This window comes from Triticum aestivum, chromosome 7B, assembly GCF_018294505.1.
Source record: "Triticum aestivum cultivar Chinese Spring chromosome 7B, IWGSC CS RefSeq v2.1, whole genome shotgun sequence".
Lineage (NCBI taxonomy): Eukaryota > Viridiplantae > Streptophyta > Magnoliopsida > Poales > Poaceae > Triticum > Triticum aestivum.
This window is the reverse complement of record NC_057813.1, coordinates 634,067,673-634,139,761: the sequence shown is the minus strand read 5'-3', so window position 1 is coordinate 634,139,761 and position 72,089 is coordinate 634,067,673.

The following is a 72,089-nucleotide window of genomic DNA, read 5'->3' as shown; positions in this document are numbered from 1 at the left end:
CTCTATTTGCAATCTGTCATAGCGCTCCTCCAATCTTCTCACTTCCTCAACGTATGCCTCCATCTATGGACTTTGGTAATCCTTGTTGACTTGTCTCACCACAAGCTGTGAATCTCCTCGAATGATCAACTTCTTGATTCCCAATTCTACGACAATCCTAAGCCCGGCAAGGAGACATTCACACTCTGTTGTATTGTTGGTTGCCTCTTCCCAGGAAAAATGCCTCTGGACGACGTACTTTAAGTGCTCCCCTGAGAGTGCGACAAGAAGCACACTAGCCCCTGCAGCTTGTAGGGAAAAGGCACCATCAAAATACATGATCCATTCTTGGGGCGCCTCCTTGCCGGGAGTAACTGTTTCTGTCACTTCCTCATCAGGGGTTGGCGTCCATTCTGTAATAAACTCTGCCAACGCCCTGCTCTGTATTGTTGATGTGCTCTCAAATAGACCAAAACTGGATAACTCCAAAGCCCACTCCATTATTCTGCCAGTAGCCTCAGGGTTTTGGAGTATCCTTTGCAATGGGAAGTGAGTGATAACCATAATCTCATGGGCTTGGGAGTAGTGGCACAGTTTTCTTGAGGCCATGATGAGACCAAAGATCAATTTTTGCACGCTAGAGTACCTCGATCGAGCCACCTATAACAAGGAACTAATGAAGTACACTGGGTGCTGTACCACTTTCTTCCTTGCCGTATCCTTGGGGTTGCCATCGCTGATGTGCTTACTTCTGTCATGATCCTTATCTGACTCTGCCGGTCCTTGCTCACTCTCTACCTCATCCACTTCCCTCTGCGCCACCAAGGCTGCACTAACCACTTGGTTGGTGGCCGCTAAGTATAGCATCAAAGGCTCTTATGGTTTAGGAGCAAGCAAGGTGAGCACAAAAGATAAGTAGGCCTTCAACTCTTGCAGGGCCGCATCTGCTTCCGGGGTCCACTTCATGGGTCCTGCCTTCTTCAAGATTTTGAAGAACAAAGGGCGCACTCGGTAGACTTGTAAATGAATCTGCTTAGTGCGGCAACGCACCCTGTCAGGTGCCTCACATCCTTAACTTTCCTTGACACTTGGATCTGCTTGATTGCTTTGATCTTATCAGGGTTGGCTTCGATCCCCCGATGGGACACAAAGAACCCAAGTAGCTTGCCGGAGGGAACGCCGAACACACATTTCTCTGGGTTGAGCTTCAAGTTGATCTTGCGCAGATTTGCAAACATCTCCTCCAAATCCTAGATAAGAGTTGCTCTGTCCTTGGTCTTGACCACAATGTCATCCATATAGGATTCAATGTTTCTATGCAGCCGTGGCTCGAAATCAATCTGGACTGCCCTTGAAAAAGTAGACCCGACACTCTTTAATCTGAATGGCATGCGGATAAAATAGTACGTACCACACGGGGTGATGAACAAGGTCTTCTCTTCATCTTCCTTGGACATGAAGATCTGGTGATATCCAGAATATGCATCCAGGAAGGAAAGAAAATTGCAGCCTGAAGTGGAATCCACGATCTGATTGATGCGTAGCAAGGGAAATGGGTCCTTCGGGCAAGCCTTGTTGAGATCTGTGAATTCTGTGCAAAGCCTCCATTTCCCGTTAGCCTTCTGGACTACTACTGGAGTTGCTAGCCAAGTGGGATGTAGCACTCCTCTGACCAAACCAGCTGCTTCAAGCTTCTTGATCTCTTCTGCAATAAACTGTTGCCTCTCCAAGGCCTGCTTTCGGACTTTCTGCTTGATAGGTCTGGCGTGTGGGCAGATAGCAAGGTGGTGCTCGATTACCTCCCTGGGAACACTGGGGATATCATATGGTTGCAGGGAAAACGCATCGATATTCTCCCGCAGGAAGGCAACGAGCGCGCTTTCCTATTTGTCATAGAGGGTGGCGCTGATGGTGAAGGTACCATCAACGCCAGCCAGCCCTGCCAGGACCTTCTTCACTTGTGGAGTAGTAACCTTGGTCCTTTTGTTGTTGGAACTCTCCGGCAAATCATCAACAGGCGCAGCGCACTTCAAAGAGGCACACTTCCCGGATTCTGTGTCAGCATCCTTGATACCCTTCTTCTTTCCTCTGCTTTCCTTGGCGGGAACTGCTGCTGTCGTTGCCTCTGTCGCGATCGCGTCCCGGTACATCTTGTCCACGCAAATGATTGCGTCCTTCTCATCTGATGGGAAGGAAATGATTCCAAGTGGCCCAGGCATCTTCAAGGTATTGTAGGCATAGTGGGATGCTGCCATGAATTTGGCCAGGGCTAGTCGTCCAAGGATCCCATTGTATGGCAAGGGAAGGTCAACCACATCAAACACAATCTTTTCTGTCTGATAGTTCACACTACAAAAAAAAGACACATCCGTGACATTTTGGGCCGAACGATTTTTTTCTATCATACATATGACACTTCTACGACGATAATTGTGACAAAACCCAGTATCATCATAGATGTGGTGGGCTCCTACTTCTATGATAAAAAATCATGACAGAAAATGGGCTTTTCGTCCTAGGCGGGCCGGAGACGCAGCTGCATGACATTCTTTGGGCCGTCCATGACGGAAAAAACCATGGTAGAAGTGAGGGGGAGGAAAATTTCAGGGAGTTCCTGGTTACGGTGGGAGGTTGGGGGCCGGGCGATGCGCGTTTCTCTCGTACAAGTACGCGTGTGTGTGCGAGGCGTTGGCTCTAACTGAACCCGAGCGAGGCGTTGGGCTCTAAATGAACCCGAGCGATTGCATTGCAGGCTACGCGTTACTGAACCAGAGTGATCGATCGATGGCTGTTAACTGATCTCGATCGAGCGATTCCTTCTCTACTGTTGCTAACTGAAGCCGATCGATTGGATGAACAGTGAGCATTCCAGGGGGGGTTTGGATGAATAGTGAGCGGTGGCGTTGCCTCTGGATGAACAGGACCCCGTGGTGTGGAGGCCTGGATGAACAACAGACGGTGGAGGGGTGCCCGTGGAGGGGTGGTTGAACAGGACCCCGTGGTGTGGAGGGCTGGATGAACAGTAGACAGTGGAGGGGTGCCCGTGGAGGGGTGGTTGAACAGTAGCCGGTGGAGTAGCGCACGGTGGAGGCTGGATGAACAGGAGCCCGTGGAGGCAGGAGGAGGTCGACGGTAGCCCGTGGAGGCTGGAGGAGGTCGACGGTAGCCCGTGGAGGCTGGAGGAGGTCGACGGTGGAGATGAACAACATCCCGTGGAGTCCTGTTTTTCGGTACGCCACACCCCTCCCGATGAACAGGACCCCCGTTTCGACCGTAGCGCTCCAACACAAGTCTGTTTCATCAGTTTTGTGGTACGCCACACCCCTCCCGATTAACAGGACCCACGTTTTGACCTTAGGAGGTCCGTTTCCTCCGTTTTGTGGTACACCACACTCCTCCCGATCAACAGGACCCCATTTTGATCGTAGGAGGTCCGTTTCCTCCGTTTTGCGGTACGCCAGACCCCTCCTGATCAACAGGACCCTGTTCCAAACATAGGAGGTCCGTTTCCTCCGTTCTGCGGTACACCAGGCCTCGTTTCCATCGCATGTTCCGTCCAAGCCCTTCCGATGAACACGACCACGCATTTCGTTCCGACCCAGCCGGTTGGCTCCCACGCGTTCCATTGCCTCCCGATGAACACGATGCATTCCGTTGCCTCCCCATGAACACGAGCATTCCGTTGCCTCCCCATGAACACAACGCATTCCGTTGCCTTCCCATGAACACGAGCCCTGGCCGTACGTATGCGCGAGTAGCCGTTCAAGACCCTGACCGTATGTACGTACGTGGCCGTATTTTCTTTCTTGCACCCTGGCTGCTATACGTACGTGTACATGCTACGTGTGCGCCTCTACTACGACACGTGCGTGCCTCTACATCCACCACTATATATGTACGTACATGTTCGCGACCAGAATGACAACGCTACGTACACTTCGACCAGGTGGGTCCCGACTATCAGGCACTTCCTTGCGTGCAAAGATGTAGATGGTGGGTCCCAGCAGTCAGGGGGGCGAATCGTTTTTTGCCCGGACGCACTTCCTTGCGTGCGAAGATGTAGCTGGTGGGTCCCAGCCGTCAGCGGGGAGAATCGTTTTTTTTGCCCGGACGCACTTCCTTGCGTGCGAAGATGTAGCTAGTGGGTCCCAGCAGTCAAGGTGGAAACATTTTTTTCGTGAAATACGGTGGCCCATCCGGTGGTTCCTTGCTGTCAGGTGGAGGAATCATTATTTTTCGCGTAATAAGGAGGCACTTCCTTGCTGCGGCCGTGGACCCAGCTGTCAGCCTCTCCACGTACAGTCCACGTCAGATGGAAGTCGTTCCTTGACCACGTTGACCATGCCGCGCCGAGAGCACCAGGGCGGTGGACGACCTAGGAAGGGGACGACGCGGAGCCGGTGAAGACGCGGCAATGGATGCCCACGCGGAGAGGAGTATGAGGGTTCACTTGTTCAACTATGGTGTGAGGCTGCCGTCGCCGTAGGGCCTGGCCAGCGGTGGGAATAGTAGGGGGCGGTGAGGCCTCCACGACAGCACAGCCGGCCACCGGAGGCAGGAGCAGGCGGCACGACCGGCGCTGCTTTGGGCGGCTAGAGCAAGAAGACCAGAGGTTGAAGAAGCACTACGGCCGTTGGATGGACATCGTACGGTCACTGGAGCTAGTATCGTTCATATTGACTAAGTTGACAAAGCCCTCCGTCCCCATCAACTTAGTAGGCCCACAAGTCAGCCTCCCACCAAGGTGGGTCCAAGCTAGCAGGGGGAGTATTCATTTTTTTGTGCGTAATAAGGAGGCACTTTCGGTGGGTTCAATCTGACAGCGGGGGAAACGTTTTTTCACGAAATACGGTGGCCCATCCGGTGGGTCCCAACAGTCAGGGGGGAATTTTTGTTTCACGAAATAAGGTAGCCCGTCCGATGGGTGCCTGCGATCAGGTGGAGGAATAATTATTTTGCACGTAATAAGGAGGCACTTCCTTGCGGCTGCCGTGGACCTAGCTGTCAGCCTCTCCATGTACAGTACTCTTCCGATGGAAGTCGGTCGTTGACCACATTGACCGCACCGCACCAAGAGCAGTAGGGCGGTGGACAACGACGAGGCCTAGGAAGGGGACGATGCGGAGTGGGGGAAGACGCAACAGTGGAAGCCCGCGTGGAGAGGAGTACGAGGGTTCACTGGTTCGACTGCGGTGTGAGGCTGCCGTCGCCGCAGGATAACAGGGGGTGTGGGTGAGTGGAGGGATGGCTTGGCCAACGGTGGGAGTAGTATGGGGGCGGTGAGGCCTCCGCGGCAGCACAACCAACCACAGGAGGCAGGAGCAGGCGGCACGACCGGCGCTGCTTTGGGGGGCTGGACCAAGAAGACCAAAGGTTGAAGAAGCACTACGGCCGTTGGATGGACATCGTACGGTCACTGAAGCTAGAATCGTTTATTATTGACTAAGTTGACAAAGCCCTTGGTACGCTCCAACTTAGTAGGCCCACAGGTCAGCCTCCGAAATGGTGCGCCCCAGATGTCAGGGGGAGGAATCATTTTTTGGGCGGCCGAAGCTAAGAATATCCGAGATTGAAAAAGAAGCACGACATCTGTTGGATAGACATCCAATGGCCACTACCGCTAGAACCGTGTGTTGACTATAATAAGTTGAGAAATCCTTGCATACGCGTGAACTTATTTTTTTAGGGGATGCGTCACTTAGTAGGCCCACAAGTGTGTGGCAGAGAACTTATAGCCCATTTGCATTTGTAAGAATGTACAAACCATTTTTGAATTCTAATGGAATTTACAACAGCCCATTTACAGTTTGTTAAAAGTACAACCCATTTTCTAGCTAGGACAACGATTAATAATTTCAACCAACCGTTGAAGACAGAATTCAATAAAATTTCCCACATTTTGATGGGATCCGAAATATTTTTATCCCGAAATTTCTAGTCAGATTAAATATAAATTTGTATTACGTAAAAATCCAACGAAACATTGCGCGTGCAACAATGAAAATTTAAGATTTTCAAAATCCATAAATAATATTTTATAAACTAATTTCGTGTTTGGTGCATTTTTATAGTTACTGCCCAGTTTTTATAATTACATCCCATTTATTATTTTTTAAAGCCCATTTTCCTGTTAAGCCTAATGCATCCCTCCTAGGAAAGATTTGCAGCCCAGCGGGGCGGAGAATAACAAGTTGACCTTGCCTGGGTATTCCTCAAAAAGACGTATAGCTGGGCTAGCCATTTTCATCTTGAAAAAATTAGTATCTGGGCTGGATATCTGGCCTGGGCTAGACGGGCCACAGCCCGCCCAGTTAATACCCTGCTCTCCTCTGAACAACAACGAAATCATCGCCAAGAAAAACTCTGCAGTGCTCACGCCTCAAAAACACAAATACTGCTCGAGCTGCTTGGTCCCAACTGTCGGCCGCACCTTGTGCAATTCTCTCGTTTATATTGACTACATATGTTGACAATGGTGTGGGACCGTGATGTCAGGAAACCAGGAGAAAGCAAAAAAAATATAGTTGTACATAATAAGGGGGCACTTGTGTACGTACGGCTATGGCCCTAGTGGGTCCCTAGTGTCATCCAATCAAAATAAAGTCATCTCCTGAATCCTCATGTTCGTTGACGATGTTAACAATGCTCGGCGCCACAACAAGCGCAACAACTCGAAGGACAACGGAGAGGGCCTCGCGGGCCCTACGGATGGTCTGATACACCGCCCGCTGCTCATTCAGGAAGCCAGGATCATCGGACACCTATGAGCACCTTCGAGAAACTGAGACGGCATGAAACGGTAAGGTCGCGCTTGGGAGCTCTGGTTTATTTCAAACCTGTATTAACATACAAGTGTAATTTACTCGTCATCAGAAACAACGCATAAAATACAGGCGTAATGAAACCGAGGGCCCGAGGTCTGTAAGTAAAACCGGCGGGTTACGCATGTAATTTGAGAGACCAGTGTATATTTTACGAGCACTGCTATATGGACGACATTACTAGACGATACATGCATGGCATGCGTATCATGCCATCCATAGGCAAGGCTGAAACAACAGCTAACGGCTGGATTAGCAATCGTCCGAGTGTCGTTCAGCATTTTTATCATGTGCGAAGTACTTCCGATATTTTACTAGTCGAAATCGACCAACCAAGCGCCTTCGCCCGAGACCATCTGCTTTAATTTACAAGCGTCAGTTTTACAAGCTGTTTTGGTTAGAAAACGACGATCCAATCACGGCCTAATATCATGAGCTGGTCGGAAGATCATATGGTTTCACGTCTAACCTACCTGACTTGTCGTATAGGCTATGAATGAAACATTGGACGATGAACTTCTTAAGCACGAAAACAACATAAGAGGATGATCTTCTTAACAAGCAAATCACTGGCATTAGATCGACATGCAAAACAATACGAAGCATTATTCTCAGGAGGCATGGTGAACAGCTCGTGATGCCGCATGCCACAACATTCCAAGCTCAACTTTGCAATCAAACACAAGGCCTGGCATTACATAGACAATATTCAGAACAAACTCTTAACACAGGAATATCTCAGCAGAGTAACTATTTACTTCTAAACTGAACACAGGAATAGGAAAAAACACTCGACGCTGCTCACAGCAAGGGCGTCCCACTCAAAAATATCAAATGCATGTCTTCTGGCTAACATCAATGAGCAAATTTTGACAAGGTTTTCCAATTCCAATATATTAAACTAACGTCTTCTTGCTAACATCAATGATTAAACTTTGACAAGCTTTTCCCATTCAAAATATGTAATGCCTATGATCATGGAGTCCTGTCGTAGCTTCTTGTAATTGTTTGGGAAATTTTTGCCCAGGGCACTCCACGTGTTGTTAAATTGCCAATGGTCTCCGCAGACTAGTCATGTCACTGGTGTCTAATAATACTCTGTAAAGCTTCTCGGTCATTCCTTTTGTAATGTAGCGCAAACAGTGACTGCTACTTTCTGCAAAGTGGAACGACCAACTGGACCCAGTAATGCAGCAGTTTGCCTTGGACACATTGGCTCCTTTTGTGCAGTTCAACTAAAATCCAAGTCGGAATAAAACCAACCTTTAATTTTGATATCCCTGTAAGCAACAATAGGTATAAGGGAAACAATTACTGAGAAATAATGGTTGATGACTTGTACTCCTAGAAAAAAAGCATCTACTGATCTACTTTATCTTAATGGGAAACAAAGCAGGAGAGTAGCAATTCTCCATCAGTGTGATTCATTCATATTGACTGAGACATTATCTTAACAATGCCTTGTTTCAACATGTATAAAGAACGACAAAGCAGAAAAGTACCATTCCTAAAACAATGCAACTGATTCATTTTAACAGAGACATTATCTTAACAATACCTTGGTTAAACATGTAGAAAGAACTACAAAGCAGGATAGTACCATTCCTAACAAGTGTTGCAGTTTTGAACTAAGATTCAGTAGTTAATTAATTCTGAGAGTGGCATTGCTTAATTTTACCAGCGGCATTAGATTAACGAAAAGCATAAACAGTTCCAGGGGAGAGTGGGCGCAACAACAGTATGTGCTTCCATCTACTTATAAAGGGGGTGATGCAGAGTTTGTTGTAACAAAGCAACAAGCATCATGTCTGGGTTGGTCCCATTTTTGTTCACTACTTAATGGGAAAAGACAGCAATACAATAGCTTCAATTCAACATTTATTTAAAACAGTACCAATACAAGTAGCACAACATCTCAAAGCACACTGCACAATCATGTGGATGAAGGCCTGTACTGACCTTTCATGAGACGGACAAGATAAAATACGAATCTGCCAACACGAATAGGAAATCCAATCTCGTTTTGTGCAGTTGCACTGAAATCAAGCAAAGTGTTTCGCGTAGCGAAGCAAAATGTCGCAATAGCAACAAGTTGAATAGATATCCCTGTTTAAACAGAGGCAAAAAAGGAATCAATTACTGGCTAATAAAGGAGGATGAAACATGCGGCCACAAAAATGGTAATCCCGCCAATCCCTAACAAGTGTTGCAGTTTTGAAATAAGATTCAGTAGTTAATTCTGAGAGTGGCATCAATTACTGGCTTATAAAGGGGTGATGCTGAATTTGTTGTAACAAAGCAACAAGCATCATGTCTGGGTTGGTCCCATTTTTGTTCACTACTTAATGGGAAAAGACAGCAATACAATAGCTTCAATTCAACATTTATTTAAAACAGTACCAAAACAAGTAGCACAACATCTCAAAGCACACTGCACATCATGTGGATGAGACCAAGATTTGAAACAACTCGCCACGAAGACTGGAAACAAATCTCGATCTCCTTTTGTGCAGTTCCACCAAAATTAAGCAAAGTCACCGGTGTGACATTCAAGTTGAACTGCACAAAACACTCTTAAAACATAAGTGTTTCGAGTAGCGAAGCAAAATGTCGCAATAGCAACAAGTTGAATCGATACCCCTGTTTTAACAGAGGCAAAAAAGGAAACAATTACTTGCCGATAAAGGAGGATGAAACAAACGGTGACAGAAAGAAGCATCTAACTTATCTTGGATGGAAAACAAAGTAGGATAGTAGCATTTCTAAAACGGTTGCATTGATTCATATTAACAGAGACATTCTCTTGAAACAACATTCGTTAAAAAATGTAATTTACTTTTAACAGTGGCATTACTTCAATTTTCCGGCAGCATTCCTAGATTAACAATAGCAAAATAGCTGTATGGGACATGCCAGCACCATGTGCGTCCACACATACAAATGGGTGATGCAGAGTATGTAGCCAAGCAACATATATGCGTTGGTCCTATATTTGTTCTCTTTGAACCTTTTTCCTATGTGAGGGTAGCAAATCTAGTCCTGCACAAACTACTCGACCCCCCAGTTTCTTTCCCTTTTCAACAAAGAGATCGGTTCCTTATAGATGTGTGTACTGGGTTACCCCCTTTTTCCCTTTTCGACCAACAAAGCGGCTGGATAGCCAGTCTATACTACTTTCCGCCCCTCCTTTCCTCATTGAACCACGTCCTAGATTCTTGCTCCAGTGCACCGCACTCTTCTTTCCTCTTTGAACCAGGACCTAGATTCGACTACAGATTGAAAAAGATCCACATGCAGCTAGAGCAACGACGGTTTCAAAGAAACTTATACCTTAGGGTCGTCGGGATGTGGCAAGGCATGCGGTGGGAGGCCGGAGCTGCCCACACTACGTACGACAGCGAGGAAGAAGAGGTCGGTGGCCCTCCCACACAGGCGCTGGGTGAAAGAGAACAGTGGAGCCGACAGTGGATTGCCTCCCTCGCCGAAGGCGATAGAGTGAACGCTGCACCTCCTCCCCTTCCCGGTGCGACGAGATACGAACGCCTCCTTCACCAACTGTGAGGGGGGAGAGAGAGACAAGAGGCCAACGCAGTCTTGTTTAGATCTGATGAAGAGAGGGTGAGAGACTGTGAATATAGCAAACCCTAGCAAATGAACGCTGAGCCTCCAACATGTAACATATATGTAGTGCGGCGAGCGTGTGGAGAGTGCAAACCCTAGCGAACAAGCGCTGAGGCTCCCGCTTATATATATACTACTGTAGTACGGACTGAGCTCCGGTGCCTTCACTGGACCTGCTTTTGGCTGTATGACAGGTGAGCCAGCCACATTTTGGGCCCACCTGTCATAAACCCAAAGGCAGGTGCACTAAGTCAATGAAGCTGCGTCCATATAGTACTCTCGTGTATACGACTAATATATAGTGGAGTGGTTTTCTTATTCTCTCCATAACAATCGTTTAAATTGTGTAAGTACGAAATGAAACTCTTTATTTAATGTACAATGAAGAAAACTAGTACTACTTCTGATGAACTAACGATCCACGCCCACGCGTCCTGGTGGCACTTCTTGTCCTTCACGTGTGGTACACTACCCTCCCTTAAGTGAACAACCACACATGCGCCAAATTATCGGAAACGTGTGAGAGTAGTACAAAGTTTGACTTCAGTCAAATCTAATATGCAGAGTAAATAAAAATGGAGGGCTACTACGTCCATCCGGGTTTTTAGTCCACACCAATTTTTAAATCAAAGTTAATAGCTGGACAAATAAAATTACTGGGGAGCTGGAGACAAAGTTGTGAGAAGGCTTAGAAATCAATACAAAACTTATGCTCTTAGTACCAACGTCGATCCTTCTTCGAGGAAACATTTGGTTCATAGATAGCCAATTGTGTGATAAAATTGCACCAACGTGAAAGACGACTGCGTCTCCAACGCAACCAAGGTGAACTGACGAAGGATATCATCTTTGTGCGTAACAAGCAAAGAGCACTAATGGAAGACAACTTGTTTTTCATTGAAAATCGACCAGCTTCACCAGCCGACGCAACCATGAGGCACAACCATGAGCATCGATAGGTCCTCATGGTGATGCATCATCCATTTGGCATCAAGTTTGGGTGAGGCACCTATGAAGTTCGACAAATCCTCATTGTGGTCTATTTCTTCTCAGTAATCAAGCTCGAGGAAGGAAGAACCACGTGGCAGAGGACAGTGAGGCGGAACAACAATGGCCATCCAATTTTGTGTAGTTCCACTAAAATTGAGGAAGACATGCCCGGGTATGGAGACACGCATCGCTGTTTCCAAAAATATAAAAAAGGGTTAGCAACGACATCTCAATTGTCAATAAGAATTAATGAAAAGTACACCAACAAACAGAAGCATCATAATTATCTTGATGGGAACTAAACCAGGATACCCAAGAAAAAAGCATTTCTTCATTTAACCAGTGATAGTACTACCACCATATGGACAATGACCGCACAACCACCATGTACTTTTTTTTTGAAACAACATGTATACCTCCACCGAGGCATAAATCAGGACAACTTTTCGAGTGGCATTTCCTCTATAATAGTACTAGTAGGTGATGTTGGACCAGCCGACGAACCCTAGCTTCTATGCATGGGGAGCTGGGGAGTAGTCGCATAGAAGAAAACCCGCACGCAGCAACCTGGGGAGCTGGACCAGTACAAGAAGTTATACCTCAGGTGGGCGAGATGTCGTTTAGGCGGGCGGGCGGGATCTGCCCACACGACGACAGCGAACAAGGGCGCGAAGGATTTTTGTCCGCGCGAGCGCCGGCTCCGAGAGGACGGTGCGCATCGTCTTCCTCCGTCGCTGACGGCGACAACGTCAACGCTGCACCTCCTCACCTCCCACAGCGGACGGGATTCGGCCGGATCTGTGACCACCGGTGAAGAGAGAGATAGAGTGGACACTGTCATCTTGTTTTAATATGGAGAGGGTGAGAGAGCGAGATGCGAGAAACTCTATCAAACAAGAGGCTATAATGGAGTAAAAAATCTCTCCATAGCAGTGGTTTTAAATAGAATACGCGCGTTCCCAGAAAAAAGGACAAAAACTGGCGGACCATTTTTTAAGGGTGTGTCACATCTAGATGTGACATAGTTATGTCACATCTAAGTTGATGTCCACTCTGTTTGTGGTCTATTTTTTTGTCCTAGTTTTTTTTGTTTCTTGTTGCTACATTATATACTTGTGGGAGCTTAGATGTGATATCCTTAAATAACATCTAGATGTGAATTAGACAAACTGATTTTCTAACGTACCAAGAAAGAAAACTCGATTGAAAACACGCCCCTGCTTCCAGGTCGCGAGAGTCGTCGCGCACACACACATAGACATAGACATGCATATCCGTGTTTACATAAAGTTCCATTTCCATCTCCATCGCCAATCATATTTGTCCAACTGGCACATTATTTACGTTGTTAATTATATATGCAGCAATATTAACATACAACATCTCTTGTTTGCCCACGTCCGTACCGCTGCCACGGCCGGTCCTGACCAACCCGAACCCTCTTCATCACCCGCGCGTGCTTCCCGCCCGAAACGGTCAGTGCCGCATTCATGCCCGGCCAGAGCGGACGCGACCTCTCACTGGCGCCGGCATTGAAGCGGCACGCCGACCGAGAGAGCATCGCCTGTGCCGCTTCCGGCTGCACGCGGCTGCTCCGCGTTCAAAGGTCACAATATCCGGCTACAACATGCATGTAAAAAGTTCTTGGGAGTCCTTGCTACAGCTAGCTGTCCTCCCCCAACTCGTCAATCTCTTCCAATAGTGCTAGTACTCCATGGAGCGGTCCATCGACAAGCAGGCAGGAAAGTTATCGTATACTACTCGGTTTGCGGTGAGTGGCATGCCGAGCGACCGTGTGGGGTCAAGCCGTGGAGGAGGGTGAGACACGAACACGACAGACGTGATTTAAACGTTGGTTTTGCTCGATGGCGCGATCCAACGAAACGAAACATTGGTTTCTCTCCGTTTCCATTTTTTCTCCGGAAAAACGGAAATTTCCACTCCATTTTCACTCCTATTTCAAGGTTGCCCCGTTACGACATTCCATCAAATACAAAGGAAAACTAACATGCATGCTGATGCATCTCAATGATTCGCAGATCATAGCCAATATTTACTTCACAACTAAAGAAAAAAGTTGTGAGAGCGTGTACGAAAGAAAAACTACTGATGGGGTCACTACGACTTAAGCCCTAAACCCTAAACATGATTTAAATTCCTGGCCAGGTAGAACCTGTTGAAGGAAAGCCGGCTGGCACCCTCGGATCATACGATGCTTTTGTGCAGTTCCACTAAAATCGACCTGAGCATCCCTGATGGCAAAGATATTGAAGAAGTGTGGTTAGAATAATAGTACTGGCACTAGTTCATGTGACATAAAATCATCACAAGTAGAAGCCGGTAGAAGTAGAGAAAGATCGACATGGAGATGGAGCTACGGCAGTGGAGCAAGCCGGCTCCAAAAGGAAGATGCACTATACTTGGGACGTCGGGATGTAGCTAGAAGGGCGGTTGGGACGCGGCATCGACCCATACCGTGGTGACCCCCGATTGCGACGCACCGACTGTGGGTTTTCTCCCTCGCCGATGTCGACCGCGTCTACGCAGAACATTGTTCCCCTCCCCTAGCTGCGGGATCAGGCCCGTTGTGCTACGCTTGTGAAGAGAGCAACCTAAGCAAGCAGGCTTGTAGCTTAGGCTCCTGCTAGTGTATATATAGTGGTTTTCTTTTTCTGTCCATATCAACCATTTTATATTGCATACGTGTCATTCAAGAGTGAAATGATGGTTGCTTCTTCCGACTAACTTACTGTGTGATTTGACTGCTTGTTAGTGGCCCCTACACGTTCTCCCCATACGTGTATGCAACAGTCACACATACACATGGATGCAAAAACGCGCGCGACGCCCTAATGCATGCATGTTCGAGCACACGACGAAACACACACGGTCACACTCAAGTGCTCAACCTACACGTGCATGCACACACATACTCAGTCAGGGTGAGCTAGTGACCGTATAAACACCGGAAAATATATATATTGAGCGCAATGAGCGTATTATGAAGTCCAATGACCAGTGTCTTGGCTGATAGTCCTAAGAATGCTTATATATGAATAAAGCTCTCTCATTTACCCGCAAAAAAGATTAAGCCATATTAACTGGAAAGGAGGGAGTATGGACTAGCACTACTTTTTGGTGTGTCTCGTCAACTCGCAGAACAAGGAGAAGCTTGCAGGACAAGGTGAAGCTCGCTTACACCTGTTGACTAATGCAACCTACCCTCGGTGGACATGCATCAGTCCATTCGGTGTCAGATTGTCAGAGGCATACATTGTAGTACCCAACATGTGGAGTACCATCATTGTTTGACTTCATGAAGAGGCGAAGAGCCAAGCGCAGTAGTATGAGTAGTACTACTTCTAGAACCGTATGGTGGAGCGTCTGTACTCTTATTTTTTTATCTCTCATAAAGTACATGTTTGTTCCGAAGAAGGGCGGAAAACGGCAGCCCAACATGTAATGAATGATATCGATCAACCAACCATGCTCGAATATATCTTGGCCTCCGTGCGAGCCCGTTTGTGTGTTCTCGCTCCTCGTCTCTCTCAAGGAACGGCGGGTTGGCTCTTTGCCGTCAATTGAGATCGGTTTGCTCACACTCCTGTCCCACATGTCAATGATATGCCAAGAGGAGGTGCGTTGACCGACTGGCCATACGCGTACTTGCACTACAAAAAAAATACACTTCCGTGATGATACGTGTTTGTCACATTAGCTCGCGTTTTTTGTCATGCATGTACATCCATGACAAATTTATGACAGAATCAAGATAGTCATACCTGTGCTATCGTAGAAGTGTTCCATGACATTACGAAAATTATCATCACGGAAGTGTCCACTTCCATGACGATAAATCGCGCGTCACAGAACTGCTTTCGTCAAGGGTGACCGACACGTGGCATCCACCGTAATGGAATGCCGTTAAGCTATCGGGTCGGGTTTTGGATCCGATAACCCGTTAATAGCCCCGACCAATGAGGATTTTCCATGTGTAAAATCATCATTGGCTAGAGGAAACACGTGTCGGCTCACCGTTGTGACATATGTCATCCACTCATTGGACAGAAGGCGCCTATGATACGTCGACACGTGGCACGGCCCAACAGAGGCCCATTCCTGTGAGAAGGCCAGCCCATTTGACTTGGTCAAAAGGTGGCGGGTCGGCCCATGGAAAGCCTGTTAACGACCTATTCACATATAGCCCATTTACAGCCCGCTAACCGAGGGCCCGTTACGCCCTATCCGAATTAGGCCTAGTAGCGTCATCTGGGCTGTCTAATATGATTCAGCCCGTTTTAACTTCCTGCCCATGTGTGGCCCATGACTTCTTTTGGCCCATATGTGGACCTTTGTAACTCTTGGCCCATTAATGGCCCGTTGTGAAACTGGCCCGTAATGAACAGTGTATCACTTTATACCCATTAACGGCCCGTTATTCCATTGGGCCATTTTCAGCCCTAGTTATCTTTCGGCCTTCTCATGGACCATTAATTCTTGGGCTCATTTTCAGCATTCAGTTACATACGGCCCGTTACTGTCATTTTCTGCTTGTGGGCCAAATTCAGCCCGTCGTTACAGTTGGCCCGTTTGCAGACCGCTAATACGTTGGGCCGTTTTCATGTAAAAAAACCCGTTGGGCTGTTTTCATAGAGTTATCAAATACGGCCTATTAACGGCCCGTTATGGTCCACGAATAGTACGTCCCATGATTGGCGAAATGATGATATGCCCCGTAGAAGGCCCATGGATCCTACGGCCCGTATGAGGCCCATGGATGGTACGGCCCGTAGAAGGCCCATGGACCCTACGGCCCGTAGAAGGCCCATTGATCCCTAAGGCCCGTATAGAAGGCCGATGGATCCTATGGCCCGTATAGAAGGCCAATGGTCCTACGGCCGAACAAAGGCCCATGTATCATATGGCCTGTAGGAGGCCCATGGTTACAACAGTCCGTGTGTTGCCATGATTATTTTGCCCTAGTTACCAAAAATAGGCTGTTGTGTCCACTAGAAAAACACAGAAAAAGAACTGCAGTGACTACAAGCAAACAACTAAAAAAGACAATAAGGAAATAAATAAGCAAGCAATTAAGGCTAGTCTATTGCCGCTATTACACATATTACATCCACTGGGCATCAAAGTTCGCCAGCAGTGCAAATATAGGGAACAAAGCAGCATATTACATACACTTGGCCGTCAAAATTGGCCACCGGTGCAAATAAACGTGGCAGCAAAACAAGAGCATAATTGAAACAACTTCAGAAGATCTCAAGAAACATTATCCTGGGTATCCACCATGCTGGCAATAAGCTTAGCAAGCTGATTTGCTTTGTCCTGTTTGGCGCTAAAGTCCTCCAACGCTTGCTGTTGCACCAGAAAGTATGCATCTGAATGCTCTAGGGACTTCCGCAGTCCTTCCGCTTCTTGTCGCAGCACAGCTGATCGATGTCTTTCATCTTGTAGTTGAGACTCAAGAAACTGAACTGATTCAGACAATGAGTTTGAATAGCTTGTGCATGCGGTAGTGGCCAGTAACTCGAACACTAAACCAAGACAGGACTTTGGGGTTGTCTCGTTGTCTTCAACATAGTCTTCCTTAGCTGTTTTATCAGCTTTGTCGGAGACCAACAAGGATGTGTCACTATCCTGAACCTTATCTGCATTACTTCTTTTACCATTGCTTAATAAGGCACTCTTCCCCAATATTCTGTCAGCATTCTAAAAGAAGAACCAAGCAGACACATAACAAGTTTAGCATGTACTAGTATATGAAACTTATTTCGGTGAACCAGTTCATTAGTAAGGTGGACAGGATTAAACTACCAAGTCTTCTATTGCCAAGTACTAGTACATAATAAAAGCATCAAACAAACATATATCTATGTCCTATGGTCACTGCATTGTCTTGCCAAATCAAAATAGACACGGTTCAAATCATATCAGTTCAAGACAAAGCAGCAGTGAAAGAATACAAAGCGTGGGAAACTACACGGCACAACAAGATTTCAGATGGGTACCACGGGTCTACATGTACAACAACACTATTGGCTCTGTTGTGATGCTAGTAATGTGCATGATATGAAAGTCAACTGTATACACAATTGAAATTGAAATCAACAGAGCTATTGATAAGAGCAAACCTGTTAAAGAAACATGCGTGAACATACCTGCTGTGCCATTGGAGTTTCGATTGGATCCTTCAATTTAAAAATAAGCTCGTATCAGTAAATACAGTGATACAAGAGCAAAGCAATCATAGTTAAAAAAGGCGCGCCTAAGCGAGCGCTTAAGTGCGCCTAGGCTCTAGGCGTTGGCAAAATGCATTGCGCATAACTACGCATAATCTGTGCATAACTGTGCATAAGCATGCACTTTGGTCAGTAAAGTGCAAGGCAGTGGAAAAAGCACAATTAACACCTAGCGCTTTTTTGAACTATGATAGCAATGGAATCTTAAATTAGAACAGTTGTTCTTCAGGTTTAGGCACTTTTTCTACATGAACAGAGTATAATAAGACGCAAGAATAAAATACTTAAAAATAGAAAATGAGCTCATAGACCTTACCACATTCTTGGTTCGGGACCAGTACAGAACAAGGCGTTCCCAGTCATCGTCCAATAAATGTGTCTCAGGAGAACGTAAGGGAATTTGATGAGTTTCTTTGCCGGTGAAGTACATTTTCTTCAGGTAATTCTGATACTACCACCAAACATTCTTGAAGATAGCAGAGGTATTAGCACAGGTTACCTCATCCTGAGTTTCCAAATCGGTCCTTCTCTATAGAGAAAAATGGGAAAATTTGCTGTGTTATAACCATCATGGAGGTAGGATGTATGGGACGAAGAAAAATAATTGCCATGAATAACATTACTTACACATAACTCCTGGACAAACACCTTCAACTGGCATTTGCCTTCATCTTCAGTATAATATTTCCAAGATGGGAAGATACGCACATACGATTTAACAATGTCAAATGCGATAGATGCTAAACTACGACTGTCTGGTTGTGCTTCCTCCACAGGAATAGGCGTACTAACTGGTGGAGTTGGGGTTCACCGTGATAGTACTGGCCCTTTGGGCACTGGAGCTGCCTTACTAACTGCTGTTGTTTGGGAGCTCTGTGGTGGAGATGGTGTTGTGTCAACAGGAACTGGGTTACTATCGGCTGGGGTTGGGGTTAGATTGAGTGAAGCTGGTTCTCTGTCCATTGCAGTAGGGGTACAATCCGCGAGAGTTTGGGTTATGTGTGGTAGGGCTGGTTCTTGTGCATGTACAACCGGGGTGCTATCTCCACCAAGAGGTAGCACTGTTTTATTTGAAGACCGTGTTCTTATTCTGCTAGATACTGGCATCACCCGCTCCAATTCAAATGGCTGATAAACAAGAAACATAGTTGAATGTATAGACATTGTATGAGAGACAGATGCAATAGATAGTGTGGAAAAAAGAGGGCATAAAATAGTTGACATGTATATTGTTTAACTAAAACGGATAGCATGACATAATTTCACATATATGATGTCTATCTAAACTTGATAGCATAGCATAACATAATTCAAAGATATGATGAATAACTAAACAGGATCGCATGACATAATTCACCTACATGTTATCTAAGTAATCAGGATCGCGTCATTTAATTCACATATGTGATTTATATGCTAAACAGAGGGCATTTGATATGATGTCTGAACTAAGAACATGGTGTTGAAAATTGTGTATATGATGTCTAAACTATGCAATGCAAGACACCGTATGCATGATATGAGCGGTATAATCGTGCCAAGTTAGAGCATACACCTCAGTGGGGGAATAGGACTGGTCATCTGTCTCTGAATCCATCTTTGAGGAGCTATCGGGACCCAACAAGAGATCTGCTTCGACAGGTAGCACTGTCTGCTCTGAAGGCCTTGTTTTCACTCCAGATTTTTCCATCTCCCACCCAAATGGCTGATTCACAGGAAGAGTAGTTTAATGTACAAACATTGTCGACAAATGGAAATGTAATGAAGAAAGGATGGGCAAGATATCATTCAAATATATGATGCCTGGTTAAACAGGATGGCATTGCACATTTCACATATATTATGGCTGGCTAAAAGACATGAGACTGCATAATTCCCATATATGATATACAAACTAAACAGGTGGCATTACAGAACATGTCTAAACTAAGCAGATGACATATATGATGTCAAAAGTAGGCACTGCAAGGCAACATATGCATGATATGACTAACATCATCATGCCAAGGTAGAGCAAACACCTTGTGGGTAAATAGGAGTGGTCAGTGGCGTCTGAATACGCCTCAGAACAGATATCTTCCTCTGGATTACAATCTGGAGAGGGGTGGGGAGGGTTTGCCATTGAACCCACCATGGACCGATGTCTGCATGACATTGTATTGCCGCGCAAAACTCTTCTCTTTTTCTCTACATGTTCAACATGGCTGTGTACAATATCTAACATGCATACGGAAAAAATATGGTGAGATTATGTAAGGAGAGCATGCAGAAATTTAGAGTGATGGTAACAACCAGTGGATGGATCCAAAAATAATGATAGCAGGCTGATGATTGCTTTAAATTAATAAAAATACAGATGATGATTTCTTTACTATTTGTTTCCCACCCAAGATGAACAACATAGGCATACCCTAGGTGAACCAGATATTAGACAGACATACTATTCATTGCTGCCTCGATATGTGCCCCACAAATAATTTAGAACTCAAGTTTGAACATTAATTTGGACCTGAGTTGGGAGTCCAAGAGCTGAACAGGACGATAAAGTAGCAGGTAAGTTTAAGCAATGCATAACATAAGCAGAAACAAAAGAGTGCGACCTCTCTTCTGGACCCGTGTACTCCTCAGGTTCATCTGCTGAGTCGATGATGGTGATGCCATTGGGGTGCGTGTCGGCGGCAGGGAAGGAGATTTGAGGCAGCGAAAGATGGTCAAGAGTCGTGATGTCTGGTTTGGTGGATGCTTCTGTCGATGGAGCAGCTCAGGTGAGGTGGACGACGTCGCGGCAGGAGCAGGACAAACCACACAAAGTTCCCTTCGACATGTACGTGTAACTAAAGTAATTCTGTAAGGGCTCATTTGGCTTGCATGATTCTTAAAATGCAGGGATAGGAAAAACACCGGAATAGGATAGGAAAATGCACATGGTAAACAGAGCATTTGTAAACACAGGATTTCTATCAACTTGATGTTTGGTTTATAGGAATTGGAAGTGCAGAGGAATGCAAAGAAACATGGCCAAAATAAAGAGAAACCATATGAAAGCGTGTACAGTTAGAATGTTATTCTGGCACTAATGCTCTTGGTCTTGTTTTCATGCATAGGATTTTGAAAAGTAGGTCCAGGTGGATGTTTTGCTTCATTCCTTTCAACAAAATGCATGAATAATTGAATAGTAGAGTGCCATTGGAAAATTCCCTATTGCTATGTTTTTCCGTTGAACCAAAATAGCCCTAATGGATCGACGTGAATGTATAGTAATAAGTGACGCAACAAGTGTACAACCTCTTTGCTGTAGCCGTGTCGACATCAGCATCATTGGGTTGGTTGCTGAAGCAGTTGAGGCAGAGGTGGCTGTCGGAGGTGTGGAGGAAGATCTGAGGAATCTGTAGATGGCGTCCAGGGCACTACTCTGTTGTGATGGATCGTTCTGTCGTAGGAGCAGCTCCGATGAGCCATAAGACGTCAAGGCTGAAGCAGCACACGACATACATCGTCAATCTCAAGTGGTATTCTAATAGCATATCCAATAGATGATGAAAAATGGATGTAAAATTAACATCACCAAAAACCACCTGACTACAACAGATGAGGTAAAAACTGTTGAGTCTGAACTTAACTGTCGAAACTGAAATTAACTGTGGAATCTGAATGCTACTGTCGAAAATGAACACAATGGTAGCAGAGAGACACTTGACATGTAGTTTAGGGAGGGCCTGCAGTTCATCTTCAACCTGCACACCCCTGAGCCGCCTGCCACCATCGGCCGAACCGCCGGCCCCAGTGCCGCCTCGCTGCCCCGAAACAACTCGCCACCGCCGCCCCGGCCAGCCCTCTAGGCCCCCCACCCCGAACCCTAAGATAGATAGTGGGGTACCTCTCCGGTGAGCCCCCGTCCCCGCTGCGGGTGGTTCTTCCTTAACTCCGGCGAGCCCCCCCCAACCCCTGAAATCGACTGACCCAAAAGTCAATTCAGTCGACTGAAGTGTGGCTTAATCGGAGCAGAGCAGTAGCACGAGCGAGGGGGAGAGCAACAGCAGCAGCTGGGCGAGCGAGCGATCGAGCGAGAGCCGGAGCCGCAGCAGCAGCGTGAGCGAGCGAGCGAGAGCCGGAGCAGCAGCAGCAGCGCGAGCGAGCGAGAGCCGGAGCAGCAGCAGCAGATCCGGCTGGTATGGACGCTACCGTCGAAGGGGCCTCGCACTGGGGGAGAGCCGCCGTGGAGATGTCGCCCACGGCGCTGGCTTCAAGGTAGCTGCTCCATGGCGGTGCGGGATGAAGCACCGCCGGCGCCGGGAGGTCGAGTTAAGGAGAAGGTGCGATGCGATGAGTGTACAACCTCTTTGGTGGCACCGAGTAGGCCTCGGCTTTGTCCGAGGAGTCGGTGAGGATGCTGCGGTTCCGGTGGAGCAGGTTAAGGCGACACTGTGGGGATGGAGCAGCCGCGATAGACGAGGCGATCGTCGGAGCAGCTCCTTGGAGGTGGAGGACGGGGCGGCTGAACCGGCGGGACGGCGAGATGGACGATGGATCCTCATCCGGGGAGGTGGACGAGGGACGTCGAGCTGTTGCGGTGGACGATGTTGTCGGGGAAGAGGCTCCGACTGGGCAGCGGTGACGTGGCGGACAGAGGAGGGTGGGGTTTCGCGGCTTGATCGGAGAGGTTATGGCGGCCTGGGATTTCGAATGGCGAAAAGGGGGCGATGGGAGGGGGTGAAGCATGACTTAGGGACGCGCTTGTCCAAAATGTAGGGTGTGTTACAAAAGTACCCCCCACCGATTTGAACTAGCGGCCCTTTCGGCTCAGGGTTAGAAGGGGGATTTCGCGTGTCGGGATTTGGCAGCTGGAGGGAGTTTTCGCGCGCGTTGTAATTTCGGGATAGCAAGGCGCGGGTTGTGAAGGCGCCAGTTTTGGGAGCACGATATCTGAATTTTCGGGATATAACAAGACGCGGGTTGAATTTTAGGGACAAGCCTAACGTGTAGTAATATTGTACTTGTACGTACCAAATCAATTCGCACTTCCCTCAACCAAAAAGAAAACGAAAAAAATAAAACTATTCACACCACACAAAGAGAGAGTCTTGCCCCATTTTACTATACAAATGCTATTCAAAGCTACTCCCTCCTTCCATCTATATAGGGCCTAATGCGTTTTTCGATGCTAACTTTGACCAAATATTAGAGCAATGATATATGACATGCAACTTACACAAAGCACACCGTTAACTTCGTCTGTGAAAGGTTCTTTCAATGATATAATTTTCACATTGTGCATGTCATGTACTATTAATCTTGTCAATAGTCAAAGGCGGTCTTAAAAATCTCATTACGCCCTATATAGATGGAAGGAGGGAGTATGAATCCATGTTATGTCCGATTAATTTTTTTCGCTTTGCTGTATAATGCATGTAACCTACTCATACCAACATTTTAGTGCATTCCAAATGTCTATACTACCGCTGCAATTCGAACTAAATTTGAATTCGTTTCTCTATTTCAATAAGAATCTACAATCATGATTGTTGCCAACTTCAACCATCATAGTTTCCTTGCTATCCGCCAGATATAAATCGGACGGCCTATAATGCAGGATGGCAGGCACACCATCATCAACAACTCCGTTTTTTATAAGAGTAGAGATAAAATATATTAAATGTAGTATAACATGTTCATAAACACACCATGTGTATCACCGTTATATATATTCACACATACGTCGGTTTAAAACACTATGATAAATTCTTCAAATATCCGAATTCGCTTTTTATAATGAAGTATATATGATCTCTATTCGTCTTTTACACCCACACAACCCTCTTATCTTTGTAGCTAGCGCTAACTTTCTCTTGTGCATGCACATGCCCGCATCCCTCTCACCCTCCCTCAGCATTCTCTAGCTCCATCGCGCAAATTCGTCTTTTCACTTTAGGTCGTTCACCCACGGTGTGTGTAGGCCCCCCAGCTCCTTCTTGACGGCACACATCGATCGATATGCCTCTCTAGCCAGGTGTGCCTAGCACAAACACAAGCTTCCCCTCTTCTCTTGTCACCGTCCATGCCTCACTCCCACCACTCTTTTCATCGTTCTCGTACTCGCACACTCCTCCCCGCTCGATATAGTATGCCTCTCGTACCACCTCCTACATGCATCCCTCTATCTCTATCCTTCTCCTCGTGCCTCGTTTGCTTCTAACACACACATGCATGTATACCGATCGATCTCCCAACATATACCTGGATCGACTTTAACTACCCCCCCCATCGATCGACGTACCTCACAAGTTATGTCTCTCCTTTCTCTAACAAAGGGCGATTGATCTTCCTATGTAGTTATGTCTGCTTACCACAGCCACATCGTCCCCCCTCATCATTCGTGCATGCCTCCTGACCCGTCTCTCACACGCACGTGCACAGACAACAAGCAGCCATCTCCTCTCTTATTGATATTGCGGGCGTGCCCTCCGTTTGTCTAGCAAGCCTATCCCACCATTTGTTAGAAGCAACTCCACTACCACCCCCTCCAACACTCTAGCTCTGTCTCTCTCCCAACCTTATTCCTCTCATGCACATATGCATGGATGCCGATCGATCTCCCTTAATACATGAGGCATATCGATCTCCTTAATACATGAGGTAGGCCTCTCTCCTCCTCCACACATATACCAGCCATTGTACCTCTATAGTTAATTGGGCCTCCCTCTTCCCCCACAACACACCGATAGTCGAGCGCTGCAGGTAGGTATCCATGCCACAGAGACAAACTGCACATGTACCCTCTCATGTTCCAGTAGACCGGCCACTCTATATCTTTGACGTGGGCACATACAAATTTGATGGCACTCTTTATCGATCGCGCGCGCACACACACACATCATCCCTCTTTTCGATTCTATGGACACCTCAAGCCGGTGATACCTCCACTCTCTTCTCGTGGATTGCCCCTCTATATATATGTTATATCCAGGACACTATTTCACACACAATGCATATGTTACATTTTTTGATTGACCCCCCCCCCCAAACGCTCAAGAACCCACACACTATATCTCTCTAGGTTTGTATCTCTCTCACACAACCCCACATAGGTGGTGTATGTATACAAGAAGAGAATAGGTGCACCGTGCACGTACTCACGCTTCATGCCCAGCCACACCCGTGCGGGTACATGGTGGAGCTCATTTCTTTACGAAATGGTAGCCCACGTGCTAATTTGAACGCCTATAGCGGTTGTTTACCTAGGGAGGTCGTGTACTACACCTGCACGAAACAAAGTTTGACTTGACGCATTGCCGCGTTATTTTGAAATAAAGTTATAGCGCTCAATGGCACGTGCACAGAATATAAAATGATTTTTATGGAGAAAAAGGTACTCCGCTCACTATATACAATGGAGCCTTGCGTGCTTGGTTTGTCGCCCTTCAGAGTATCTCACACAAGGCTGCGGTGGCCTCTCTCTCTCTCACCATTGGTCACTGATCCGGCCGCATCCCGTTCGCCGGGGGAAAGGGAGTGCGGTGGCCTCTCTCTCTCTCTCACCATTGGTCATTGATCCGGCCGCATCTCGTCCGTCGGGGGAAAGGGAGGAAGTGCATCATTTCTCCGTTCGACGGTGCCGAGGCAGCACGCCCCGATCTGCGGTACACGCCGTTCTCTCTAACCAAGCTCCGGCGCGGCAGGGCCTACGCCACCTGCTCGCAGATTCCGCCTGCGGCCGCTTACCTAGTTACATCCCGACGACCTCCAGGTATCCCCTCCGGCCCTGCTCCACTGCCCGTCTTCCCACGTCGCTGCATGTGGATCTTCCATAGTTCTTTGCCCAAAACGTAGCTCGTCCAGCGTACTTTCCATATTGCATTCTCGTCCTCACACCGTTTTAGACAAACACAACCGTGTTGTTATCTTCCCTTAGGGCAAGGAATATGCTTCTTTTTTGTCTTCGCATGTGTCATCAACTGTTATTGGCCAGTAATTGTTTGCTTTCTACCTCTTTTTTGCAAACAGGGCTATCCATTTCACCTCATTGCTATTGCGACCTTTTGGTGAATTGCACAAATCACTTTTTTCTTAAGAGTGTTTTGTGCAGTTGTACTAAAATGTCACATGGGCAACGTCTCTACATTTCAGTGCGACTGCACAAAGGGAGATTGGTTTTGCTCTATCATCCTCATCCAACTCCGAGCCTAATCTTCTCCAACTAGTTAGTCTTAAAAGAGACTGCAAAGGTGACCGGCTTCTATTTATGTGTTTATTGTTTCATCAGCAGTCCTCTATTATCGTAATCACACTTAATATCTTTGGAACAGGGACGCTCAGCTCTATTTTAGTGGAACTGCACAAAATGATCGGAATGTTGCATGCTCCAGACAGCTACTTTTTTTCCCAACATGCCTTGTTGATTTAGACAGAGCTGGGGGGACGTTGCTGCCAATGAAAGCATGGATCAATTTTAATTTAACACCTTCTCACAACTCTGTCTTCAGTTGTGATGTAATTATTAGCTCTGATCTGCTAATAATTGACATGCATTAGCAAGGAAGTTAGTTTTTTATTGTTTCCGAAAGAGCATCGATGGCAAGACACGCGAAACAGAAGCTGAAAGCTCACACCATTGTACAATTTCATGTCTCGCTGGAAAATTATTTGTATAGTACGTCAATTATGTAAACAAATGATGGAAGCTTGATAGCATTGCCAGAAGCCTCTTCATCATCCGGGTCCATGTGCCATGCACAAAATTATACTCCTTCGTTCCTAAATATTTGTCTTTTTACAAATTTCAAACGGGCATATTTTAGAGTGTAGATTCACTCATTTTGCTTCGTATGTGTACTCCCTCCGTTCCTAAATATTCTATTCGTCTTTCTAGAGATTTCAACAAGTGACTACATACGGAGCAAAATGAGAGAATCTACACTCTAAAATATGTATATACATCCGTATGTGCCAGTCCATTTGAAATCTCTAAAAAGACAAATATTTGAGTAGTCACTCGTTGAAATCTCTAGAAAGACAAATATACTCCGGAGTATATTTAAGAACCGAGGGGGTAGTGCACAACCGCATGGGAGACTCAGCCCGGTCGTTGCGCCGCATTAATAGTGAGTAATGAGCAGTCAAATCGTAAGCCCCACCTTTCCCACTGTAAGTTGCTCTGAAGAAGCAACCATCAATACGCTCTTCTTTGAATCCGCTCATACTACTCCATCCGTCACTGTTTATACAGCGCGCTTCAGAAAAAAGAAAAAAGATCTGTGGGACCAAGGCGACTAGCGATCGGCCTGAAAAATAGCATTGGTAGTTATAGCACGGCGTCTATTACTAGTAGAGGGAATAATGCGTACCCAAATGCATGCAGTGCTTCCACTCCGGGTACACACATGCATGCACTTACTCCATTCCGTAGTTACATGGAGAGAAAATTGTGGACTTGATTGCGGTTACCACGCCCTAATTAATTGAGCATTAAACCAAATGCGTCTAAAGTCTCTCTGGTGGTGGAAATGCATTGAGAGAAATGCATCATAATGAAGCGCGCCCTGTAAACTGTGACGGAGGGAGGAGTAGTATGAAGGTTCAAAACCAAGTACGCGTATGGCCAATCGGTCAACGCACCTCCTCTTGGCATATCACTGACATGTGGGACAGGAGTGTGAGCAAACCGATCTCAGTTGACGGCAAAGAGCCAACCCGCCGTTCCTTGAGAGAGACGAGGAGCGAGAACACACAGACGGGTTCACATGGAGGCCAAGATATATTCGAGCATGGTTGGTTGATCGATATCGTTCATTACATGTTGATGTTGGGTTGCCGTTTTCCGCCCTTCTCCGGAATAAACGTGTACTTTATCAGAGATAAAAAGAAATAAGAGTACAAATGCTCCACCATGCGGTTCTAGTAGTAGTACTACTCGTACTACTACGCTTGGCTCTTCCCCTCTTCGTGAAGTCGAACAATGATGGTACTCCGCATGTTGGGTACTACAGTGTATGCCTATGACAATCTGACACCGAATGGACTGATGCATGTCCACCGAGGGTAGGTTGCATTAGTCAAAAGGCGTAAGTGAGCTTCACCTTGTCCTGCAGGCTTCTCCTCGTTTTGCGAGTTGATGGGACACACCAAAAAGTAGTGCTAGTCCATACTCCCTCCTTTCCGGTTAATATGGCTCAATCCTTTTTGCGGGTAAATGAGAGAGCTTTATTCATATATAAGCATTCTTAGGACGATCAGCCAAGACACTGGTCACTAGGAAGCGAGGTACCCCGAAAAAAAGAAGTAGGAAGCGAGGTGTTTCATCAAGCCAGCTCTCGGCCACATTCAAAGTGCAGCAAGAACGGTTCGCACGAAGATGCGCCGCAAGGTATGCTGACCTGTTTACATGCCGAATAACAAAAAAAGAGGAAATATTACCGAGCGCTACTATTTGTAACATGATATGAGCCAGAATTAAGCGAGAATTGTGGCGAGTGTTCCATGCAATCAACTTCCATTATCACATGCGAGAACCCTTGAAGATAACCAAATGTGTTGAAGATTGCTTTATCTCATTTTAAAATTATAATAAGAGTGCAGATGCTCCTCCATCTGGTTCCTAGTACTAGTATAGTACGTACCTTTATAGACTATATTAGTAAACTTTGCGCTTGGCTGTTCGCTTATTCGGGAAGTCGAACAATAGTAGCACTAGTAGTATAGTGTATGCTTCTGGCAATCTGACGCCGAATTAACTGTTGCACATCCACCGCCTGAGCGAGGGAGAGCTTGCATTAGTCAAAAGTTTCTCCTTGTCCCGTGAGCCACCACGCACAATTAATGCTAGTCCATACTGCCTCCTCTCCGGTTAATATGGATTAATTTCAAACGAGATAAATACACTGTCTGTCACTGTATATTTGTAAAAATACGGTCAGTGGACTTCATAATACGCTCATTGTGCTCAATATATATATTTTCCGGTGTTTATACGGTTAGTAGCTCACCCTGACTGAGTATGTGTGTGCATGCACGTGTAGGTTGAGCACTTAGCGTGACCGTGTGTGTTCCGTCGTGTGCTCGGACATGCATGCATTAGGGCATCGCGCGCGTTTTTGCGTCCATGTGTACGTGTGATTGTTGCATACACGTAGGGGGAGTACGTGTAGGGGCCACTAAGGAGCAGTCAAATCACACAGTAAATCACGTCTGTCGTGTTCGTGTCTCACCCTCCTCCACGGCTCGACCCCACACGGTCGCTCGGCATGCCACTCACCGCAAACCGAGTACTACCTCCGTCCTGGTTTATAGGCCCCCTTTGTAGTTTGTGCCAAATTTTGACTAAAGAGTTAACTAACAAAATGTTAATGCATGTCAAGAAAAAATATCTCATTGGATTCGTATTTGAACAAAGTTTTCAAAAATATAATGTTTGATGACATGCGTGAACATTTTGTTAGTTTAATCTATGGTCAAAATTTGGCACGAAATACAATAGGGACCAATAAACCCGGACGGAGGTAGTATACGATAACTTTCCCGCCTGCTTGTCGATGGATCGCGCCATGGAGTACTACTAGCACTACTGGAAGAGATTGACGAGTTGGGGCAGGACAGCTAGCTGTAGCACGGACTCCCAAAAACTTTTTACATGCATGTTGTAGCCGGCTATTGCGACCTTTGAACGCGGAGCAGCCGCGTGCACCCGGAATCGACGCGGGCGACGCTCTCTCGGCCGACGCGTCGCTTTAATGCCGGCGCCAGTGAGAGGTCGCGTCAGCTCTAGCCGGGCATGAATGCGGCACTGACCGTTTCGGGCGGGAAGCATGCGCAGGTGATGAAGAGGGTTCGGGTTGGTCAAGACCGGCCGTGGCAGCGGTCCGGACGTGCGCAAACAAGAGATGATGTATGTTAATATTGCTGCATATATAGTTAACAACGTGAATAATGTGCCAGTTGGACAAATATGATTGGAGATGGAGATGGAAATGGAATTGTACGTAAACACGGATAAGCATGTCTATGTCTATGTGTGTGTGCGCGACGACTCTCGCGACCTGGAAGCGGGGGCGTGTTTTTGATCGAGTTTTCTTTCTGGGTACGTTAGAAAATCAGTTTGTCCAATTCACATCTAGATGTTATTTAAGGATATCACATCTAAGCTCCCACAAGTATATAATGTAGCAACAAGAAACAAAAAAAACTAGGACAAAAAAATAGACCACAAACTATCGATGCTCATGGTCGCGCCTCATGGTTGCGTCGGCTGGTGAAGCTGATCGATTTTCAATGAAAAACAAGTTGTCTTCCATCAGTGCTCTTTGCTTGTTATGCACAAAGATGATATCCTTCGTCAGTTCACCTTGGTTGCGTTGGAGACACAGTCGTCTTTCACGTTGGTGCAATTTTATCACACAATTGGCTATGAACCAAATGTTTCCTCGAAGAAGGATCCACGTTGGTACTAAGAGCATAAGTTTTGTATTGATTTCTAAGCCTTCTCACAACTTTGTCTCCAGCTCCCGTGTAATTTTATTTGTCCAGCTATTAACTTTGATTTAAAAAATGGTGTGGACTAAAAACCCGGATGGACGTAGTAGCCCTCCATTTTTATTTACTCCGCATATTAGATTTGACTGAAGTCAAACTTTGTAATACTCTCAAACCTTTCCGATAATTGAAACAAAAATTCTTTATTTGTACACACTCTCACACGTTTCCGATAATTTGGCACATGTGTGGTTGTTCACTTAAGGGAGGGTAGTGTACCACACGTGAAGGACAGGAAGTGTGACCAGGACGCGTGGGCGTGGATCGTTAGTTCATCGGAAGTAGTACTCCCTCTGTACATTAAATAAAGAGTTTCGTTTCGTAATTACACAATTTAAAACGACTGTTATGGAGAGAATAAGAAAACCACTCCACTATATATTAGTCGTATACACACGAGAGTACTATATGGACGCAGCTTCATTGACTTAGTGCACCTGCCTTTGGGTTTATGACAGGTGGGCCAAACATGTGGCTGGCTCACCTGTCATACAGCCAAAAGCAGATGGAGTGAAGGCACCGGAGCTCAGTATGTACTACGTTAGTATATATATAAGCAGGAGCCTCAGTGCTTGTTCGCTAGGGTTTGCACTCTCCACACGCTCGCCGCAATACATATATATTACACGTTGGAGGCTCAGCATTCATTTGCTAGGGTTTGCTATATTCACAGTCTCTCACCCTCTCTTCACCAGATCTAAACAAGACTGCATTGGCCTCTTGTCTCTCTCCCCCCTCACAGCTGGTGAAGGAGGCGTCCGTATCCCATCGCACCGTGAAGGGGAGGAGGTGCAGCGTTAACTCTATCGCCTTCGGCAAGGGAGGCAATACACTGCCGGCTGCGCTATTCTCTTTCACCCAGTGCCTGTGCGGGAGGGCTACCGACCCCTTCTTCCTCACTGTCGTACGTAGTGTGGGCAGATCCGGCCTCCCGCCGCATGCCTTGCCACATCCCGACGACCCTAAGGTATAAGTTTCTTTGAAACCGTCGTTGCTCTAGCTGCATGTGGATCTTTTTCGATCTGTAGTCGAATCTAGGTCTTGGTTCAAAGAGGAAAGAAAGGTGTGGTGGGGTGGAGCATGAATCTAGGGCGTGGTACAATGAGGAAAGGAGGGAGGAAAAGTAGTATAGACTGGCTATCCAGCCGCTTTTTTGGTCGAAAAGGGAAAAAGGGGGTAACCCAGTACACACATCTGTAAGGAACCGATCTCTTTGTTGAAAAGGGAAATAAACTGGGGGGGTGGTCGGGTAGTTTGTGCAGGACTAGATTTGCTGCCCTCACATAGGAAAAAATTTCAAAGAGAACAAATATGGGAGCAACACAGATATGCTGCTTGGCTACATACTCTGCATCACCCATTTATACGTGTGGACGCACATGGTGCTAGCATGTCCCATACAGCTATTTTGCTAGAATGCCGCCGGAAAATTGAAGCAATGCCACTGTTAAAAGTAAATTACATTTTTTAACAAATGTTGTTTCAAGAGAGTGTCTCTGTTAATATGAATCAATGCTACCGTTTTAGAAATGCTACTATCCTACTTTGTTTTCCATCCAAGATAAGTTAGATACTTCTTTCTGTCACCGTTTGTTTCATCCTCCTTTATCGGCAAGTAATTGTTTCCTTTTTTGCCTCCGTTAAAACAGGAGTCAATATGAATGAATCACACTGATGGAGAATTGCTCCTCTCCTGCTTTGTTTCCCATTAAGACAAGTCATCAACCGTTATTTCTCAGTAATTGTTTCCCTTATACCTATTGTTGCTTACATGGATATCAAAATTAAAGCTCGGTTTTATTCCGACTTCGATTTTAGTTGAACTGCACAAAAGGAGCCAATGTGTCCAAGGCAAACTGCTGCGTTACTGGGTCCAGTTGGTCGTTCCACTTTGCAGAAAGAAGCAGTCACTGGACATTACAGAAGGAATGACCGAGAAGCTTTACAGAGTATTATTAGACACCGGTGACATGACTAGTCTGCAGAGACCATTGGCAATTTAACAACACGTGGAGTGCCCTGGGCAAAAAGTGCCCAAACAAGTACAAGAAGCTAAGACAGGACACGATCATAGGCATTACATATTTTGAATGGGAAAAGCTTGTCAAAGTTTGATCATTGATGTTAGCATTAGTTTAATATATTGGAATTGAAAACCTTGTCAAAATTTGCTCATTGATGTTAGCAACAAGACGTTAGTTTAATATATTGGAATTGGAAAACCTTGTAAAAATTTGCTCATTGATGTTAGCCAGAAGACATGCATTTGATATTTTTGAGTGGGACGCCCTTGCTGTGAGCAGCGTCGAGTGTTTTTTCCTATTCCTCTGTTCAGTTTAGAAGTAAATAGTTACTCTGCTGACATATTCCTGTGTTAAGAGTTTGTTATGAATATTGTCTATGTAATGCCAGGCCTTGTGTTTGATTGCAAAGTTGAGCTTGGAATGTTGTGGCATGCGGCATCACGAGCTGTTCACCGTGCCTCCTGAGAATAATGCTTCGTATTGTTTTGCATGTCGATCTAATGCCAGTGATTTGCTTGTTAAGAAGATCATCCTCTTCTATTGTTTCCGTGCGTAAGAAGTTCATCGTCTGATGTTTCATTCATAGCCTATACGACATGTTGGGTAGGTTAGACGTGAAACCATATGATCTTCTGACCAACTCATGATATTAGGCCTTGATTGGATCGTCGTTTTCCAACCAAAACCGCTTGTAAAACTGATGCTTGTAAATTAAAGCAGATGGTCTCGAGCGAAGGCGCTTGGTTGGTCGATTTCGACTAGTGAAATATCGGAAGTACTTCACACACAATAAAAACCATGAACGACACTCGGACGATTGCTAATCCAGCTGTTAGCTGCTGTTTCAGCCTTGCCCATGGATGGCATGATACGCACGTCGTGCATGTATCGTCTAGTAATGTCGTCCATATAGCAATGCTCGTAAAATATACATTGGTCTCTCAAATTACACGCGTAACCCGCCGGTTTTACTTAAAGACCTCGGGCCTTCCGATGACGAGTAAATTACACTTGTATGTTAATACAGGTTTGAAATAAACCAGAGCTCCCAAGCGCGGCCTTACCGTTTCATGCCGTCTCAGTTTCTCGAAGGTGCTCATAGGTGTCCGATGATCCTGGCTTCCTGAATGAGCAGCGGGCGCTGTATCAGACCTCCGTAGGGCCCGCGAGGCCTCTCCGTTGTCCTTCGAGTTGTTGCGCTCGTCGTGGCGCCGAGCATTGTTAACATGGTCAACGAACATGAGGATTTAGGAGATGACTTTATTTTGACTGGATGACACTAGGGACCCACTAGGGCCATAGCCGTACGTACGCAACTGCCTCCTTATTATGTATAACCATTTTTTTTGCTTTCTCCTGGTTTCCTGACATCACGGTCCCACACCATTGTCAACCTATGTAGTCAATATAAACGAGAGAATTGCACAAGGTGCGGCCGACAGCTGGGACCAAGCAGCTCGAGCAGTATTTGTGTTTTTGAGGCATGATCACCGCAGAGTTTTTCTTGGTGATGATTTCGTTGTTGTTCAGAGGAGAGCAGGGTATTAATTGGGCGGGTTGTGGCCCGTCTAGCCCAGGCCAGATATCTAGCCCAGATACTACTTTTTTCAAGATGAAAATGGTTAGCCCAGCTATACGTCTTTTTGAGGAATACCCAGGCAAGGTCAACTTGTTATTCTCCGCCCCGCTGTGCTGCAAATTTTTCCTAGGAGGGATGCATTAGGCTGAACAGGAAAATGGGCTTTAAAAATAATAAATGGGATGTAATTATAAAAACTGGGCAGTAACTATAAAAAAATGCACCAAACACGAAATTAGTTTATAAATTATTATTTATGGATTTTGAAAATCTTAAATTTTCATTGTTGGGCGCGCAATGTTTCGTTGGATTTTTACGTAATACAAATTTATATTTAATCTGAATAGAAATTTCGGGATAAAAATATTTTGGATCCCATCAAAATGTGGGAAATTTTATTGAATCCTGTCTTCAACGGTTGGTTGAAATTATTAATCGTTGTCCTAGCTAGAAAATGGGCTGTGCTTTTAACAAACTATAAATGGACTGTTGTAAATTCCATTAGAATTCAAAAATGGGCTGTACATTCTTACGAAGCACAAATGGGCTATAAGTTCTCTGCCGCACACTTGTGGCCCTACTAAGTGACGCGTCCCCTAAAAAAATTGACGCGTATGCAAGGCTTTGTCAACTTATTATAGTCAACACACGGTTCTAGCAGCAGTGGCCGTTGGATGTCTATCCAACGAATGTCGCGCTTCTTCTTCAATCTCAGATATTCTTAGCTTCGGCCGCCCAAAAAACGATTCCTCCCCCTCACATTTGGGGCGCACCGTTTGGGAGGCTGACCTGTGGGCCTACTAAGTTGGAGCATACAAAGGGCTTTGTCAACTTAGTCAATATAAACGATTCTAGCTCTAGTGACCGTACTATGTCCATCCAACGGCCGTAGTGCTTCTTCAACCTATGGTCTTCTTGCTCCAGCCACCCAAAGCAGCGCCGGTCGTGCCGCCTGCTCCTGCCTCCCGTGACCGGCTGTGCTACTGGGGAGGCCTCACCGCCTCCATACTACTCCCACCGCTGGCCAGGCCATCCCTCCACTCCACTCACCCACACCCCCTGTTATTCTGCGGCGACCGCAGCGCAGCCGAACCAGTGAACCCTTGTACTCCTCTCCACTTGGTCATACACTACCGCGTCTTCCCCGGCTCCGCGTCGTCCCCTTACTAGGCCTCGCCGTCGTCCACCGCCGTGGTGCTCTCGGCGCAGCGTGGTCAATGTGGTCAACGACCGAATTCCATCGGAAGAATACTGTACGTGAAGAGGCTGACAGCTGGGTCCACGGCAGCCGCAAGGAAGTGCCTCCTTATTATGTGGAAAATAATTATTCCTCCACCTGACAGCAGGGACCCACCAGACGGGCCACCAGTATTTCGCGAAAAAAACATTTGCCCCTGACTGCTGGGACCCACCCGACGGGCCACCGTATTTTGCGAAAAAAGCGTTCCCCCTGCTGTCAGCTCCGACCCACTGGAAGTGCCTCCTTATTACGCACAAAAAAATGAATACCCCCCTGCTAGCTGGGACCCACCTTGGTGGGAGGCTGACTTGTGGGCCTACTAAGTTGACGGGGACGAAGGGCTTTTTAACTTAGTCAATATAAACGATTCTAGCTCAAGTGACCGTACGATGTCCATCCAACGGCCGTAGTGCTTCTTCAACTTCTGGTCTTTTTGCTCTAGCCGCCCAAAGCAGCACCGGTCGTGCCCCATGCTCCTACTTCCCGTGGCTGGATGTGCTGCCGCAGAGGCCTCACCACCCCCTACTATTCCCACCGCTGGCCAGGCCCTGCGGCGACGGCAGCCTCACACTACAGCCGAATCAGTGAACCTTCTTACTCCTCTCCGCGCGGGCTTCCACTGTCGCGTCTTCCCCGGCTCCCCGTCGTCCCCTTCCTAGGCCTCGCCGTCGTCCACCGCCCTGGTGCTCCCGGCGCGGCGTGGTCAACGTGGTCAAGGAACGACTTCCATCGGACGTGGACTGTATGTGGAGAGGCTGACAGCTGGGTCCACGGCTGCAGCAAGGAAGAGCCTCCTTATTACGCGGAAAATAATTATTCCTCCACCTGACAGCGGGGACCCACCGGACGGGCCATAGTATTTCGCGAAAAAACGTTTCCCCCCTACCTGCTGGGACCCACCAGCTGCACCTTCGCACGCAAGGAAGTGCATCCGGGCAAAAAAAAACGATTCGCCCCCTGATTGCTGGGACCCACCAGCTACATCTTCACACGCAAGGAAGTGCGTCCGGGCAAAAAAAAACGATTCGCCCCCCTGACTGCTAGGACCCACCAGCTACATCTTCGCACGCAAGGAAGTGCATCCGGGCAAAAAAAAACGATTCGCCCCCCTGACCGCTGGGACCCAGCAGCTACATCTTTGCAGGCAAGGAAGAGCCTAACACTCGGGACCCACCTGGTCGAAGCGTACATACCATTGTCATTCTGGTCACGAACGTGTACGTACATATATACTGGTGGATGTAGAGGCGCGCACGTGTCGTAGTAGAGGCGCGCACGTAGCATGTACACGTACGTACATCGACGAGGGTGCAAGAAAGAAAATACGGCCACGTACGTACATACGGGCAGGGTCTCTAACGCCTATCACGCATACGTACATGGCTAGGTCGGAACGGAGAAACAGCGTCGTCGTCGTGTTCATGGGGAGCCAACCGGCTGGGTCAGAACAGAATGCGTGGTCGAGTTCATCGGGAGGGCTTGGACGGAACAGGCAATGGAAACGAGGCCTGGCGTACCGCACAACGGAGGAAACGGCCTTGTGTTCGACCGGCCACGTTCGAAACAGGGTCCTGTTGATCGGGAGGGGCCTGGCGTACCGCAAAACGGAGGAAACGGACCTCCTACGGTCGAAACGGGGGTCCTGTTGATCGGGTGGGGTGTGGCGTACCGCAAAACGGACGAAACGGACCTCCTATGGTCGAAACGGGGGTCCTATTGATCGGGAGGGGTGTGACGTACCGTAAAACGGACGAAATGGACTTGTGTTGGAGCGCTACAGTCGAAACAGGGGGGAGGGGTGTGGCGTACCGCAAAACGGGACTCCACGGGATACTGTTCATCTCCACCGTCGACCTCCCCCAGCCTCCACGGGCTACCGTCGACCTCCTCCAGCCTCCATGGGCTCCTGTTCATCCAGCCTCCACCGCGCGCTACTCCAACGGCTACTGTTCAACCACCCCTCCACGGGCACCCCTCCACCATCTACTATTTATCCAGCCCTCCACACCACGGGGTCCTATTAAACCACCCCTCCACGGCCACCCCTCCACCGTCTACTGTTCATCCAGCCCTCCACACCACGGGTTCCTGTTCATCCAGGGGCAACACCACCGCTCACTATTCATCCACCCCCCCGCAACACTCACTGTTCATCCCAGAGGCAGCATCGATCGGCTTCAGTTAGCAGCAGTAGCGAAGGAATCGCTCCATCGGGTTCAGTTAATAGCCATCGATCAATCGCTCGGGTTCAGTAATGCGTAACCTGCAGTGCAATCCCTCGGGTTCAGTTAGAGCCCAATGCCTCGCTCGGGTTCAGTTAGAGCCAACGCCTCGCACACACGCACATACGTACGAGAGAAACGCGCATCGCTCCGCCCCCGACCTCCCACCGTAACCGGCAACTCCCCGAAATTTTCCTCCCCCTCGCTTCTACCACGGTTTTTTCTGTCATGGACGGCCCAAAGAATGTCATGCAGCTGCGTCTCCGGCCCGCCCAGGACGAAAAGCCCATTTTCTGTCATGATTTTTTGTCATAGAAGTAGGAGCCCACCACATCTATGATGATACTGGGTTTTTTCACAATTATCGTCATAGAAGTGTCATATGTATGACAGAAAAAAATTTCGTTCGGCCCAAAATGTCACGGATGTGTCTTTTTTGTAGTATTGATTTTGCACCTTCATACTACTCCTCCCTCTGTCACAGTTTCCCGGGGGTGCTTCACTATGATGCATTTCCACCACCAGAGAGACTTTAGACGCGTTTGGTTTAATGCTCAATTAATTAGGGCGTGGTAACCACAATCAAGTCCATAGTTTTCACTCCATGTACTCTATACTACTACGGAGTGGAGTAAGTGCATGCATGTGTGTACCCGGGGTGGAAGCATTGCATGCATGTGTGTATGCATTATTCCCTCTAGTAATAGATGTCGTGCTATAAACTACCAATGCTATTTTTTAGGCCGATCGCTAGTCGCCTTGGTTCCACAGATTTTATTTTATTTTTCTGAAGCGCGATGTATAAATAGTGACAGATGGAGTAGTATGATCGGATTCAAAGAAGTGTGTATTGATGGTTGCTTCTTCAGAGCAACTTACAGTGGGAAAGGCGGGGCTTATGATTTGACTGCTCATTACTCACTATTAATGCGGCGCAACGACCGGGCTGAGTCTCCCATGCGGTTGTGCACTACCCCCTCAGTTCTTAAATATACTCCGGAGTATTTGTCTTTCTAGAGATTTCAACGAGTGACTACTCAAATATTTGTCTTTTTAGAGATTTCAAATGGACTGGCACATATGGATGTATATAAACATATTTTAAAGTGTAGATTCACTCATTTTGCTCCGTATATAGTCACTTTTGAAATCTCTAGAAAGACGAATAGAATATTTAGGAATGGAGGGAGTACACATACAAAGCAAAATGAGTGAATCTACACTCTAAAATATGCCCGTTTGAAATTTGTAAAAAGACAAATATTTAGGAACGAAGGAGTATAATTTTGTGCATGGCACATGGACCCGGATGATTAAGAGGCTTCTGGCAATGCTATCAAGCTTCCATCATTTGTTTACATAATTGACGTACTATACAAATAATTTTCCAGCGACATGAAATTGTACAATGGTGTGAGCTTTCAGCTTTTGTTTCGCGTGCCTTGCCATCGATGCTCTTTCGGAAACAATAAAAAACTAACTTCCTTGCTAATTCATGTCAATTATTAGCAGATCAGAGCTAATAATTACATCACAACTGAAGACAGAGTTGTGAGAAGGTGTTAAATTAAAATTGATCCATGCTTTCATTGGCAGCAACGTTCCCCCAGCTCTGTCTAAATCAACAAGGCATGTTGGGAAAAAAAGTAGTTGTCTGGAGCACGCAACATTCCGATCATTTTGTGCAGTTCCACTAAAATAGAGCTGAGCGTCCCTGTTCCAAAGATATTAAGTGTGATTACGAGAATAGAGGACTGCTGATGAAACAATAAACACACAAATAGAAGCCGGTCACCTTTGCAGTCTCTCTTAAGACTAACTAGTTGGAGAAGATTCGGCTCGGAGTTGGATGAGGAGGATGGAGCAAAACCAATCTCCCTTTGTGCAGTCGCACTGAAATGTAGAGACGTTGCCTGTGTGACATTTTAGTACAATTGCACAAAACACTCTTAAGAAAAAAGTGATTTGTGCAGTTCACCAAAAGGTCGCAATAGCAACAAGGTGAAATGGATAGCCCTGTTTGCAAAAAAGAGGTTGAAAGGAAACAATTACTTGCCAATAACAGTTGATGACACATGCGACGACAAAAAAGAAGCATATTCCTTGTCCTAAGGGAAGATAACAACACGGTTGTTTTTGTCTAAAACAGTGTGAGGACGAGAATGCAATATGGAAAGTATGCCGGACGAGCTACGTTTTGGGCAAAGAACTATGGAAGATCCACATGCAGCGACGTGGGAAGACGGGCAGTGGAGCAAGGCCGGAGGGGATACCTGGAGGTCGTCGGGATGTAACTAGGTGAGCGGGGGCGGGCGGAATCTGCGAGCAGGTGGCGTAGGCCCTGCCGTGCCGAAGCTTGGTCAGAGAGAACAGTGTGTACCGCAGATCGGGACGTGATGCCTCGACGCCGTCGAACGGAGAAACTATGCACTTCCTCCCTTTCCCCCGGCGGACGGGATGCGACCGGATCAGTGACCAACCGGTGAGAGAGAGAGAGGCCACCGCACTCCCTTTCCCCCGGCGGACGGGATGCGGCCGGATCAGTGACCAACGGTGAGAGAGAGAGATGCCACCGCAGCCTTGTGTGAGATACTCTAAAGAGCGACAAACCAGGCAGGCAGGCTCCATTGTATATAGTGAGGGGACTACCTTTTTCTCCATAAAAATAGTTTTATATTCTGTGTATGTGCCATTGAGCGCTATAACTTTATTTAAAAATAACGCGGCAACGCGTCAAGTCGAACTTTGTTTCGTGCACGAGTGGTACACGACCTCCCTAGGTAAACAACCACTACAAGCATTCAAATTAGCACGTGGGCTGCCATTTCATAAAGAAATGAGCTCCACCGTGTACCCGCGCGGTTGTGGCTGGGCACGAAGCGTGAGTACGTGCACAGTGCACCTATTCTCTTCTTGTATACGTACACAACCTACGTGGGGTTGTGTGAGAGAGATACAAACCTAGAGAGATATAGTGTGTGGGTTCTTGAGAGTTTTTTTTTTGGGGGGGGGTGGGGTCAATCAAAAAATGTAACATATGCAATGTGTGTGAAATGGAGTCTTGGATATAACATATATATAGAGGGGGCGATCCACGAGAAGAGAGTGGAGGTATCATCGGCTTGAGGTGTCCATAGAATCGAAGAGAGGGATGATGTGTGTGTGTGCGCGCGCGATCGATAAAGAGTCCCATCGAATTTGTGTGTGCCCATGTCAAAGATATAGAGTGGCTGGCCTACTGGAACGTGAGAGAGGACATGTGCAGTTTGTCTCTATGGCATGGATACCTACCTGCAGCGCTCGACTATCGGTGTGTGGTGGGGGAAGAGGGAGGCCCAATTAACTATAGAGGTACAATGGCTGGTATATGTGTGGAGGAGGAGAGAGGCCTAGCTCATGTATTAAGGAGATTGATCTGCCTCATGTATTAACGGAGATCGATCGACATCAATGCATATGTGCAGGAGAGAAATAAGGTTGGGAGAGATACAGAGCTAGAATGTTGGAGGGGGTGGTAGTGGAGTTGCTTCTAACAAATGGTGGGATAGGCTTGCTAGACAAACGGAGGGCACGCCCACAATATCAATAAGAGAGGAGATGGCTGCTTGTTGTCTGTGCACGTGCGTGTGAGAGACGGGTCAGGAGTCATGCACGAATGATGAGGGGGGACGATGTGGCTGTGGTAAGCAGACGTAACTACGTAGGAAGATCAATCGCCCTTTGTTAGAAAAAGGAGAGACATAACTTGTGAGGTACGTCGATCGATGGGGGAAGGGGTAGTTAAAGTCGATCTAGGTATATGTTGGGAGATCGATCGGTATACATGCATGTGTATGTTAGATGCAAATGAGGCACGAGGAGAAGGATAGAGAGAGAGGGATGCATGTAAGAGGTGGTACGAGAGACATACTATATCGAGCTGGGAGGAGTGTGCGAGTACGAGAACGATGAAAAGAGTGGTGGGAGTGAGGCATGGACGGTGACAAGAGAAGAGGGGAAGCTTGTGTTTGTGCTAGGCACACCTGGCTAGAGAGGCATATCGATCGATGTGTGCCGTAAAGAAGGAGCTGGGGGGCCTACACACACCGTGGGTGAACGACCTAAAGTGAAAAGACGAATTTGCGTGATGGATCTAGAGAATGCTGAGGGAGGGTGAGAGGGATGCGGGCGTGTGCATGCACAAGAGAAAGTTAGTGCTAGCTACAAAGATAAGAGGGTTGTGTGGGTGTAAAAGATGAATAGAGATCATATATACTTCATTATAAAAGGCGAATTCGGATATTTGAGAAATTTATCATAGTGTTTTAAACCAACGCATGTGTGAATATATATAACGGTGATACACATGGTGTGGTTATGAACATGTTATACTACATTTAATATATTTTATCTCTACTCTTATAAAAAACGGAGTTGTTGATGATGGTGTGCTGCCATCCTGCATTATAGGCCGTCCGATTTATATCTGGCGGATAGCAAGGAAACTATGATGGTTGAAGTTGGCAACAATCATGATTGTAGATTCTTATTGAAATAGAGAAACGAATTCAAATTTAGTTCGAATTGCAGCGGTAGCATAGACATTTGGAATGCACTAAAATGTTGGTATGAGTAGGTTACATGCATTATACAACAAGCGAAAAAATTTAATCAGACATAACATGGATTCATACTCCCTTCTTCCATCTATATAGGGTGTAACGAGATTTTTAAGACCGCCTTTGACAATTGACAAGATTAATAGTACATGACATGCACAATGTGAAAATTATATCATTGAAAGAACCTTTCACAGACGAATTTAACAGTGTGCTTTGTGTAAGTTGCGTGTCATATATGATTGCTCTAATATTTGGTCAAAGTTAGCATCGAAAAACGCTTTAAGCCCTATATAGATGGAAGGAGGGAGTAGCTTTGAATAGCATTTGTATAGTAAAATGGGGCAAGACTCTCTCTTTGTGTGGTGTGAATAGTTTTTTTTTGGTTGAGGGAAGTGTGAATTGATTTGGTACGTACAAGTACAATATTACTACACGTTAGGCTTGTCCCTAAAATTCAACCCGCGTCTTGTTATATCCCGAAATTCAGATATCGTGCTCTCAAAACTGGCGCCTTCACAACCCGCGCCTTACTATCCCGAAATTACAATACGTGCGAAAACTCCCTCCAGCTGCCAAATCCTGACATGCGAAATCCCCCTTCTAACCCTGAGCCGAAAGGTCCGCTAGTTCAAATCGGTGGGGGGTACTTTTGTAACACACCCTACATTTTGGACAAGCGCGTCCCTAAGTCATGCTTCACCCCCTCCCATCGCCCCCTTTTTGCCATTCGAAATCCCAGGCCGCCATAACCTCTCCGCTCCAGCCGCGAAACCCCACCCTCCTCCGTCTGCCACGTCACCACTGCCCAGCCGGAGCCTCTTCCCCGACGATGTCGTCCACCACAACAGCTCGACGTCCCTCGTCTACGTCCCCGGATGAGGATCCGTCGTCGATCTCACAGTCCCACCGGTTCAGCCGCCCCGTCCTCCACCTCCAAGGAGCTGCTCTGACGATCGCCTCATCTATCGCGGCTGCTCCATCCCCACAGCGCCGCCTTAACCTGCTCCACCGGAACCGCAGCATCCTCACCGACTCCTCGGACGAAGCCGAGGCCTATTCGGCGCCACCAAAGAGGTTGTACACTCATCGCATCACACCTTCTCCTTAACTTGACCTCCCGGCGCCGACGGTGCTCCATCCCGCACCCCCATGGAGTGGCTACCTTGAAGCCGGCGCCGCAGGCGACATCTCCACGGCGGCTCTCCCCCAGTGCGAGGCCCCTTCGGCGGCAGCGGCCATACCAGCTGGATCTGCTGCTGCTGCTCCAGCTCTCGCTCGCTCGCTTGCGTTGTTGCTGCTGCTCCAGCTCTCGCTCGGTCGTTCGCTTGCCCAGCTGCTGCAGGTGCTCTCCCCCTCGCCCGTGCTGCTGCTCTGCTCCGATTAAGCCACACTTCAGTCGACTGAATCAACTTTTGGGTCAGTCGATTTTCAGGGTTTTGGGGGGCTCGCCGGAGTTAAGGAAGAACCACCCGCAGCAGGTACGGGGGCTCGCCGGAGAGGTACCCCACTATCTATCTTAGGGTTTAGGGTGGGGGCGGGGGGCCTAGAGGGCTGGCCGGGGTGGCGGTGGCGAGTTGTTTCGGGGCGGCGAGGTGGCGCTGGGGCTGGCGGTTCGGCTGGTGGTGGCTGGCGGCTCAGGGGTGTGCAGGTTGAAGATGAACTGCAGGCCCTCCCTAAACTACATGTCAAGTGCCTCTTTGCTACCATTGCGTTCAGTTTCTATAGTAGCATTCAGATTCCATAGTAAATTTCAGTTTCGATAGTTAAGTTCGGCGTCAACAGTTTTTACCTCATCTGTTGTAGTCAGGTGGTTTTTGGTGATGTTAATTTTACATCCATTTACATCATCTACTGGAGATGCTACTAGAATCCCACTTGAGATTGACGATGTCTGTCTTGTGCTGCTTCAGCCTTGATGTCTTACAGCTCACCGGAGCTGCTCCAACGACAGAACGATACATCACAACAGAGCAGTGCCCTGGACGCCGCCTACAGATTCCTCAGATCTTCCTCCACACCTCCGACAGCCACCTCTGCCTCAACTGCTTCAGCGACCAACCCAATGATGCTGAGGTCGACACGACTACGGCAAAGAGGTTGTACACTTGTTGCATCACGTATTACTATACATTCACGTCGATCCATTAGGGCTATTTTGGTTCAACGGAAAAATGTCGATCCACTGGTTGTTACCATCACTCTAAATTTCCGCATGCTCTCCTTACATAATCTCACCATATTTTTTTCGTATGCATGTCAGATATTGTACATAGTCATGTTGAACATGTAGAGAAAAAGAGAAGAGTTTTGTGCGGCAATACAATGTCATACAGACATCGCTCCATGGTGGGTTCAATGGCAAACCCTCCGCACCCCTCTCTAGATTTTAATCTAGAGGAAGATATCTATTCTGAGGCGGATTCAGACGCCGCTGACCAATCCTATTTACCCCCCAAGGTGTTTGCTCTACCTTGGCATGATGATGTTAGTCATATCATGCATATGTTGCCTTGCAGTGCCTACTTTTGACATCATATATGTCATCTGCTTAGTTTAGACATGTTCTGTAATGCCACCTATTTAGTTTGTATATCATATATGCGAATTATGCAGTCTCATGTCTTTTAGCCAGCCATAATATATGTGAAATGTGCAATGCCATCCTGTTTAACCAGGCATCATATATTTGAATGATATCTTGCCCATCCTTTTCTTCATTACATTTCCATTTGTCGACAATGTTTGTACATTAAACTACTCTTCCTGTGAATCAGCCATTTGGGTGGGAGATGGAAAAATCTGGAGTGAAAACAAGGCCTTCAGAGCAGACAGTGCTACCTGTCGAAGCAGATCTCTTGTTGGGTCCCGATAGCTCCTCAGAGATGGATTCAGAGATAGATGACCAGTCCTATTCCCCCACTGAGGTGTATGCTCTAACTTGGCATGGTTATACTGCTCATATCATGCATACGGTGTCTTGCATTGCATAGTTTAGACATCATATACACAATATTCAACACCATGTTCTTAGTTCAGACATCATATCGAATGCCCTCTATTTAGCATATAAATCACATATGTGAATTAAATGATGCGATCCTGAATTACTTAGATAACATGTAGGTGAATTATGTCATGCGATCCTGTTTAGTTATTCATCATATCTTTGAATTATGTTATGCTATGCTATCCAGTTTAGATAGACATCATATATGTGAAATTATGTCATGCTATCCGTTTTAGTTAAACAATATACATGTCAACTATTTCATGCCCTCTTTTTTCCACACTATCTATTGCATCTGTCTCTCATACAATGTCTGTACATTCAACTATGTTTCCTGTTTATCAGCCATTTGAATTGGAGCGGGTGATGCCAGTATCTAGCGGACTAAAAACACGGTCTTCAAATAAAACAGTGCTACCTCTTGGTGGAGATAGCACCCCGGTTGTACATGCACAAGAACCAGCCCTACCACACATAACCCAAACTCTCGCAGATTGTACCCCTACTGCGATGGACAGAGAACCAGCTTCACCCAATCTAACCCCAACCCCAGCCGATAGTAACCCAGTTCCTGTTGACACAGCACCATCTCCACCATAGAGCTCCCAAACAAGAGCAGTTAGTAAGGCAGCTCCAGTGCCCAAAGGGCCAGTACTATCACGGCGAACCCCAAATCCACCAGTTAGTACGCCTATTTCTGTGGAGGAAGCACAACCAGCTAGTCGTAGTTTAGCATCTATCGCATTTGATGTTGTTAAATCGTATGTGCGTATCTTCCCATCTTGGAAATATTATACTGAAGATGAAGGAAAATGCCAGTTGCAGGTGTTTGTCCAGGAGTTATGTGTAAGTAATGTTATTCATGGCAATTACTTTGCTTCGTCCCATACATCCTACCTCCATGATGGTTATAATACAACAAACTTTCCCATTTTTCTCTGTAGAGAAGGACCGATTTGGAAACTCAGGATGAGGTAACCTGTGCTAATACCTCTGCTATCTTCAAGAATGCTTGGTGGCAGTATCGGAATTACCTGAAGAAAACGTACTTCACCGGCAAAGAAACTCATCAAATTCCCTTACGTTCTCCTGAGACACATTTACTGGAAGATGACTGGGAACGCCTTGTTCTGTACTGGTCCCAAACCAAGAATGTGGTAAGGTCTATGTGCTCATTTTTTATTTTTAAGTATTATATTCTTGCGTCCTACTGTACTCTGTTCATGTAGAACAAGTGCCTAAACCTGAAGAACAACTGTTCTAATTTAAGATTCCATTGCTATCATAGTTCAAAAAAGCGCTAGGCGTTAATTGTGCGTTTTGCCACCGCCTTGCGCTTTACTGACCAAAGTGAATGCTTATGCGCAGTTATGCACAGATTAAGCGTAGTTATGCGCAATGCGTTTTGCCAACGCCTAGAGCCTAGGTGTGCTTAAGCGCTCGCTTAAGCGCGCCTTTTTTAACTATGATTGATTTGCTCTTGTATCACTATATTTACTCATACAAACTTATTTTTAAATTGAAGGATCCAACCAAAACTCCAATGGCACAGCAGGTATGTTCACGCATGTTTCTTTAACAGGTTTGCTCTTATCAATAGCTCTGTTGATTTCAATTTCAATTGTGTATACAATTGACTTTCATATCATGCACATTACTAGCATCACAACAGAGCCAATAGTGTTGTTGTACATGTAAACTCGTGGTACCCATCTGAAATTTTCTTGTGTCGTGTAGTTTCCCACGCTTTTTATTCTTTCACTGCTGCTTTGTCTTGAACTGATATGATTTGAACCGTGTCTCTATTTTGATTTGGCAACACAATGCAGTGACCATAGGACATAGGTATATGTTTGTTTGATGCTTTTATTATGTACTAGTACTTGGCAATAGAAGACTTGGTAGTTTAATCCTGTCTACCTTACTAATGAACTGGTTCACCGAAATGAGTTTCATATACTAGTACATGCTAAACTTGTTATGTGTCTGCTTGTTTCTTCTTTTAGAATGATGACAAAATATTGGGGAAGAGTGCCTTATTAAGCAATGGTAAAGTCAGTTATGCAGATAAGGTTCAGGATAGTGACACATCCTTGTTGGTCTCCAACAAAGCTGATAAAACAGCTAAGGAAGACTATCTTGAAGACAGCAAGACAACCCCAAAGTCCTGTCTTGGTTTAGTGTTCGAGTTACTGGCCACTACCGCTTGCACAAGCTATTCAGACTCACTGTCTGAATTAGTTCGGTTTCTTGAGTCTCAACTACAAGATGAAAGACATCGATCAACTGTGCTGCGACAAGAAGCGGAAGGACTGCGGAAGTCCCTGGAGCATTCAGATGCATACTTTCGGGTGCAACAGCAAGTGTTGGAGGATTTTAGCGCCAAACAGGACGAAGCTAATAAACTTGCTAAGCTTATTGCCAGCATGGTGGATACCCAGGATAACGTTTCTTGAACTCTTCTGAAGTTGTTTCAGTTATGCTCTTGTTTTGCTGCCGAGTTTATTTGCACTGGTGGCCAATTTTGACGGCCAGTGTATGTAATGTGATGCTTTGTTCCCTATATTTGCACTAGTGGCGAACTTTGATGCCCGGTGGATGTAATATGTGTAATAGCGGTAATAGGCTAGCGTTAATTGGTTGCTTATTTATTTCCTTATTGTCTTGTTTAGTTGTTTGCTTGTAGTCACTGCAGTTCTTTTTCTGTGTTTTTCTAGTGGCCATAATAGCCTATTTTTGGTAACTAGGCCAAAATAATCATGGCAACACACGGACTGTTGTATCCATGGGCCTCCTGCAGGCCATATGATCCATGGGCCTTCTTCCAGCCGTAGGATCCATTGGCCTCGTATACGGGCCTTAGGGTCCATGGGCCATCTACGGGCCGTAGGGTCCATGGGCCTTCTACGGGCCGTAGGGTCCATGGGCCTTCTACGGGCCGTACGATTCATGGTCCTTCTACGGGCCGTACTATCCATGGGCCTCATACGGCCGTAGGATCCATGGGCCTTCTACGGGGCGTATCATCATTTCGCCAATCATGGGTCGTACTATTCGTGGACCATAACGGGCCGTTAATAGGCCGTATTTGATAACTCTATGAAAATAGCCCAATGTTTTTTTTACATGAAAACGACCCAACGTATTAACGGTCCACAAACGGGCCGACTGTAACGACGGGCTGAATTTGGCCCACAAGCAGAAAATGACAGTAACGGGCCGTATGTAACCGAATGCTGCAAATGAGCCCAAGAATCAATGGGCCCTGAGAAGGCCGAAAGATAACTTGGGCTGGAAATGGCCCAATGGAATAACGGGCCGGTAATGGGTATAAAGTGATACACTGTTCATTACGGGCCAGTTTCACCACGGGCCGTTAATGGGCCAAGAGTTACAAAGGGCCTCATATAGGCAGAAACAATTCATGGGCCACACATGGGCCGGAAGTTAAAACGGGCTGGAATCATATTGGACGGCCCAGATGACACTACTGGGCCTAATTCGGATAGGGCGTAACGGGCCCTCGGTTAGCGGGCTGTAAATGGGCTATATGCAAACAGGCCGTTAACAGGCTTTCCGTGGGCCGGCCCGCCACCTTTTGACCAAGTCAAAGGGGCCGGCCTTTTCACGGGAATGGGCCTCTGTTGGGCCGTGCCACGTGTCGTCGTATCATAGGCGCCTTCGGTCCAATGAGCGGATGACATCTGTCCCAACGGTGAGCCGACACGTGTTTCCTCCAGCCAATGATGATTTTACACATGGAAAATCCCCATTGGTCGGGGCTGTTAATGGGTTATCGGATCCAAAACCCAACCCGATAGCTTAACGGCGTTCTGTTCCGGTGGATGACACGTGTCGGTCACCCTTGACGAAGGCACTTCTGTGATGCGCGATTTATCATCATGGAAGTGGACACTCCCGTGATGATAATTTTGGTAATGTCATGGAACACTTCTATGATAGCACAGGTATGACTATCTTGATTCTGTCATAAAATCGTCATGGATGTACATGCATGACAAAAAACGCGACCTACTATGACAAACGTGTATCATCACGGAAGTGTATTTTTTTTGTAGTGTCAACTCCCCTCGAAATGTCAGAGTTAACGTGATCTTTCCCTTAGGATGACTCCTGGCGGGATTAACTCCTTGAAACGTGCCGGTGACCTCTAACTCCTCTTCTGTTATTTGAAGCCTGCTGATAACCTTTGGGGAAATCAGATTCAACCCGGCCCCGCTGTCCACCAATATCTTAGTGACCTTGAGGTTGCGAATTGTCAGAGAAACCAACAACGGCAAACATCCTACCGAAGTGGTATGGTCAGGATGATCCTCTTTTTCAAAGATGATGGGCATGCGTGACCATTTGAGTGGTTTTCGGGCCTTTGGTGCTGGTTCCACGGCATTGACCTCACATGCCCACTGAGGGAGTCCTGGATTAGGGGGTGTCCGGATGGCCGGAATATGACCTTTGGCCGGACTCCCGGACTATGAAGATACAAGATTGAAGACTTCGTCCCGTGTCCGGATAGGACTTTCCTTGGCGTGGAAGGCAAGCTTGGCGATTTGATATGAAGATCTCCTCCCATTGTAACCGACTCTATGTAACCCTAGCCCTCTCCGGTGTCTATATAAACCAGAGAGTTTTAGTCCGTAGGACGAACAACAATCATACCATAGGCTAGCTTCTAGGGTTTAGCCTCTCTGATCTCGTGGTAGATCAACTCTTGTACTACCCATATCATCAATATTAATCAAGAAGGAGTAGGGTTTTACCTCCATCAAGAGGGCCCGAACCTGGGTAAAAACATCGTGTCCCTTGTCTCCTGTTACCATCCGCCTAGACGCACAGTTCGGGACCCCCTACCCGAGATCCGCCGGTTTTGACACCGACATTGGTGCTTTCATTGAGAGTTCCTCTGTGTCGTCACCTTTAGGCCCGATGGTTTCTTCGATCGTCACCCACAACGCGGTCCAGGGTGAGACTTTTCTCCCCGGACAGATCTTCGTATTCGGCGGCGTTGCACTGCGGGCCAATTCACTTGGCCATCTGGAGCAGATCGAAAGCTACGCCCCTGGCCATCAGGTCAGGTTCGGAAGTTTAAACTACACGGCCGACATCTGCGGGGACTTGATCTTCGATGGATTCGAGCCACGGCCGAGTGCGCCGCAATGTCACGATGGGCATTATATAGCTCTGCCGCCGGACAACGCCCAGAGCCTCGCTCAGGTGCCTGCTCCGACCATTAGCTCGGAGCCGACTGCGCCAGTTGGGGACGGACGGTTGGACGCCGCCCCAGGAGCCGCAATCTCTACGGCGATAGAGCCGAACACCAGCCTAGTCCTTTACGAGGCCTATGACTCCAGGGTGCCGGACTCCGTTCCGAACTCCGAATCTTCCGCACATCTTCCGATCGAACCCGATTGGGCTCCGATCATGGAGTTCACCGCCGTGGACGTCTTTCAGCACTCGCCCTTCGACGTTATCCTGAATTCACTAAAGTCTCTCTCTTTGTCAGGAGATCCCTGGCCGGACTATGGTCAGCATGGTTGGGATGCATACGACGAAGAAATTCGAAACCCACCCACCACCCACTTCGTAGCCACTCTGCGTGATTTAACCAACATGCTCGACTTCGACTCTGAAGATATCGACGGTGTGGATGCCGATGAAGGAGACGACCAAGAACCAGCGCCTATAGGGCACTGGAAAGCCACCTCATCATATGACATATACATGGTGGACACCCCCAAAGCAGGGGATGGCGATGAAAAAACGGATGACGACCCTTCCAACAAGCAACCCAAGCGCCGACGTCAACGGCGCCGCTCTAAATCTCGCCAAAGCAAAAATGGCGAGTCCGGCACCGGAGACAACAACACCCCGAACAGTGCCGAAGACAACCTCCTCCAGCAGGATTCAGCGCAGGAGAACGAAGGAGTCAGCCCTCATGAGAGAGCTGCGGATAGGGAGGTCGAGGACGACAATTATATGCCTCCCTCCGAAGACGAGGCAAGCCTCGACGATGACAAATTCGTCGTGCCAGAGGATCCCGTCGAACAAGAGCGTTTCAACCGCAGGCTTATGGCCACGGCAAGCAGCCTCAAGAAAAAACAGCAGCATCTTAGAGCTGACCAAGACTTGCTAGCCGACAGATGGACTGAAGTCCTGGCGGCCGAAGAGTATAAACTCGAACGCCCCTCCAAGAGCTACCCAAAGCGCAGGCTGCTACCCCAACTTGAGGAGGAAGCAACCAAACCTACATCACCAGCGTACGACGCACCCGATCGGCCACCCCGTGGCCACGATAGAGAGGCCTTCCGGCCCTCGACCCAAGCCGCACCCCGGCACCGCTCAAAAAATACTAGAGCGCGGGGAGATGCAACAGACCTGCGAGACATATTGGAGAATAAGGCAAGGCAAACAAGATCGATCTACAGATCGAGTGGGCGCCCCACGTCACGTGACGATAACCGTCATACCGGATATGATAAATACGGCCAGGCCGAACACAAAAGACAAAGCTCATCCAAGGTGCATCGCGATATAGCCCAGTACAGAGGCGCCGCACACACACTATGCTTCACATACGAAGTAATGGATCATCAAATCCCCGAGGGTTTAAGACCTGTAAACATCGAATCATATGATGGCACAACAGATCCCGCGGTATGGATCGAGGATTATCTCCTTCATATCCACATGGCCCGTGGTGATGATCTACACGCCATCAAATACCTCCCGCTCAAGCTTAAAGGACCTGCTCGGCATTGGCTTAATAGCCTGCCAGCAGAGTCAATTAGTTGCTGGGAGGACCTGGAATCCGCGTTCCTTGACAACTTCCACGGCACTTATGTGCGACCACCAGACGCCGATGACCTCAGCCACATAATCCAGCAGCCAGAGGAATCGACCAGACAATTCTGGACACGGTTCCTAACCAAGAAAAATCAAATAGTCGACTGTCCGGACCCCGAGGCCCTTGCAGCCTTCAGGCACAACATCCGAGACGAATGGCTTGCCCGGCACCTAGGACAGGAAAAGCCGAAATCTATGGCAGACATCACGGCACTCATGACCCGCTTTTGCGCGGGAGAAGACAACTAGCTAGCTCGTAACAATAACATAACCAAGAGCCCTGGCAATTCGGATACCAAGGACAACAACGGTAGGTCACGTCGCAACAAGCACAAGCGCCGCATTAACAGCGACAACACTGAGGATACGACAGTTAATGCCGGATTCAGAGGCTCCTTCTCTTGACGTCTGGCGGGTTTTCGTTTGTTCCGAAAAGGTTTGCCGGGTTTATTTGCTTCAACACCTCGACCCTTACCGCTAGCAACATTCTGACCCTTTTCCTTGTCATGCTTCTCGTACTTAGATCTTTGCCTCTTGACAAGCTGCTCAACCTGATAACACTCTTGAAGGTCGTGGCCCTTGGTCCGATGAATCTTGCAATACGGGCCATCGCCTTTCCCGGCCTTCTCGGCAGCCGCAACTTCTCGGTAGTCAGCGCACACGGCAGCTTCCTTGCCAGGGACTTCAGCCTTGGCTATCTTCCCGGTACTAGGCATACCCGATCCTTCAACAGTCATTACTGCCTTATCCTTGCGCCTCTTATTGCGCTTCTTGCTCTTCTTCTGACTGGTGGATTCATCATCATCTTCTGAATCAATATTGATGCAGTACTCTTTTTTAGGTAACTTCCTCCCTTCCGCCACCCGAGCACACTTATCCACCAAGGTGTAAAGCTCCTTCAGAGTCTTGGGCAACCGTACATTCATCTTGGAACAAATCCTGGGGTTGCACACATTGGACTGGAAGGCGGTATCACAGCTGCCGGATAGATGTTTGGGTTGTTCCTGTGGACTCTGCTGAACCTTTGCAAATATTTCCGGAGAGTCTTTCCTTCTTTCTGCTGGAGAAGTTGCAAATCGCTGGGCCGGCCTGGTTCTTGATGGCCGCCGGTAAAGGCGCCAATGAACTCATGGTAAAGGCCAGCCCATGATGAAATGGAATTCTCCAGCAGATGCATCAACCAAGACCTCACTTTGGACTTGAGAGCCGAAGGAAAGTAGTTGGCGAATACCTTCTCATCTCTTCCCCCGGCAACTTGGACGGCAATGGTGTAGATGCTCACAAACTCTGCCAGGTTGAGCCTCCCATCATACTTCTCTGGTATTTCTGGCTTGAACGTGTGGACGGATGGCCAACGGACTTGCCGCAGCTCACGAGTAAAGGCAGGGCACCCAACCTCGAAAGGTAGGTGACGGAGTCCTGGATTAGGGGGTATCCGGAGAGGCGGACTATATACATCGTACCGCCAACTATTGAAGCATGGAGATACAAGACTCAAGACTCTGGCCCATGTCCGGATGGGACTCTCCTTTGCGTGGAAGACATGCTTGGAGATTCGGATATTGTATTTCCTTCCTTGTAACCGAATCCATGTAAACCCTAGCCCTCTCCAGTGTCTATATAAACCGGAGAGGATGGTCCTTAGAAGGCCGATCACAATTACAATCATACCATCATAGGCTAGCTCTTAGGGTTTACCTCTACGATCTCGTGCTAGATCTACTCTTGTACTACTCATATCTTCAGTATTAATCAAGCAGGAAGTAGGGTTTTACCTCCATCGAGAGGGCCCGAACCTGGGTAAACATTGTGTCCCTTGCTTCCTGTTACCATCAGCCTAAGACGCACAGATTGGGACCCCCTACCCGAGATCCGCCGGTTTTGACACGAACATTGGTGCTTTCATTGAGAGTTCCTCTGTGTCGTCGCCGTAAGGCTCGATGAATCGTCTCGTTGTCAAGGACGACATCACCTCTGGGGGAGCGCTGGCTGTAGGCCAAACTCTCCAACTTTGCGGCTTCATTATGGCCGTCCCATCGGCTGTCGTGCCAACGATGGCCTCTCGGGTCGTCACGCATAACCTTCGCATCAATTCGAAGCTTGCCGAAAAGATGGATCCGATTGAGCTCTCCTCCCTTAATGAGATCTTGGATTGCATCGCCGCTTTGGGAGTCGCTACGGACTATGACCGGATTGGTCTTAAACCCGACCAAAGGGACATTAGATCCCCGCCGGCCACTCATGAGATAGCGGTAGTGGAGGAACCACACACGGGTTGCCCCTCAACTTTGAGGACGAATTATGTCCGGATCACCAAACTCAGTGAGCCGAACACCTACTCAAAGGAAGACATGACCCGGATCCCGGACTTAGAATCGGGCATTGGGCCAAAGAGATTGGGTAATACTCTGGATCCCGAACTGTCAGGCTCGGAACCTCCTGTGCCCCCGGGTGTTAGATCGGATCAAAATCCGGATTCAGCCAATGACACTCACTCGTACTTAAACCGTCTCTCCCGCATCAGGAAAGAGCCCCAGGAGTCGGTACACCATTACTGGGCCAAATTCCTCCTTGCGCTTAACAAGGTCGAGGACTGCCACAAGGAGGACGTAGTCTCACTTTTCTGCAAAAACTGCACGAACAAAGGATTCCTTAATGCTATAAGTCGCCGTGACATAGTACACTTTGCGGACTTGGAAACCATAGTACAGAAGTACTGTGCGATGGAAAGCGCCTGCAAGACCCAAACAGAATTTTGGGATAGTACGGCCCTCACCAGAACCTTTTTCTGAATTAAACGGCCGAACTCTCGTAAATCGACCAATTCAATTCCCAAGAAACCAAAACCCGCCCCAGGGCATGGAACCGTATTGGAAGAATGTCTCAATGGGCCATGTAAGCTTCACAGTACGCCGGATGCATAACCAACCCATAGCCTTAGGGCATGTTGGATACTCCGTTAGGTAGCAAAAAGTGGCAAGGATCTCCTCAAAAGCCATAAAGCAGAACAACATCCCACCAAGGAACACAATACGGTACTAACAGTCTTCGAGACTTTCACCTCAAACAATAGGTGCAAGCAAGCTCAACGAAGCTCCACGGAAATCTGCCATGTGGAAAAAATAAATCCGTGGAACAACACTGCTATAACTTTCAATGCCAGTGAAGAACCCCAATTCCAGACCATCCGGGCACCAGCCGCTTTGGTCCTTAGCCCAATAGTGGACTGCTTTCGGCTCACTAAAGTACTCATGGACGTCGGAAGCGGATTAAACTTGATCTACGAAGAAACACTCAAGAAGATGGAAATTGATAAAAGCCACATTGAACAAAGCGGCACAACCTTCAGGGGAATTATCCCTAGTCGGGAAGCACGGTGTGCGGGGAAAATCACACTCGATGTGGTATTCGTCACCCTAGAGAATTACAGGTCCGAAGAAATCACATTCCAAGTGGCTCCTTTTAGCAGCGGATACCACGCCCTTCTAGGGCGGGACGCGTTTGCAAGCTTTCAAGCTATACCCCATTACGGGTACATGAAGCTTAAAATGCCCAGACCCAATGGAATCATCACTCTAGCTAGTGATCCGGACGTCGCACTCCACGTCGAAAACAAAACCACAGCACTAGCCTTGGAAGCATTATCCGAAGCCCTAGCAGCAGAAGAATTAACAACACTGCGTGCCACCGTGGACAGGGACGACGTGATACTCAACAAGCGACCCAAGTCCACCTCATTTAAACCAGCAGATGAGATAGTCAAATTCCAAGTCCACCCAACGGACCCCACGAAGACAGCTTCCATCAGGACACAGTTGAGCCTCGCTATGGATGCCGCACTGTGAGACTTCTTACGCGATAATTGGGACATTTTCGCCTGGCACCCATCAGACATGCCGGGCATCCCGCGCGGATTGGCCGAACATAGCCTTAACATAAGAAAGGGATACAAACCTGTTAAACAGACCCTAAGGCGATTTTCAGAGCCCAAACGGCAAGCCATGGGGGAAGAGCTTGGCAAGCTAGTTGAGGCCGGATTGGCTGGCAAACTTGGTAATGGTACCAAAGAAGGACAAATCCTGGCGCCTGTGCATCGACTTCGAAGACCTCAACAAGGCTTGCCCCAAGGATCCCTTTCCCCTCCCTTGCATCGATCAAATCATCGATGCCACAGCAGGACATCACTCGCTGTGTTTCCTCGACGCATACTCTGGATACCATCAAATAAAGATGGCAGAGTCCGACCAAGCTGCAACTGCTTTCATAACGCCATATGGCCCTTTCTGCTTCAACACTATGCCTTTCGGGCATAAAAATGCCGGCGCAACCTACCAACGCATGATTCAAACATGCCTGGAAAAGCAAATCGGCAAAATAGTGGAGGCATACGTGGACGATGTAGTCATAAAAACAAGACACCTCGAAACCCTAATAGATGACTTGAGGCTTACGTTCGACAACATCCGAACATACGACATCAAGCTGAATCCTAAGAAATGCGTTTTTGGCGTCCCCTCTGGAAAACTGCTGGGCTTCATCGTTTCTAATAGAGGAATTGAAGCTAATCCGGCAAAAATCCGAGCTTTATCGCAGTTGGCTATACCAACAGACCTCAAACACATCCAGAAACTAGCTAGATGCATGGCTGCTTTGAGCCGCTTTATCTCCAGGTTGGGAGAAAAGGCATTACCTCTTTACCGCCTTCTTCGGTGCATCGAACACTTCGTGTGGACAGATGCATCCGCGGCCGGACTCGATGAAATAAAGACCTTATTGGCCAATAATCCAGTCCTAACAGCGCCTAATATCAGTGAACCTATGTTGTTGTACATAGCTGCAACACATTAAGTTGTAAGCGCAGTACTCATCGTCGAATGAGAGGGTGATGGATACAAATTCCCGCTACAGAAGCCGGTTTATTACGTATCCACGGTCCTCACCCCATGCAAATCCCGATACCCACACTATCAAAAAATAGCATATGCGGTTTTCATGGCATCCCGAAAGATACGACTCTACTTTCAAGAGTGTTCGATTACGGTGGCCTCCAAAGTACCACTAAACAATATAATAAATAACCGCGATGCCACGGGCCGGATCGCTAAATGGGCCATCGAGCTCCTTCCGTTTGACATAACATACAAGCCTCGGCGGGCTATCAAGTCGCAAGTATTAGCTGACTTTGTCGCTGAATGGACGGAAGCCGAACTCCCTAAAGAGTATGGCGTGTACTCTAACTGGATCATGCACTTCAACGGCTCTAAAATGCTGGCCGGATTGGGAGCAGGCGTAGTCCTGACATCTCCCACCGGAGACACGGTCCAATACGTCCTCCAAATATTATACACAGACTCCAACAATGCAGCCGAATATGAGGCTCTGTTGCACGGTCTTCGGATGGCAGTCTCTATGGGCATTCAACGCCTAGAGGTACGTGGGGATTCAAACCTCGCTATATCACAAATAAACGGAGACTTTGATGCCAAGGATCCGAAAATGGCGGCCTACCGTAATGCCGTCCTTAAAATGCCAGCTCGGTTCGAGGGGCTCGAATTCCACCATGTGGCTCGAGAAAACAATCAAGTGGCAGATGTCCTTGCCTGCATCGGTGCTAAACGTGACCCTATCCCACCTAACATATTCCTGGAAAGTCTGTTCAAGCCATCCATGGTGTGGGAAGGGGAGTCCGGCAATACCAGCACGGATCCGAATACATCCCCAAATTCTGAACTATCAGACATAATAGGAGGCTCTACCACAGAAATAACATCGCCAGCCCCCGAAATAATGGCTGTCATTGCCCCGTAAACTGAGCCTTTCTTGGCCTACCTAAATAGGCAGGATCTCCCCGAAGATCAAAATGAAGCACGCTGCATCATCCGGCGTTCTAAAGCTTACAAAGTCCATGAAGGGGAACTCCATAAGAAAAGTGCGACCGGAGTGCTCCAAAGGTGCATCTCCGAAGAGGAAGGGCGGCAGCTCTTGGCTGAAATCCATGCCGGACTGGGCGGGCACCATGCTGCGGCTCGAGCACTAGTCAGCAAGGCCTTCCGTACAGGTTTCTATTGGCCGACGGCCCGAGCAGACGCACAGGACCTTGTCCAACACTGCATCGGTTGCCAGCTCTTTGCCAATCAGAGTCATATGCCCCCTACTGCTCTCCAAACAATTCCCATAACTTGGCCCTTCGCGGTCTAGGGACTGGATATGGTTGGACCCCTTAATGGGGGAAGCCACAAGAAAAAAATACTTATTAGTCATGGTAGACAAGTTCACCAAATGGATAGAAGCCAAACCAGTGAAAACATCCGAATCCGGACCAGTAATAGACTTTATATCCAGGGTCGTACACCGATATGGTGTCCCCCACAGCATCATCACCGATAATGGCTCAAATTTCACAGCCGATGAACTAAAAGCTTGGTGTGGCAAAATGGGCATTAAGCTCGACTATGCTTCCGTCTACAATTCTCAAACAAATGGCCACGTCGAACGGGCAAACGGTCTCATCATGAGCGACATCAAACCCAGACTAGTGGGATCCTTGACAGAGTCGGACACTCGTTGGGTCGAGGAGCTCGACTCCGTACTCTAGGGGTTGCGGACCACGCCAAATCGCACCACCGGATATACACCATTTTTTATGGTGTACGGCGCGGAAGCAGTACTACCCTGCGACATAATACATGATTCGCCATGTGTACGCATGTATGAAGAGAAGCAAGCCGAGTTAGATCGGCAGGATTACTTGGACGCCCTGGAGGAGGAGCGCGATGTCGCAAAGGCCCGTTCCACATTCTATCAGCAACAGGCTCGACGATACCAAAGCAGAGAAGTGCATGCCGAAACTTATAATATTGGCGAGCTTGTTCTATGCTTACCAGAGAAGAAGAAGGACAAGCTCAAACCCAAGTGGGAAGGTCCCTTCGTCATTGACAAAGTTCTCACTGGAGGAGCGTACCGCTTATGTAATGCGGTCGATAACAGACTCAAGCCGAACCCATGGAACACGGCCAGACTCCGGAGATTCTACGCCTAGCGCCGAACTTAGTGTTCGTCTCCTTACCTCCTCATTTTTAATTATGCTCCCTCCCTCTTCCTTTCTCGATCTTTTTCTCTTCACACAAAGTATTTAATACAGTACGGACTCCCGGATTATTTCAGCCGCACTATGTGTGTAAGCAATACCTAGGGGCTTCCTATACGGAAGCTAAACATAACTTACTCTAAAGGGATTTTTGCCCATCACACATACGTTTTCCATGTGTGCCTTTTCTTCACCATTATATGCATCGATATGACTTAAGATGTGGCCAAGCTGGGTTGCCTGGCTCCTGTGTTTATGCCCTACGTTCCCGTTAATTCAGCTAGGGCATAAGGGGAGCACCTCTGCGATTGTTACTGCCGGTTCAGCCGGATGTGTACCTCAGACTGGGTGAAGCCGAAAGCTAGTTTCCTTAAGAGAATATTCGGTCGGTGAACAAAAGATGTCTTTGTTTATCATAACATAAATCTCCATAAGTTTTGTATCCTACGCCATGGTTCACAATTCGGACATGTGCCTTGTCGCATGCTTACCCAGGGAAAGGAACCCTTAACGGAACTATTCTCCCTGGAAGACGTTTCTTACTATCCATGTAATATAACATAACTAGTTGGGTACTTGTATGTTCAAGCATTTATGACCCCTACGCCTGGTTTCCACGCATACTCCGGTTTTGTATAACTGAGCGGGTATTCGGACACACCCCGGACTGTAGGATTCGGGGACTGAAGCGAAAAGGTCTACCATGACAAATGATTTTAATCCGGCTAGGGGCTACTTATGTCCATCGAATTACACAGTCACTTGGACTGACTATATTCCTCCTCTATACCATCCAACAGGCTATCTAGCTTACAATCCTGTTGAGAATACTTTGCGGCTAATACCACCTGGTCATATACCAGACTCACAGGAATTTCTTGCCCATCTGGCCCTGCCGGTCCGACTTCGGCCATATGGTTCGGGTCCAGCTTGGTGTAGCGCGTCTTCACCATAGCCCATGCTTCTCTTGCACCTTGCCGGCAGGCTTACATCTTCCACAAATGGAAGCGCCGCCGTGCTCCTTGAAGCATGTCCACAAGCTCCCCCATGCCATTCGGCAGGAAGCTTGATGGCCACAAAGCCTGCGCAACACCCTGCATCGCCTGCGGAGCTCGCTCGTGCAGTTGTGAGAGGTCTTGCAGTAAATCTCCTATAGATGTGGGCATCTCCTCCTCAGGGCGACCCGTTAGCATTCCTACAAGCACAACTCTTTCAATATACTTCCTCGCCGAACTATGCTACAGTTCGTTTAGGCACTTACGATAAATGCCATGGTGAAGCCTTTTGTTCTCCTTCACGGAGTCTGCCAGCTACGCGCGGACGTCTTTCAATTCCACGTCCAGCCGAACATTGGCATCTTGGAGAGTATTCTTCTCCTGCCTAACTTGCATAAGAATGCGCTCGACAGCCTTTAATTGCCTCTGGAGATGCGACTCGTCATCTGTCCCACCCTCCGGACTTACTCCGGGGTTATCTGCAGAATTTTCTGTTAAACTCGTCATACCAGCCAGTTGCTAACTGGTACATTTTCGTACAATCAAGATAAATGCTACCTGATGAGGCCTTCTGGGATTCCTCTAGCTTGGAAGCCGTGGCCCTCAGTTGGGTCTTGCACTCCTCTAGCTCCCGAGACAATTGCTCATTGTTATCTACAAGAACCTGCGCATAAAATTGATCCTTAAAACTGTTGTTCCAACCGTTTCAAGTCTCAGGGGCTACTGTTATACATGCTTATCAAACTTTCTTACCCGTATATCTTTGGTATACTGGTCCGTCGCCCGGGCAAGCCCGCCTTGAGCTGCCCGGATGTATGCGTCTCCTGAATTGAAAGCATTAAATGCCTCTTCGGAAAAGATGTTGTTGTGAAGCACGGCCCGTCGACGCCGGTGATTCATGGCCCTCTCTACTTCGGAATTCATGGTAGAGAGCATATCTGCGTCCTCTGTCGGAGGACTATACGACATCGGCCCTACGCCCGCCTCCTCTCTCGAAGTCGGTTCTGAGCCCGACTAGTGGAGGCGTGGTTGGCAGGATCCCCAGATATAGTCCGGATACTCCTCTTCCTGCCAGGATGTAAAGGGCGTTGTTATACTTCAAATAACAATAATTACATGACAGGTTGTTTCCTTACCTCTGTAGAGGCGTGTCGGCCCTAACAGCCTTCATCTTGAGCCTACCCAATCTGGACGCCTGTGGCCGATTGTCGGTGTCAAAACCGGCGGATCTCGGGTAGGGGGTCCCGATCTGTGCGTCTTAGGCTGATGGTAACAGGAAGCAAGGGACACAATGTTTACCCTGGTTCGGGCCCTCTCGATGGAGGTAAAACCCTACTTCCTGCTTGATTAATATTGAAGATATGTGTAATGCAAGAGTAGATCTACCACGAGATCATAGAGGCTAAACCCTAAGAGCTACCCTATGATGGTATGATTGTAATTGTGATCGGCCTTCTAAGGACCATCCTCTCTGGTTTGTATAAACAGCGGAGAGATAGGGTTTACATGGAGTCGGTTACATGGAAGGAAACATAATATCCGGATCTCCAAGCTTGTCTTCCATGCAAAGGAGAGTCCCATCCGGACACGAGCCAAAGTCTTGAGTCCTGTATCTTGACGCTTCTATAGTCCGGACGATGTATATAGTCCGGCTATCCGGATCCCCCCTTATCCAAGACTCCCTCACCGATGGGTCCCGAGGAGCTCGGCCCTGCGCTCCGACCGTCGTCTCTGCCAAAACACGACGCTTCAGGGATAAGGCATGACATCAGGAAAGAGTCCTCTTTGGAGGATCGAGTCTTCGGCCTAGCTTACACACGACGTAGGTAGCAGTCCGGGATAATCGGCAGTAATGGCCACTGAGGCGCCGTCACGGCTCGCCTGATAAAATATCCCATTGACAAAATCCACAGTCGTATCCGGATCTTCTTCGAGTCCTGGATCCAGGGCCCTTTCGGGGTCCTCTGGCTGCGGGGAAGGGCTGGAGATTCCTTCTACGGCCTTCCTCAGTTCCTGCTCAGAAATGTTGAGGCAAGTAATCTTAGAGAAAAATGCCATAATAATTGAAGCGGGAAAATGAACGACGACTTACCTAGTTTGGGGGATTGTACATGGAAAATCCATCCCGCGGTTTGATGTGAAGGAAGTCTTCCTCTTCTCCTTTGTATAAGTCGGACAGTATCCTTGCCAAAGCAGTGGCGGAGTCCGGACCCTTACGGCCACAACGGGTGGCATCGTCTTCCCTGTTCAAATGCCACATGGGATTGCCCCGATATTGGAGCGGTTGCACTCCCCGCATTATGCATATTGCCATGACCTCGACTATCGTCAGTCCGGATCTGGCTAGTAACTTTATCCTGCTCATCAGGAAATGTATTTCCCTGGTATCCTCTTCTTGCAGGCCTCGGGGGCGCCAGCTTAGACGTGCCCTTGGCGGGGCGTTACTGAACTTGGGGAGACCAGTCCGGACTGGATCCGGAAGGGGGACGTCATCAATGTAAAACCACTCTGAAGGCCTGTTCTCTGGTGCCTTTTTGGGAGTGCCGGATAGGTATCCGATCACGGTGATACGCCATACTTCGGCCCCGCCCACTTGACATAGGGACTCTCCCTGGTTGCGGGGGACAAGGCAGAACAACTTCTTCCATAAACCAAAATAAGCCTCACAGCCTAGAAATAGCTCACAAAGGGCGACATACCCTGCTATATGTAGCACAGAAGCTGGGGCAAAATCGTGCAACTGGAGGCCGTAGAACTCCAGGAGCCCGCGAAGGAACGGATGAATAGGAAACCCGAGCCCCTTAACAGATGCAGAATGAGGCATATTCGCTCCTCTGGAGACGGATTATGGGATCTCAACGCTTGTTCCCCACCATTATAGGTGGCTATTCCGGCTCGGACGGGGAACATGAACACCGGTGGGAGAAACCCTTGGGCTTGTAGCTCTATCAAACGGCTATGAGGAACTAAACACTTCCCCAGTCCCCCGGCTTGGGGCAAGGGGAGCGAGCAGAAGAGCTGTGACTACCGGCCATGTTGGAATAGTTTTTCTGGGGCGCTCTGTTGGATGCTTGCTCAGGGGGAAGGGTGAGGTTCGGATCTGGGAATCCCCGTCTCTTCAAATAGATGGCTAGCCTGAAGGATCGGGGGTGGCAAATGCAAAAATACCTTGACTCCTCGCATCGCTCGACACGTGGAAATGGTCATTATTAAGGCACTAAAGCCGAGGAGTACAACGTTGACGAGAAGCCGGATACTGTTCGTGGTAATATGTACATTGGAGTATTTGGAGATGGAACCCGCCTTGCAATGCCGAAGACAAGACTGCGCACCGGACTCATCGTCATTGGAGCCTGGTTCAGGGGCTACTGAGGGAGTCCTGGATTAGGGGGTATCCGGAGAGCCGGACTATATACATCGTCCGGACTATTGAAGCGTGGAGATACAAGACTCAAGACTCCGGCCCGTGTCCGGATGGGACTCTCCTTTGTGTGGAAGACAAGCTTGGCGATCCGGATATTGTATTTCCTTCCTTGTAATTGACTCCATGTAAACCCTAGCCCTCTCCGGTGTCTATATAAACCGGAGAGGATGGTAATTAGAAGGCCGATCACAATTACAATCATACCATCATAGGCTAGCTCTTAGGGTTTAGCCTCTATGATCTCGTGGTAGATCTACTCTTGTACTACTCATATCTTCAATATTAATCAAGCAGGAAGTAGGGTTTTACCCCCATCGAGACGGCCCGAACCTGGGTAAACATTGTGTCCCTTGCTTCCTGTTACCATTAGCCTAAGACGAACAGATCGGGACCCCCTACTCGAGATCCGCTGGTTTTGACACCAACAGTAGGGACCTGCTGAGGGAGTCCTGGATTAGGGGGTATCCGGACAGCCAGACTATATACATCGTCCGAACTATTGAAGCGTGAATATACAAGACTCAAGACTTCGGCCCGTGTCCGGATGCGACTCTCCTTTGCGTGGAAGACAAGCTTGGCGATCCGAATATTATGTTTCATTCCTTGTAACCGACTCCATGTAAACCCTAGCCCTCTACGATGTCTATATAAACCGGAGAGGATGGTCCTTAGAAGGCCGATCACAATTACAATCATACCATCATAGGCTAGCTCTTAGGGTTTAGCCTCTATGATCTCGTGGTAGATCTACTCTTGTACTACTCATATCTTCAATATTAATCAAGTAGGAAGTAGGGTTTTACCTCCATCGAGAGGGCCCGAACCCGGGTAAACATTGTTTCCCTTGCTTCCTGCTACCATCAGCCTAAGACGCACAAATCGGGACCCCCTACCCGAGATCCGCCGGTTTTGACACCGACATTGGTGCTTTAATTGAGAGTTCCTCTGTGTCGTCGCTTCGAGTCTTGATGGCGTCTTCAATCGCCAACAACACGGTCCAGGGCGAGACTTTTCTCCCCGGACAGATCTTTGTGTTCGGCGGCTTTGCACTGCGGGCCAATTTGTTTGGTCATCTGGAGCAGATCAACAGCTACACCCCTGGCCAGCAGATCAGGTTCGGAAACTTGAACTACACTATGGATATTCGTGGAGACTTGACCTTCGACGGATTTGGGCCTGTGCCAGGAGCGCCGAACAGTCACGACGAGCATGGCCTAGACCTGCTGTCGGACAATGCTCGGGACATCATGCCTGCAGTAGCCCGGGATCTAAATTTGGAACAGGTTGCATTGCCCAAGGACGGAGGGGTAGACCCCGCCCCGCAGGCCGCATGCTCATCGGCGGTGGAGCCGAACACATGTCTCACCTCTGTGGAGGCCTGTAACCCCGGACCACCGGACTCATATCCGGTTGTTGGTTCCGGTCCGCATACCCTCGAGCCAGCCAAGCCAGGTTGGGCTACGGTAATGGAGTTTACCGCTCCGGACATCTTTCAGCACTCGCCCTTTGGAGACATGTTGAACTCATTAAAATCTCTCTCTTTGTCAGGAGACTTGGGGCCGAACTATGTCCGGCCTGAGTGGGAAGCAGGCGACGAAGGAATTTGCTGCCCACCCACCACCCACTTCATCGCCATGATCGATGATTTAACCGACGTTCTTGACTTTGACTCCGAAGACATCGACGGTCTGGACGACGATGCAGGAGAAGCTTCAGAATCTCTGGGGCACGGGACTACTACCTTTCCACACGATATATACATGGTGGATACGTCGAAGAAGGACGACGGCGACAGTTCGGAAGATAAAACACCCGGGCAAAAGCCAAAACGGCGGCGCAGACGTCGCTCAAAGTCCAGCAATAGCAAAAATAGCGACAAGAGAGCAAGAAGGGTCGACATACCAGAAGGCAGTAACAACCACACGGACCCAGCGATGGAGCAGGAAGAGCCAGGTCACGCCAAACCAAGTTCAGAGCAAATATCCGATCATAATGATCTGGAGGGACGAGCTCATGCAACCGCCCCAGAACAGGAACACAGTCCGGACCACGATGCATTCATCATCCCGGACGAACAAGTGGAACGAGACAACCTCCACCGAAAGCTTATGGCCACAACAAGAAGTCTAAAAAAGCAGAAGCAACGGCTCAAGGCCGCACAGGAAAAGCTCAGTCGCATATGGAATAAAGTGATGGACACTGAAGAAAGATATGGCGATGATCGCCATACGAAAAGATATCCAAAGTGCAAGCTACTACCAGAATTCAACGACGAGGCCATTCCACAAAAGAATAATACGACCAGGAGACCAGACGTACCGCTCCACAACTGCAACAGAACGGCTACTGACGACGCGCACGATCTGCGTGAGCATCTGGATAAGAAAGCCGGTGCAGCCAGGTCCATCTATGGATCTAAAGGACACACCCCGGCGAGGGACTATGGTCACCCAAACGCTCATACAAGCCAAATACCAGTTCGGAATAAGCACCGGATACAACAACAGCCGACTGCATGCCACAATGCGCCCAGATACAGAGGGGCTGCTCACCCCCTGTGCTTCACCGAAGAAGTACTGGACCATGAATTCCCACAAGGCTTTAAACCTGTGAACATAGAGGCATACAACGGAACGACAGACCCAGGGGTCTGGATCAAGGATTTTATCCTGCATATTCACATTGCTCATGGGGACGACCTCCACGCCATCAAATACCTTCCCCTCAAGTTGAAGGGACCAGCTCGACACTGGTTGAAAAGCCTCCCCGAAAACTCAATTGGGAGTTGGGAGGAACTCGACGACGCTTTCGGGGCCAATTTTCAAGGGACTTATGTCCAGCCTCCGGATGCAGACGATCTAAGTCACATAATCCAGCAGCTCGGAGAGTCCGCCCGCAAGCTTTGGAACAGATTCCTCACTAAGAAGAATCAAATTGTCGATTGTCCAGACGCCGAAGCCTTAGCGGCATTCAAACACAGCATCTGTGACGAATGGCTCGCCAGACACCTCGGACAAGAAAAGCCAAGGACAATGGCAGCTTTAACAAGCCTTATGACCCGCTTTTGCACGGGTGAAGATAGCTGGCTAGCCCGTAAAGGCACCAGCGAGCCCAGCACATACGAAATAAGGGATGGCAACGGGAAGCCACAGCGTAATAAACAAAAACGCCAAAACAAGGAAGAGAGCCCGGATAACATGATGATTAATGCCGGATTCAGGGGCTCTCGACCTGATCAGCAAAAGAAGCCATTTAAAGGCAGTAAAGAGGGTCCGTTCGGTCTGAACAGAGTCCTGGACAGACTATGCCAAATTCATGGCACCCCAGAGAAACCTGTGAACCACACCCATAGAGAGTGTTGGGTCTTCAAGCAGGCCAGCAAATTAAATGCCTAACACAAAGGGGAGGGAAACACCAAGTGAAGACGAGAATGAACCTCGCCAGCCGAACACTGGGGGACAGAAAAAAATTCCCGCCAGAGGTTAAAATAGTAAACATGATCCACGTGACTCACACATGCACGAGAAGGCATGAACGCGTGCTCAGAGACGCGCACGATTTAGAGCCCATCATACCCACATCTGACTATTGGATGTCTCGTTCGGTCACTTTCGATCACATGGACGGCCGAACTAGTATTCGGCGCAGAGGATCACAGGCCTTGGTGCTTGACCCAATAATCGACAGATGCCGTCTCACCCGTGTCCTCATGGACGGCGGTAGTAGTCTCAATTTAATATATGAGGACACTGTCCGCAGAATGGGGATAAACCCATCCAGAATTAGCCAAAGCAACACCGCCTTTGAAGGGGTGATACCATGTAACACCCACGATGCGGCTATATCTCCCATGTGTCGAAGCACGACTTAGAGGCATAACCGCATTGTGGTTTTGTCGCAAGAAGGGTCATCTTCACACAATCCCACGTAATGAACAAGACTGGGATAAAGAGTTGGCTTACAACCGTCACTTCACACAATGAACAAATAAATCATACATCATTCAGAGTACACACATAGTCCGACTACGGTCAAAGCCAAAAGAAAAGAAGATAACCCAACTGCTAGATCCCCGATCATCCCAAGTGGCTCCACTACTGATCAACATGAAGCGATACATACCAACGACCAAGGTCTTCGTTGAGCTCCCATCTGAGCTCGGTTGCATCACCTGCACTGGTATCATCGGCACCTGCAACTGTTGTGATAGTATCTGGTGAGTCACGAGGACTCAGCAATCTCAAAACCCGCGAGATCAAGACTATTTAAGCTTATGGGTAGGAAGGGGTAAAGTGGTGAGGTTGCAGCAGCGACTAAGCATATATGGTGGCTAACATGCGCAAATAAGAGCGAGAAGAGAGCAAATGGAATGGTCATGAACCAGCAATGATCAGGAAGTGATCCTGAACTCCTACTTACGTCAAACATAACCCAAAACCGTGTTCACTTCCCGGACTCCGCCGAAAAGAGACCATCATGGCTACACACGCGGTTGATGCGTTTTAATTCGGATCTGGTGTCAAGTTCTCTACAACCGGACATTAACAAATTCCCATCTGCCACATAACTGCGGGCACGGCTTTCGAAAGTTTAAACCCTGCAGGGGTGTCCCAACTTAGCCCATCACAAGCTCTCACGGTCAACGAAGGATATTCCTTCTCCCAGGAAGACCCGATCAGACTCGGAATCCCGGTTTACAAGACATTTCGACAATGGTAAAACAATACCAGCAAGACCACCCAACTGTGCCGAGAAATCCCGATAGGAGCTGCACATATCTCGTTCTCAGGGCACACCGGATAAGCTAAGCGTACAGGTACCGACGTAATCCAAGTTGCCAAGGAATGGTCCCGCACGGTGCTCTAGTTTGGACCAACACTCGGAGGAGCACTGGCCCGGGGTGTAAAATAAAGATGATCCTTGAGTCTGCAGAACCCAAGGGAAAAAGGCCTAGGTGGCAAATGTTAAAACCAAGGTTGGGCCTTGCCGGAGGAGTTTTTTTCAATGTGAACTGTCAAGGGGGTCCCATAAATCACCCAACCGCGTAAGGAACGCAAAATCCGGGAACATAACACCGGTATGACGGAAACTAGGGCGGCAAGAGTGAAACAAAACACCAGGCATAAGGCCGAGTCTTCCACCCTTTACCAAGTATATAGATGCATTAATTAAATAAGAGATATTGTGATATCCCAACATAATCATGTCCATCATGGAGCAATCTTCAACTTCACCTGCAACTAACAACGCTATAAGAGGGGCTGAGCAAAAGCAGTAACATAGCCAAACAACGGTTTGCTAGGAAGGGTGAAAAGGTTAGAGGCTGACATGGCAATATGGGAGACATGGTAAACAAGTGATAGGTAGCGCAGCATAGCGATAGAACGAAGCTACTAGCAAGCAAAGATAGAAGTGATATCGAGGGTAATGGTCATCTTGCCTGAAATCCCGATAGGAAGAAGAATGAGAACATGAAGAAGACAAACAGACGTAGTCGAACGAATCCTCACAACTCCAGAACGAAACCGAAGCTAACGAGAGAAGCAAACCGGAAAGAAGCAAGCAATATGGTAAACACACAAGCATAATCATGGCATGATGCACAATCAAGTATGATGCATGTCCGGGTTAATGAGGCATGGCATGGCAAAGTGCAACAAACAACACTACAAATTAAGTGGAGCTCAATATGCAACGAGTTGCATATTGACGGAACACCACATCAATTATTTAGTTCTCTCTTGTTTAGGAACACAACAATATTAAATGTTGTTAAGCATGGCAAGAGGTGAAGCATAAATAAACTAACTATTTAGGCAAGTTTAAGTGAGGCCGGAAACAAGAAACAACAATTCCGGTAAATCCCCACATGACATTTAGCAATTTAATGCAAACAACAATTTTAAACATTTTAATTGTTTTATCATGATGCGGATGACATATGTGAAAACGTTGACATGAGCATGATACGAGGCATTTGTCGCCATGGCGGAAGGAAAAAGGTGCCACGGCGGTGAAACGGAAATGGTGCCACGGCAACATTCCGGTCCCGATAACTCATGGAGGTACCGGTGTAAAAGGAAGTGTGACGTGAGCGAGTCATGCAAGATGGTGGGGTGATCCCGGATTACCGGGTTCCCACGGGTCAACGGCATGGCAAACAAGGAGGAACTTGCAATGACAATTCGGACACGGTGCACACACGAGCATTTCATACATCACACAAGCATTCGGTCCACGGATGTCGTCTCGGGTTATACCTTTGAAGCGTGCATTCGGGGCGGAACGCGTTCGTCGAGGGAAGTAGTGGTACACGGGTCATAGGGGAAGTAGTCGTTCACGTTTCGTAGTGGAAGTAGACGTTCACGGGTCCTCGTGGGAAGTAGTTGTTCATGATCCGTAGATGTTCGGGGTCACCACAAGGAACTTGAGTCCACGGGGTCTTCGCGGGTCGACGGTAGTGGTACACGTTTCGGAATCGGTTCACGACGATGGTAGTCAAACTTGGTGATCTGAAGGGGTACTTGGCGGATGACAACCGTAGTGGTACTTGGGGAAAACTCCCAGAGACGATGCTTGGCGGTCCTGGTGTGGTCTTGGCGTCCATGTAGTCGATCTTGCCGGCCTTGACGGTCCAACACAAAACAACACAAGGGCCTCAGGATGCAAGGAAGGAGGCGATGGTGGTGGCCAGCGGCAGGAAGTGGTCACCAGGCTCGTGGTGACAACGACGACGAACAGAGGTGCACGGAGAAGCAGCCATCCGGCGATGGAGCAAAGGCGTCCATGGCCAGCGACCCATGGTGTCAAAGATGGTCGGAACTGGGCCAGCTCGGGTTGGGGAGGCGAGGTAGCAGGCCGGCGGCAGGGCTGGGGCGCAGTGTGGCGGGGTCGAAGCAGAGGGCACAGGGCGCTGGTGGCAAGTCAACGCCGCGGGGCATCCGGCAGCGGCGACGCTTGGCGTCAGGAAGTGCGAGGAAGGCCGGGACAACGAGGGTGCAGGAGAGGTCCGGGTAGAGGTCATGTGGTGCGGCGCGAGGAAGGAGAGGCCAGCGTGGTGCGGTTGGCCTGCTGGGCAGCGGAGGTCGCGGGCTTGCAGGAGCTTGAGGGACGGCGCGACGGAGGGTAACTCGCGGTGGTGGTGGCAAGGGGATCGGGACGAGGAGCTCCTATCCTGAGCGGCGGCGCTATGTGGGAACGAGGGAGATGAGATCGAGAGGAGGGGCGAGGGGATCGGGCGCAGGGGCTCTCCCTGGCGCTGGCAGTGGGCGAGCGTGTGGGGATCGAGGAAGAGGGAGATGGCGGCACGAGGGAGGCAATCGGGAGAGATGGGGATCGGGCAGGGGCTAGGGTTAACAGTGCGCCGGGTGGGCCTGTGGAACGGGCCTTAGAGGCCGGCCCAGTGGAGAGGAAATGGCCAGAGGTCTGGTCGCCTAGTGAAAAAAGGGGTTTTCCTCATTGGAAAAGAAAAGAGGGGCCAAAGGATTTATTTGAAGGTCTAAATAAATCCAAATTTAGCTGAAATTTGGCAAGTGGCCTCAACGGACTATATGAAGGCTCCACAAGAAGGATTGGAGGCAAAAAGGAGAAAAGAGCAACGATGTGAATATTCGGAAACGAAAGGAACTTTAAAATGCAAGTGGTTTGTGGTTAATTCCAAATAATGGAATATTTTATAATAGCTCCCTAATATTGGAGGATATGTTATAAAGAGAAGTCACCCTTCCCTCGATTTAAATGGATCAAAGATCCATACAATTTTATTTAGTTGAGTTTTAAAAATTAATGATATGATGGCATGATGAAACGATGCAATGCAAGAGATGACATGATGCAATGCAACAAGCAAATAAAACACACGGCGAAACTCGGAATAGCTGGAAGTCTTCTGGAGCGTCGGTCTCGGGGCGTTACAACACTCCACCACTACAAGAGGATCTCGTCCCGAGATCTAGGATGGCACCAGAGAGAAAACGGAAGAGGAAGAGAGGAGGTAAAACTAAGTTGCTTCTTCGACAAAAGAGTGAAACCAAAGAACCTTGAGAGGTTGAAAAGTTGAAAGAAACAAGGAACACCATGTTAACGTTGGAGGTTGCAAAGCTGTGAATGACTAGCACAAAGAACAAGAAGGAATTGAAACCACTCTGGTTGAAACGAGATAAACAAGGAACAAGGAAGAACAAATTCGGACAGCACTCCGGTTGAAAAGAGATGCTAGACTTGATAAGATGAAAAGAACTTGAAGAGATGACACAACACTCCGGTTAGATGGATAAGCACGAAAAGAACACGATCCTCTATACGAGAAGATGAGTGAAGATAGCAACATCACAAAGCCTCCGGAAGAAAGAATAGAAGATAGATCAATGGAATAAAGGAATGGAGAAGAAAATGGCAACTTCTGCCATAAATGAGCTTCGAAAGTATCCTTGCAAAGAAGGATTGAACGAAGTTGTTGGAAAACCAACAACGAAAAGAATAAGCTTGTTATGGGCTTATGGAAAACATCTCAAAATTGAGGTGAAATTCTGCCACTAACAAAAACAATTGCTTGCTTGCGATCAAAGAAGAGATGAAAACTTCTTTTGCCGAGAGGATAGGAGAAAAACATGGATCATTAATAAGCACCACAATAGCAACATTCCTTAGGGAAGGCTTTAGGTGAAATATAACCCAAGACAACTCCAATGAAGAGATTGATGGGTTGCAAAGGATCTCCTGAACGGAGAGAAAATGATGGGTTTAAATATCTCATTCTTAGCAACTTGTGAATCATGAAACACGAAGTGAAATTGTCAAGAATGACATAAGACCACCTCAACAGATAAGGTAGAAAGAATTGCACTTTGGAATGCACGATGAAAA